Source organism: Ambystoma mexicanum, chromosome 4p (genome assembly GCF_040938575.1).
Source record: "Ambystoma mexicanum isolate Mex_15411 chromosome 4p, UKY_AmexF1_1, whole genome shotgun sequence".
In the NCBI taxonomy this organism is placed as follows: Eukaryota; Metazoa; Chordata; class Amphibia; order Caudata; family Ambystomatidae; genus Ambystoma; species Ambystoma mexicanum.
Window position 1 is genome coordinate 816,944,539 of NC_090927.1, and position 72,089 is coordinate 817,016,627.

The following is a 72,089-nucleotide window of genomic DNA, read 5'->3' on the forward strand; positions in this document are numbered from 1 at the left end:
GTCATCAAGTGTCTCTGCAAAGTTATCTCACTAAAAGCTTTTGTACCTCCAATATGATACCTCATATGCTCAAGAAATAGGCCCTGTGATGAATCCAGTGATGTCATAGGTTCTTTCCCCGAGGTAACCTCACCTCATGTGGCCAGCGGACGGCAGCCGCTACCTGATCCTGACGCTGGGGGTGGCTATATTAGGGAGGACCACATGGGGGAGACAACCCTCAGGGGATGACACAACATCATCGGAGGAAGTTACATAACCCTCATTCCCTTTTAGGGATGTTCCCTTGCTTCCTCATGCCTTGATGGCATATTGCAACACTCTCTCTCAACCACTTGCCAAGTCTACTTCCATTTTTCCCCAATTTCACCTGAAGAATAGTTTATCAACAACTAAGATGAGGAAGAAGCAGGGAGCAGTGATGATTACTCCCAATGAGATGCAATATCAGCTTCTGCAATTTCACATAAGGAACAGTATGACAACAACTAAGACGAGGAATAGGTGAGGAGCAATGATGATTACCCCTATTGAGAACCATTCTCAGCGGTCTAGTCGCTGGGGAGATTCGATTGCCAGGGTATGGTTTAAAACCATGCCGGGTAGAGAAGCATGGAGTTCTCCAGCTCATGACAGAGTGAGGTACCGGCAGCGACACAGAGTTTCAAGCAGCTACACAAAGCAAGAGGACGGGCTGGTGAGCAACACGCTCAGGGAGGCTCTTCAGAAACCGGAACAAATACTTGTGGAAGCAAGTCGTGCTTCCTGACCACTGCAGAGGCTTAAAAGCTGACCGAAGCCTGAATGACTACCGCTGCAGAGGCTGGAAAACCGACCGAAGCCTGAGCTCCTACTGGAAGTGCCAGCAAGGGCAGAGAGCAACGTGGGAGCCAGACAAACATCCACCTGGAGTGGGGAATGCAGAAAAAGCACAGGAAGAAAACCAGTGAGCCCATGGAAAGGGTTGGGATGCCAAAGCACTGTCGGTCGAGCTAACAAAAGCCCTAGACATTGGGACTGGGTTCTGGGACCCACAGTACAAACTTGGGGGAGACCAAGAAGGGGAACCAAAGAGAATTATGTGTTGAAACCTGGTAGACAAATATTCTGGGTTTGAAAAGCAAGCTGAATGATTATATTAAAAGTTCCAAACACACATTGTTGAAAGAAACTCCATTGATTCCTGGCAGGAGAGTATAGCAGGCAAAGCCACGTGTTTCAAAGAAACTGCATAAAAGTCCTAGCAGGACAGAATACCAGGCAAGGCCAAGTGTTTGAAAGAAACTGCATAAAAGTCCTGGCAGGAGATGGTCCAGGTAAAGCTAAGTGTTTGACAGAAACTGCATACAGTCCTGGCAGAAGAGTATACCTGGCTAAGTCAAGTGTGTGAGATAAACTATGGTAAGAAGAGAATCTCATGGAAGATCCATGCCCTTAAGTTTGTGAATTGTTATAAATGTGGAAAAGATACCAGGTGACCTGTGAGACTGGTACCTGCAACCACATTGTAATATTGCAAAAGAGAATCCCAAGGAAGACATATGCCCTTAAGATTTTTAACAGTCTTGAATGTGAAGAGAAACCTGGGGAAGGGAGCCATTTCCTCAGGAACAGTGAATCCACCAACAGGAGGGAGCTATCCTCTTGGGATTCAAGGAACTTGGTTATTCTTTGATCTTTTTGTTTTGGAGAAAAGGAATCCGGGCAAGGGAGCCATTCCCTGGAACTGTGAACATTCTCTGCTTTGATCTTTTTGGTTGGATTTATACTTTTGTGTTGGCTTTGAACATTTGTGTATTTTGAGACTGAGAGACGATATCCTTCACACCTTAGAGTTAGTTTTTATTGTGGGGCCAGGATAGGATTTCAGAAACAAGACATATTTTTACTTTGGACATCTCGTCAAAGGACAGACACATTAGTTTTGGTCGAGTTAGGGAAACCCCTCCTAGAATAGGCATAGTGAGGCATTTTCCAACCCCTTTATCATTTAAGACAAGTTTATAGCCAAAACATGAGATCTCTTTGTCCTTGTCTCGTTCCTGGCTCCTCACTGTCCTCACTAAAATGCTCTCACATTTCTGTTTAACAGGTATGTATTTTTATTCTCTTGCATATGTTATATATTAACTTAAAAACAGCCTAATCAAACAAAATGCAATTCTCACTATAAGAAATACTGTGCTTGAATACAATCCTAACAGCTTCCTCTTCACCTATTCAGTTCTAGGATTCTAAAGCCTACAGCCAGTCATCAATGTGCACTGACATCTACAACATGACATGGTTAAACAAATAATATACTCACTTTAGTGTTGTTTAGGTAGGTGGTATGTTAGTCATGTGACCTCACTACTCTAGCCACTGCAAAACCTTTAAAAAGGGTATTAAAATGTTATGGTTACTATTGGTCATCTCCTGAAAGAACTCAAAAGACATATGTAAAAACTACAGAGGAACAGTAGTAATCCACACACTTGTTTCCTCTCTCCCATCCACCAGATGCGTTAATGAGATTACCTTGGCTGGTCAGAAGGGAGCACAGGCTTTGAGGTGCACAGGGCCCAACCTTTACTACAATCTGGCCCAGTGCTTCAAGTGAATAGTTCAGCTATCCTGATCAAAAGAAACATTACTCTTCTAAAGTCTATTGAAGATCATGGAAAAAAGGCGTGTAAAGCTAGGTTATAAAAACACAGTTCAGGCTTCAAACAAGTAAAAACAAGAATCTCAAACCTCAAAATATATCACCAGAGTGAAGTTGGGGGCAGTTCCCTGGATTCCCTGTTTGATCAGTGAATGGTTCTATCTATTTCCTTTCCCAGCTCTGTTACATGACATGGTTAAACAAATAATATACTCACTTTAGTGTTGTTTAGGTAGGTGGTATGTTAGTCATGTGACCTCACTACTCTAGCCACTGCAAAACCTTTAAAAAGGGTATTAAAATGTTATGGTTACTATTGGTCATCTCCTGAAAGAACTCAAAAGACATATGTAAAAACTACAGAGGAACAGTAGTAATCCACACACTTGTTTCCTCTCTCCCATCCACCAGATGCGTTAATGAGATTACCTTGGCTGGTCAGAAGGGAGCACAGGCTTTGAGGTGCACAGGGCCCAACCTTTACTACAATCTGGCCCAGTGCTTCAAGTGAATAGTTCAGCTATCCTGATCAAAAGAAACATTACTCTTCTAAAGTCTATTGAAGATCATGGAAAAAAGGCGTGTAAAGCTAGGTTATAAAAACACAGTTCAGGCTTCAAACAAGTAAAAACAAGAATCTCAAACCTCAAAATATATCACCAGAGTGAAGTTGGGGGCAGTTCCCTGGATTCCCTGTTTGATCAGTGAATGGTTCTATCTATTTCCTTTCCCAGCTCTGTTACTGGGGGAACTGCGTCTGAGATACACCACACCATTAGAGTGGCTTATTTAGGTTTGAAACAGGCCTTATCGCATTACATGACTTTCAACAGCCTTATCAAGTCTCCTCCTACTAGGACAGGTGAATCTAAAATCGTACTTCACCTTACTCTTTATAATGGAAGTATTTTTAAATTGAACTTGTTGTTTTCATTTACTTTTGTTAAAGGCCTTGTGGCAAGCTGCATTCAAATTGCTGCACCACTCTATTCAATACAATCGTTCAATGTTAAAGGGGTAGGTTGGTCACAAATTGTATTGGTCCAATCGATCGGGCATGTATTTTAGAGCATACATTGATCGTTCTTAAAAATAATTCCAATCCAACGTACCCGAGTTTTTCTCACTTTAACACATGCGAAAATGACAGGTCTGGTACCGCCATCTTGTGCTACTCTTACCTGTTGATCCATTGCCCTAGGTTAAAGTGCCCTCGCGGCACTAATTCAGATCACAAGCCCCTAAAGCTGATATCACAAAACGGTCACGCCCCATCTCACAACTTCAATGCACGTCTCATGCCAACATACTCTGTGCGCAATATTTAGATGTGTCTCCATGGAAATGTCAAGATGCCTCTTTCCTCGAAAAGTGTAAACAAACCCTTCTTGATCACACAACGTTGGAGTTTATTTTTCCTTCGTGTCAGTGGATTTCATTTTGAGCTTCCCTGAGTTGTTTCTGCTCTGTTCAGCTATCTGCCAAGTACGACACACTGAGAACCAGTAGTTACACATCCTAAAATGAATTAACTCAGTAGTTGCTTTTCATTTCTTACATTATGAATAAATGTCTTTACCAAACCATATTTAAATATGTGTCCTTGCAAACTTTTAAAGTTTGAGCCTACTAATCTTGTCTTTTTACAACGTGTTTTTGTAACATGGCTTTTTCTTTGCTTGTCTTTCTTTAACATTCAATGTTTGTGGCAAACCTCTTTTCTTTTCATGTATACAAACAAAAACGTTTTTATTTACCTCACTGTTGATTCTGTGCTTCTTCACTATTCAGGAACTATGGCAACAATTCAGCCCTACCTGTACGAACCTGAATATATTCTCAAGAGGAAATCCTTGAAAGAGAAAAAACTTGAGACGATGTGGAATCAGATGAAAGATATGCGGATCAATCACCAGAGCCTCAACCCTGTCCCATGGAACACGTTTCCACCTGGTGTACCTGCCATCATTGTGAGCTTATGCCTACTCTGGTGGTGAACTGCTGTTGCAGAGAAAATTCTGGCTGATTGGCCCACATTGCTGAAGAAGACACACCACTGATATGCATTACCAAGCTGCATGACTTTAGGGCCGCCTGCCTTACAAGATCCGTGTTGCGAATGATGGTAGTCCTTGTGCACGAACTTTGAGGTACAGTTCGCCCTTGTAATCCAAGTAACGAGTAAGTTCACTCTATATAAATTGTGTGTTTGACGACCGAGAAGGCTAACATAATATGTTGTTCCCCTACATCAAAATAACTTCAATCTATCACTGACAAAAGGATTTTTTTGTAAATTGAATAAATTACCCATTCTAATCTGAAAAAAAGTGTTCTTTAGATTTATCGTCCGAACAATTGCGTTTCTTTCACATGGAAGTATCTCCCAAACTGTTTTTGCTGGAGTGTGCGTTCACATTTCTACTTGATCCCTACCTGTAATCACAGGTAGTGTCGGTACTTTGCAATGAAAGGTACTTTTTAAAGCATAACAATGCCTTACATTTTACAAGGTAGATCAAACAGAAAAAATACAATTATTGGGTTCATTCACGTAAACTGTTTCTGTATCTCTCCCACAGGTGGTACACACTTATGGCATATCATGCCTTTACATGGTGGATTCATGGAAGACTGGGATTTCACGTTCGACAAGTAATACCTGCCTATGTGGTTTGAGTCATTTGTGATGAATACCTCAGTGACCACAGACAATACTGTGGTTTTATACAGACAGTACCTCGAAGGCAACAGTATAATTTATAGAATCATTGCCATCCACTTTACCGAACTAAATTAAAAAAAAGAGTTAAACTGAACAGTTGTTAGACATTTTTTGTAAGTCCACAACACGTCCAAACATCTAAGATTATTGTAAAAGATTTCTGTGCTTGAACAAGTTTATTGGCCTATCACGCTCCACTCATCCACATCCATCCCCCCTGCGCTATCAATGACTGTTCACATCTGTGGGCGTGCGCTCGCAAGGGGGCTGGCAGGATGGGAACGCTCAAGGTGCTGAACACCATGTTCACCTCAAAGAGTTCTTTTGCATGAGGACCCCTACCCACATGGCCTCCCCAGATCCAGTGTCTCCAGACTCCCCTTTGAAGGCCTCGTCCCTGCAATCACCATATGTCTGTGTCCTTTGACTGTGTTCCAGGTCTATTGCGCTCCCCTCATCTGCATCCACCCCCCCTCCGCTATCAATGATAGTTCGCACCTGTGGGAGTGTGCTCGCAAAGGGGCTGGGAGGATGGGAACGCTCAAGGTGCCGAATACCATGTTCACCACAAAGAGTTCTTTCACATGGGGACCCTTATACACATGGCCACCCCAGACCCAGTGCCTCTAGACTCCCCTTTGAAGACCCCGTCCCTGAAATCAACATATGTCTGTGTCCTTTGACTGTGTTCCGGGCCTATCGCATTCGCCTCATCCACATCCACCCCCCTGTGCTATCAAGGACAGTTTGCAACTGTGGGTGGGTGCTCAAAAGGGTCCTCCTAGAGGATGGGAATGCTCAAGTGAAGAATACCATGTATACCAGAAAGGGTTCTTTCGCATTGGGCACCCATATCCACATGGCCACCCCAGACCCAGTGCCTCTAGACTCCCCTTTGAAGACCGCCTCCCAGCAATCAACATATGTCTGTGTCCTTTGACTGTGTTCCGGGCCTATTGCATTCACCTCATCCACATCCATCCCCCTACGCTATCAAGGACAGTTTGCAACCGCGGGCGTGTGCTCGAGAGAATCCTCCTAGAGGATGGGAATGCTCAAGTGCCGAATACCATGTATACCACAAAGGGTTCTTTCGCATTGGGCACCCATATCCACTGGCCACCCCAGACCCAGTGCCTCTAGACTCCCCTTTGAAGACCCCGTCCCTGCAATCAACATATGTCTGTGTCCTTTGACTGTGTTCTGGGCCTATCACACTCACCTTATCCACATCCATCCTCCTCCGCTATCAATGACAGTTTGCACCTGGGGGCGGGCGCCCGCAAGGGGGATTGCACTGGTGGAATTGAGGAGGTCAAACATTGTCATAGAGGCCTGGTAGGTGTGAACGAACATATCAGACATTCACATACACACCCACTTATGCAATCCTTTATAAAGACTGTGGGAGTGCACAAGAAAACATCTGTGAGATCAACGATGGATATCGCCAGCTCTCTACTTTTTACCTTGCTTGCTGAGTCGGCTCATCTGTTCTTCTAATTAACAGTTAGTCAACTTTTACTATTGTTTTCTGTAGTGTCAACGTTCTCTGCTCGGCCTCTTTCTATTGCTTTATACTCAATGTACACCCCATTCTCATTTTTTTTTTATTCAAGAAGTCTACAGCATTATCAACCGTTCTATGCATTTCTATCTCTGTAAATTAGCACACAACATTAGAGTATTGTTTCCAAATGTAATTTTTCGTAGTGCATGTTTTCAATGCATGTTTGCTTTTGGTGCATTTTTTATTATCAAAGGAATATGATGTTTGATTTACTTTTTAATACTAATATTTATTTATATTTCTTTAACAGATCATAGAGACAATTCAACAATGCCTTCTTGTATCGTTCTGGGTTGCACTCATAACAACTATGCTAAAAGTCAGAGTACAGTCCTGCATGTATTTCCAAAGGATTTAAATTTAATAAGAAAATGGCTCGTGAACTGCAGATTTCCAGTGTGCGAAATTGAAAGCAAAGCCAAGGATGCGTTGGATGACGTGAGGGGTAATCGAGCATGCACTTCTCAGAAGATATGTACAAACAATCACAGTACACTAAAAAGCGTTGTCTCAGACGCCTTTGCAAATTACTTCCCAACCCAGGTGAGTAGTGGATGCTGAATTTTTAAATGTATTTTACCATTTTCTAAATTTGCCTGTATAATATGTCGTATAAATGACCACTCAATATATAGAAATAGTATGTGAACAAGTAACATGATTAACAGTTTTCAGTTTTTGGGGAATATTTCCATTGATATTTTATTACACAAGTTTCCTTCCTGACACAATGTACTGTGGTTAGTACATTTTGAACTTTAGACTACTTTGTGTATCCCTACTTTAGAGATATTGGAATAGTTCAGCGCAATGGGAGCCTTTCCAAACATACACTCATATCGTGTCCTTTAGAAGTAGGTCATTTTTCAAATAGTAATATGTCTGTCTTTACGTAGACTGCACTAATGGAATTACAGACCGTTACCATGGAGGAAACCACAGGCACCTCCAACATCCTAATGGTGAGGCCAAGCAACTTGCACGCTAACTTTTTTTCTCACTTTTGATGTGGTCTAGATTAGAATAGGAATGTCCTTTTTCTTTTGAACAATGGTATGTATATATACACATGGATTAAAGGCCCGGGATGCTACATCGACCACTATTACGGAGTCAACAGCAACCTCACTCACCTTTCAAGTAATTTCTTCAGAATATTCTTTCAGATGTGACTATAAAACATATGTATTTGATCAAGTTCATCTTAAAACCTATTGATTGTTGTTATGTATAATATTAGCTTTTGATACAAACTGGCTTTGTCAATTTCGACCATCTATTACATGCAATTATTTTGTTGATGTCTTTATTATTTACAATTACTCTTATATAGGCGGAGTGTGGAACTTGAACAACTTACTTTTCTTCTACTGCAACCGGTCTGGAGGATGAGGTATGAGAAGTGATAATTTATTGATTCATACGAATAGTTGTTGATTAAAAATATATTTAGCACATTCAAGAAACATTTTTTTGATAATTTGCAATACTGTCAGCAACTTACAAAGCATTCCATCAACAACCTTGATATATTTATCAGAGAAACACATGCAACAATGAAAGTAAACCTTCAGAAAAATGTACTTTGTCCCTGAATACAATAGACCATTTCACCATATGAACGGTGTGTTGTTTTGTTTATAAACTTTAGCTGTTTAGTGAAAAATTGAATTGTTGAAACAAAACAACATTAGAATGCATTAAAGGGGCGATCATTTAATCAATATGTGTTGCAGGATGATCTCACACCAACTCCCTGTGACATCTCTGAAGGTTATCAGGTGCAGTTTTCGAATATGTCTTTTCTTTAAATGTTACAATTACACAGTGTTGGACTTTATGTAAATACTAATTTCAAAATTTTAATCAGACAATTAACTGTATCTATTCACATAGTTTAACTTATATTGTAAGGTTGACAATCATTAAATCAACTTTCTCAAGATGTACTTTGTGAGATCAAAGATTTTAACATTAAATTGTTTAACAATTTAATCAATTTTCTTTGAATTTGTTATTGTACAAGGAATGTACTACTGAAGTAGTCGAAATTGAAGAGATACGTGGACAAGAAGTATACATAAGATATTGATATTGCTATTGATATTTTATTTCTATCGTGCTCATACACAAGTGTTTCAGAGCGCAACAAGGCAAGGGAAGGGGAACAGGAGAGAACAAAACAACGATCTTACTAGGCACAGTGAGATTGAGAACACGCAAGTGCATTGGAGATGGGGAGGGGAAAAGTGCATGCAATGGGGTGAAATGGAGAGTGCGGAGCAAGGAAAAACAGATAAATAATAAGAAATTAATAAATAATAAAGGCAACAAACAGTGGTAGTACTGCCAGAAAGTGGCAAGGTCTGGGTTTAAGGCAGTAAACAGGCTAGGTCTGATAAGTGCAAGAAAAAAGGGGGGGGGCTGTATGGGTACAGCTACAGCTCCCAGTGCGAGGGGTGGCCCGGAGGCAATGCAGGAGGGTGGCAGGGTGAGCAGGTACTTGGGCCCGGAGGACAGAGGTTGGCCAGGTGCCGAGAGAGAACATATCAGCAGGGGAGATGGGGGCGATGACAGAAGCAAAGAGGAAGGTCTTGAGGTGCTTCCGGAACCGGAAATGGTTCTCCTCAAGTTTTAGAGTGGCAGGGAGGCTGTTCCAGATGAAGGCTGTTCCGGGGGAGGCCCCAGCCGAAGACAGAGATCTACCCCCAGGTTGTTTCTTTGGAAAATGACTGACCCTGAGAGCGTTAGAGGTAGAGGAGTGAAGATCTCGAGAGGGAGGTATTTGTGGAGGGATAGCTTAACTTAAGGTATTTTGGACCCAGGCCCCAGAAAGCCTTCTGGACAATGCAGAGGGTTTTGAATTTAATCCTTGCATCCAATGGGAGCCAATGGAGAGATTTCAGAGCTGGAGAGATACGATCCCAGGGCTTGAGGCCAAGGACAAGACTTGCAGTCCTGTTCTGGATTAGTTGCAGAGGACGGAGAGTAGAGGCACGTAGATTTAGAAAGAGGCTGTTACAATAGTCCAACCTAGAGAGAACTAGAGCTTGGGAGACAGTGAGCTTCCAGAGGAAGGTACAGTAAAATATAAATTATCATCCATTTTAACTGTGATGTAATATTTCGTATGTTGTTATGGTTTCCATAGGGATATTTTGTTATATATGTATATATAATTCTTTAAGTGGAAGAGTACACGTTTATACAATTTCAAAATGCTGTTTTTCAGCTTGGTCTGGTGGTCGGCAAATCCAATTTGACCGTTTCAAGGAAAATTTGGAAAACGGGTACATAACAGATTTTTTTCTAAATAAGTTGTTTAGCAGTAATTTCATTGATATTATATGTTCATGTTGTAATTCATATATTCTGTATGTGTGCTATAAATTAAGCATTTTCTTCTCTTTGATTAGAGACGTAGGAAGAAGACGAGGATAAAGACTCAGACAACTACACAAACTAATGATGTCACTTGCCAAACCGTTGTCACTTGGGAGGAGCTACATTTTGAGGCACAGCATGGTCCTCACAATATTCAGTGTCGTGGTGCAGATGTCCAGTGGCAGAATTTGAATTGAATGTCAGCAGTGACACATGGAAAGTAACCCTGGATCATTGTTACAGCACACAATGTCACCCAGAGGAAACAGACAACACAGAAGATGTTTCAAAATTGCTTGCAGAACCGCTCACGCAATCCAGACCCTCTAAGAAATGCTATCGAAGATACAGCCAATGTTCCCTGTATCCCCAATACATGTGGACAGATTAGAACTACCACACACAGAAATAACTGAAGCATCTTTGCTACTGATTGGTGATCATGCTCATGATGTGGACTTTACTCTTCCTAGTGTTGAGGACTTATCCACTACCATGGAATCACAAACCAGAATTCTTCTGGACGATTGTCTATTGAAGGAACCAAAATGCATTGTATTCGACTGCTGCCTGCTCAGAATTATGAAAATGATTAAATGTGATCCTAAATTCTGTAGGAGGATTTGTGGTGAGCCATTGATGTGAAGTTTACTCGTGTAGTCAAAGGAACCAACCTGAAGATCAACTGTAGCTGTGTACACCACCATAACCCATTTTTGTGGTCTGCTCAACCGAGATGGAAAAGTGCCTGCTGGAAATGTACTTTGTTCATCTGTGTTAAGAAAGGAAGACGGCATACTATGGCGAAAGGGAAAATGCACACAGTTGCACTGTGAACAACTCTGAATCTAACAACGTGTATATATGTCACGGCTCGGGGAGCCTGGAAGCTTTGGAATAGGTGGAAGCGGCGTACGGATATCCCGATCACGCTTCCTCTACCCAGTGCAGCGGTCTAGTCTTTTCAGCAACGTATCCCGACACAGGTTATAGCCCGCCCCTTCCTGTGTTCGGGTGCGTTGCAACGCTCCTGTTTTTCGGCTGCTGCTTGTCTTTCGTGCTCGTGTCCCCTGCTACCGTTTTGTTTTCCGTACTCTAACCCCCCCTTCCTTGTTAGTTTTCTTGTACCCTCTCCGGTCACCCCGCTCCGGCTCTAGGTACTCTCCTTCCCAGGTTTCTCTTTCCGGAGCTCGCTCCGATTCTTGATTCCTCCCTCTCCCCCTTTCCTCGCTCCCGTTCTCCATTCCCTTCCCGTCCTACCGCCTAACTAACTTCCCTCTATTACTTCGTTCCCGTTTCCTTACCTCCCCTTCCGCCCGCCTTTGTTTACTATTCTTGCCTTTCCGTCTTTTCTATCCTTCCGCCTTTCTTACTTACCTTCCTCCACTCGCCTTTTCTTGTTTATTGGCTCCTTCTGTGTACCGTACCCAGTAATACACTTCGGATTTGCCTTGCCTAGCCCTCTTACCTTGTTGCTGATACTTCGGACTTCCGATTTCTTACCTGCCTCTGCTATTCCTCCTTGGAGGCCTGCTGCCCAGTTCTGGAAGGGTGTGTGCCTCTTCTCCAGCAGATACTCAGCTCCTGCAAGTGTCAAGTGCTTCCTACTACAGACGATTCATCTACAGATTTCTGGGGTTTTTTCAGCCTCTGGCTTTTTCCCCCAACTCCGCGGCCGCGGAGGGTCACCACCGCTCACCCTTGGGGTGTTGCGGTGGCGGCCTCCTTCGGCCGCTCTCATCTACAAAAAAAAGGGAAGGCCAAGCCTAAGGAGAACCAGACCCTGAATCTACGCCGGGGAATACGAGGTGAGGAGGAAAGGGAAGTAAGGGAGGCCGAGATCCTACAGGATCAAGAGGAGATTCTCGATACCCTTGACAATATAATACCCAAGTCTTGTGTATATATGTAAAACCCAGGAACGTCAATAAGGTAAAACAGTATTACCAATATAGGAAAAGGGATGTGGGGTAAACACTTAGGACCTCCTTATGACTGAAAGGAAAAGTCGGCAAACTCTTTACCCCCTATGCTCTTACAGATACTGACAGCGCTAAACCCACGTAGCGGGCAAGCAAGGACAGATTCTGTGAACTGACAATCTGTAGAATACTGAATAAGGCAATTATAAACAGTACTCACGAGGACCGGAAAGACCACTTGAATGTCAGTAATTTCACGAACCCTGTAGATCAAACAGGGACCCAGAAGGCTGTAAAAGCAAAGGGTTAAAGATAACAAAATACATAAACCCTAGTAAAAGGCAAGTCTGAATTGTGATAATAAATCGTGAGGAAAACTAAAAGGGGAACACTCTGGAACTTGTAACAACAAACCCACACCTAATAATCAATGGAAAATGAATGCAGAAGTGCAATGGAAAACATGGAGTGGAATCGCAATAAAGTTGTATCAGGAGCAGGGAAAATGATATCACAAAAGGAAACATTTCCCACCCAATCCAAGGAGAAAAGGCAGTAACTAATTCTAAGAAAGTAAATATTAATACATCATGCTTTTCAGTAACCAGGACAGCATAAAGGGACAGAAAACACCGGCAAACTGGGCTGCATCAAATAGTAAAGTACAGAGAAAGGCTGTCTGCAGACAGAGGAAGACAGAAAGGGAAATTCAGAAAGCATAAATCAAATAAGCGCATAAATCCGAAATCCAGGACAGAGGAACAAGATACAGGAACTAGTAACTGGGCACAAAGCTAGGAACAGGAACTAGGTACAAGGCATGGAACTAGGAACAAGGAACTGGAACTAGATACTTGGCACAATATCTATGAACAAGGAACTGGAACTAGGTACAAGGCACAGAAACTAGGAACAAGGAACTGGAAATAGATACTTGGCTCAATATCTATGAACAGGGAACTGGAACTAGGTACAAGGCACAGAAACTAAGTACAGGAAACAGGGACTAGTCACAACAGGAACACTGCTACAATGACCAGCGCCGGACTGAAGCAAACTGAGGCTTTTAAAGCTGCTTAACGAGCACACCCCTCAGGCGTGCCGCCTGCTGCACCTGCAGCCACAGGTGTTGCCTATCCTCCTCCCAGCGTTGTGCTGCAAGGGAGGAGATGATGCAGTGAGCCAGGCATTCTGGGAAGCAGGAGGTGAAGCAGTGAGCCAAGGCATTCTGGGAAGCATAGTCATTTGATTTAAGTAGCATGCCGGATGCCAGGGAGGAGATGAAGCAGTGAGCCAGGCATTCTGGGAAGCAGGAGGTGAAACAGTGAGCCAAGGCATTCTGGGAAACATAGTCATTTGATTTAAATAGCATGCTGGCTGCCAAAAACCAGGAATGGATCCGGAAGGGAAGTAACTGGGAAAATAAGGTTTTAACGCTCCCAATTCATCAGAACACTGTAGCATAGGGTTCGAAGGAAATGTCCAGTAAGGAATAAACCCCAGAACATGCCCCGAAGTGGCAGGGACGGGAACGAAGGGAGCGAGAACGGGAGCGAAGAGAGCGAGCCGTGACACTATACCCCCTTCCACGGCCGACTCCAGGCGGCCGTTACTCGCACAAAACATCTTCTTTCCATGACTGGAGCGCTTTGTCTTCGGAGGTGGCACTGACGAAAACAATGATCCACGGGCAGAAGCAGAAGGACTGGAATGAATAGAATCAGGCTGCAGTCTATAAGAGTCATAGGCAGGTTTTCGGTGAGGAAAGGACTCATGGGTTGAAGAAAGGCATGAAGGACTTGCAGGACCCGAAGCAGAGTTGGAAAGTCCAGGAAGCTCAGTCTCTGGGAGCGAACACTCATACATCATTGAGGAGGGAGACTGGCTGGTGCATGCTTTGGACAATGATAGATGCTCTGGTAGCCCCCCTGCTGAGAGCGAACACACAGGAGGTGAGAAAACAGCGGATTTCAGACAATGTTCATGTTCAGACAAAGAAGGTGGTGACTGGTTCAAGGCCTGTGGTTGAGGGTGACCAAGGTTTGATTGCATTTGTTCCACACCTTGGGGGCCTGGAAGTCCAATGGGTTGTAGAAGGCTGGCATTCCTGATGTCAGTCATATGGCCACCTTGTTGCACGTGGGATACAACCGCAGGGACGTTTGGCATACCGATGGGAGTGATAGACGCAGTACTTGGTACATCAGGCACACTCGAAGCTGGAGCAATAACAGACACATCTTGAACTGCAGCAGTCATATCCTCCCTTTGGCTACTAGCACCCGAATGGTGCAGCAGTTGGGGAACCGTGCCCGTCCCTTCCTTCAGGCTCATGTGAGATCCGGCAACAAAAGGGCTGTCAAGCGGTTTATCCAAACCGGCCCCCAAATGTGAACCGTCCGGCCCGTTATCCTGGTTGGCTGCTTGTTCGATGTCTAGGCCATGGCTGATGGTATCCGTCACCCTCTTGTAACACTCCAGGCAAGTCCAACGGCCTTGCATGTAAGGCTCTCCCAAGTCATGAACCAGCTTGATGTTTTTGGCAGAAGTCTCAGACTCAGATGTAGCATATGCGGGAGGTGCTAATTCTACAGACAAGCAGTTGGGGGAATTAGCTTGTGTAAAAGGCAGGCCTTCTGGTGATCCTCCTGAAGCATAGGATGGGCAGATTGGATGTTCATCCGTAATAAATGGCTGGGATTTAGGAGGTAGCTCTGAAGTAGATGAATCTGCAACATGATCAAACAGAGCAGACAGGTTCACCTCCAATATTGGCAGCGAGGCTGAGCAGGATACAGGTCTTTCATGAACTGAAGCCAAACTAGCAGTAGGCTCTGGGACCGGAGACAGGCACTCAGGATGTGCTACCGGAGGCTTCATGGCTGAAGGATAAACTGCTGGATGAGTCACTGTATCTGAAAACAGGCATGCCAGAGGAAATTCAGAGGCTGAGGGCATGCAAGCTGGAGCCGTCTCGTTAGCTGAAGACAAACTTGTCAAGGTTTTTGGCTCTGACCACGTACATGGTGAAGGCTCTTGAGTGACTGGCAGATATAGCAATTGTTCATTGATTGAAGACACGTTTGACAATGATGACTGCAGAGCCGTGGATTGGGTAGTCGAAGAGTCAATAGTTGTAGAAGGACAGACTGAAGTCCCAGAAGTCGACAGACATATTTGTGGCTCAGGAATGGAAAGCACCTTTAGGGCGGTTGACTCCATGACACCATTAACCAAAGACTGAGCTGGACCCATGCCGCACCTTTCCTTAGTGGATGACACAGAGTCATTTCCAAAGTCTCTGTTAATCAGGATTTCGTCAAGTGTCCATTCCTTTGTCTTAACTTCTGAAGGTGGCAGATTATCAATCAACAGTTCAGGAATCGCTTGCCTGGTCCTTGTTTTAGTATACTGTGGAATGAGTCCATCAAAACAAGAAATATGTACTGTCTTTGATTGTTCATTGTGACAAAATTTGGCAGAAGGAGGAGTGAACACAGAGGTAGCATCGTTTTCTGCATCAGCTTGAATGTTTACTTCAGTCTCAGCAGCTGGATCAAGGGCTGAACCTAAGCCTACAGTAATGACTGATTCTGTGTACGCAACCATTGTGGATTGTGTTTGGAATACAGAAGCATGTATGTGTTCAAACTCTGAATTATGACTGACTGCTACAGAGGAATTCTTAGGCAAAGGAGTGACTTGTAAATCTTCTACTAACAGCAATTCCTGACAAACGGTAGAACAATTGTCAGAATCTGTGCTCTGAATAAGTGCTGTGCAAGAAAGAGGACTTTCACTCCCAATAGGTTTTTCATATTGACAAGTATCATGACCTACTAAAACCTCCTCACTCAGAGATTGAACAGTATTCACTTCATCAACGGATAAAGTTTGAGGTGTAGTCAGAAAAAATCGTAAAGTTTTATTCTCCTCTAGTAAACTGATGTATTCTCGTCTTAATTCCTCAAATTCAACTCTTAACATGCCCAGGCTTAACTGTACATCCCTATCAGTAGTCACAAGGGAAGGTATGGTGGCATCGGGGCTGGAACCTGCCCTAGTCATCTGGACGTGTACTGATTGTACATCGTCATTTACTGCTTGCAGGTCTTGTGATCTATACTCTCGCTTACCGACTTGGTCTGTGTTACCCTTAAGTAAACTACTGACATCAGACCTCTTGACATTAGGGACTACAGTAAGTACTTGTGCAGAGGAGTAAGCAGTTGGCTGAGGGCTGAAAACAGAAGTTATGTAATGAACCCCTTCATTCTTTATGTTTGAATCATGAAACTGTTCAATCTGAGGTAAAGCACAACCGGAATCATGGGGTTCAACAACAGATGTACTCATATTTAGTAAATCTAACAGTGTTTTATTTTCCGCTGCTAAGGCTTGTGCGGACATATCTGGATCAAAATTAAAAACAGAATTAGGATCAGGCAATGTATGATGGGCCAGGCGATGGGTATAATATTTTGCACGTAAATACCCATTCGTGTCAAGGAGTTCATTTAAGTCTGGATCAGTGTTTTGATTATCACAGGCAAACGTAGTCAAAACTTTCTGTACACATTTTTTAGTAGCCTTGCTACCCTTCTTTCTTGATCTGGCCGTATACAAACGGGAAGAAGGGCTGGTCATTCTGTTAAGAAAGGAAGAAGGCATACTATGGCGAAAGGGAAAATGCACACAGTTGCACTGTGAACAACTCTGAATCTAACAACGTGTATATAATACCCAAGTCTTGTGTATATATGTAAAACCCAGGAACGTCAATAAGGTAAAACAGTATTACCAATATAGGAAAAGGGATGTGGGGTAAACACTTAGGACCTCCTTATGACTGAAAGGAAAAGTCGGCAAACTCTTTACCCCCTATGCTCTTACAGATACTGACAGCGCTAAACCCACGTAGCGGGCAAGCAAGGACAGATTCTGTGAACTGACAATCTGTAGAATACTGAATAAGGCAATTATAAACAGTACTCACGAGGACCGGAAAGACCACTTGAATGTCAGTAATTTCACGAACCCTGTAGATCAAACAGGGACCCAGAAGGCTGTAAAAGCAAAGGGTTAAAGATAACAAAATACATAAACCCTAGTAAAAGGCAAGTCTGAATTGTGATAATAAATCGTGAGGAAAACTAAAAGGGGAACACTCTGGAACTTGTAACAACAAACCCACACCTAATAATCAATGAAAAATGAATGCAGAAGTGCAATGGAAAACATGGAGTGGAATCGCAATAAAGTTGGATCAGGAGCAGGGAAAATGATATCACAAAAGGAAACATTTCCCACCCAATCCAAGGAGAAAAGGCAGTAACTAATTCTAAGAAAGTAAATATTAATACATCATGCTTTTCAGTAACCAGGACAGCATAAAGGGACAGAAAACACCGGCAAACTGGGCTGCATCAAATAGTAAAGTACAGAGAAAGGCTGTCTGCAGACAGAGGAAGACAGAAAGGGAAATTCAGAAAGCATAAATCAAATAAGCGCATAAATCTGAAATCCAGGACAGAGGAACAAGATACAGGAACTAGTAACTGGGCACAAAGCTAGGAACAGGAACTAGGTACAAGGCATGGAACTAGGAACAAGGAACTGGAACTAGATACTTGGCACAATATCTATGAACAAGGAACTGGAACTAGGTACAAGGCACAGAAACTAGGAACAAGGAACTGGAAATAGATACTTGGCTCAATATCTATGAACAGGGAACTGGAACTAGGTACAAGGCACAGAAACTAAGTACAGGAAACAGGGACTAGTCACAACAGGAACACTGCTACAATGACCAGCGCCGGACTGAAGCAAACTGAGGCTTTTAAAGCTGCTTAACGAGCACACCCCTCAGGCGTGCCGCCTGCTGCACCTGCAGCCACAGGTGTTGCCTATCCTCCTCCCAGCGTTGTGCTGCAAGGGAGGAGATGATGCAGTGAGCCAGGCATTCTGGGAAGCAGGAGGTGAAGCAGTGAGCCAAGGCATTCTGGGAAGCATAGTCATTTGATTTAAGTAGCATGCCGGATGCCAGGGAGGAGATGAAGCAGTGAGCCAGGCATTCTGGGAAGCAGGAGGTGAAACAGTGAGCCAAGGCATTCTGGGAAACATAGTCATTTGATTTAAATAGCATGCTGGCTGCCAAAAACCAGGAATAGATCCGGAAGGGAAGTAACTGGGAAAATAAGGTTTTAACGCTCCCAATTCATCAGAACACTGTAGCATAGGGTTCGAAGGAAATGTCCAGTAAGGAATAAACCCCAGAACATGCCCCCAAGTGGCAGGGACGGGAACGAAGGGAGCGAGAACGGGAGCGAAGAGAGCGAGCCGTGACACTCTGCTTTGTTGTTTAGCAGATTAACGTACGGTACAATTTCAGGTTTTTCTAACTTTGTGGGACTCAAGTTGCTTTCAAAAACCTAGTACTACAAATATCAGAAGATTTTCTTGTTCCCCGCTATTAGCCAGGCATGGACACTAAAACAGATGTCAATGGACAATGTTCTCGCTGGCAAAAGTCTTTGGCTTGTTGGTGATGGACAGTGTGACAGTCCAGGTTTTTCTGCTAAATACTGCACTTACCACTTTCAAGACATGGAAACCAAAAAAATAGTTTGTTCAGTCGTCGTGCAAGTATCTGAATGTACATCTTCTGTTGCCATGGAAAAATTTGGTTTCATTAAATCCATTCAACTTCTGCAATCCAGCTGAATGCAAATAGACCTGATAGCCACTGACAGGCATTTTTCAATAGGCAAGGCCATACGAGAGCAATTCTCAGACATAACCCATCACACATCACAAAATCAATTTAGAAAATAATTACAGCTGCTGGAATAAAATGGTCACAGAAAATATTTTAAATTGGTCACAGTCTGTCAGCAACCATCTTTGGTGGAGTTCAAAAATGTGTGATGGATCTATACATATTCTGCTTGAAAGATGGCGTTCATTGATGCACCATTGTTCTAACATACACTCTTAGAAAGGAAACAAAAATGTCCACAGATGTGCACATGGACCATTGAGCAAGGAGACGGAGCATCTTGGCATAGACAGTATGTAGACCAGAAAAAGACTGGCTGTACTTGTTCACAACGAGAACGTTGGAAGGGAACAAGTAAAAACTGCAAGAAGCAAACAGCGGCTGGCAAAGCCAAGCTTCCAACAGATGGATTTCCAATTTTTGAAAGATCTGATATTGAATGTGTTGGCCATACAAACACATGGAATTGATACATATTTTGTTTCCAGGGCCCAGTCTATGCTACCAAACATTGCAAAAGAGGTTTGCGCTCCCAAACTACAACTTGTTGAAAGGTTGACTTCAAGATTCAAATGATGTCTTGTTCTCTTCACAATGCTTACCAAAGCCAGTTTCAAGCGTTTGCACAGTGTTTGGAAACTGTTTTCATTGAACAATAAATTGAATAGTATATCACTTGAGATGTCATTGTTTAATTAATTACTCTTTGTGAAGTAATGTCACTAGATAGGCCTTAACATTTCTATTTTTCTTTGATTTGTGCATTCATTACCATAATACAATTGATTTATATTAGTGCAATAACTATCAGTCTTGTTATTTCAAGTATGTGACTCAAATCAAATCAAATAGATTAGTGAGAGACTGGTGAGATTAAGACCAACAGTTACGAGGAGCTACTTTTGGCTCCCCCAGGTCAACTATTGTAACGCTATAAACTAGCTCCTTGTTCCACATTGGTAGCTTCTGGTGACCGGTTACTGCTGGATACCCAGGCATTGCTTGTAATTCCTGTTTAGCCAATCGTAATTTCAGGCCCTGTTTGTAATTAACTCACAATAGTTGAAGAATCTTTGCAGACAATTGGGGCAGCAGACATAGAGAAACTCAATTTCTCCAGAGCTCTTGTCCTCTCCAGGCTGGACTACTCCAACAGCCTCTTCTTCAATCTGACTACCCCCACCCCGTTTGCCCACTTCAACTAATCCAGCATAGGACTGTGAGATTTATCCTTGCCCTCAAGCACAATGACCACATGTCTCAAGCTCACAAACATCTCCACTGGCTTCAAGGATCAAGTCCAAGACCCTCTGCATCATCCGCAAGGCTTTCTGGGGCCAGGGACCTCACTAGATCTGAATCTTTCCATAAATACCTCCCTCTTAGAGATCTGCGGTCATCCAGCTGCAATTCTCTGCAGATCAGAAGCTATTCCAAGAAGAGGGTGTGGGTAGTTATCTTTCCTCAACAGGAGCATCACTCTGTAATGGTCTCCAAGACCCTCTCAGGCTTCTGCCTGATCTCCTTAAGTTCTGCAAGATTTTCAAGACCCAACTTTTCTCTTCTTCATTCCTCTCCTGCTAATGCCCCCTCTGTCGCATTGACTGGCTGCCTGGTCCCTTCTAAGCTCCATAGGGCACCAGACACCTCCTTGCCCAGTATACCCTAGCACCCTGGCTTCCTGCCCCCCACAACCTGCACTTGCCCTACCGGGCCCCTTTCCCCTGACAAGTCTGGTGGGGTGTGCATCCCTACCGAGCTTGGTCCACCAAAGTTTCATGCTTCGCACATGGTCCTCATTCCCTGCTTCCCCTGGCACTTGCCCACCATGCCTCCTTTTAGCACTTGCCTAGCCCAATTGGCCCTCTTCTTCCTCTCCTCCTCCTCCTCCGCTTCCCCCTGCACCTGTATACCTCCTCTTGCCCACCCTAGCATTTTCTCTTCTGCCCCGACCTACACCTCCCTCTCCCCTGCACACTTTCTGTTACTGCTCTTGCATGATTTGAATGACACAAGGCCTAGTAGGACCGTTATTGTTTTTTTCTTCCCGGACTCCCACCCCCTTTTTTGTCTTGTGGTGCTTTGAAACACCATTTTTTGTATAGCCATTTTACAAATAACCAATAAATACATTTAGAAAATTAAGTCTAACCTCTCTGGAATGTAGGAATCATGATAAGTGGCTGCAGATAGCAATAGAACAAAGGTTTGTGTGCCACAGTGTTAGCCTACATTGAAATAATGAGCGAAGGAATGTGTCTTGCCAATGTGCACTATGAACATGCACCTGTGGCCTTTGCACATTTACATCTTACTGTGTGGGCCCACAGGTGGAGGACAGCCAGGCGCACATGCATCAATGCAGAAATCAATATGATTTCTGGAATAGGTACACACATAAGCCATTGGACGGCATGATGGAATTTTAGTGATGTAACCTTTTTTAGTTTTTATTGTTGCCTATTGCACGTGTTGCTCTGGCTGCAACAGTCCACCCAGCCTAGTGAGGAATCGCCCCGAAACTCCATACCGGTCTGTTTGTGCAATCTCTATACATTAACCAACCGCTTATTTATTCAAATTTTGTTTTTCAGAAAAGATGTGGCCCACATTTACCAAAATAACTGCTCCACACTATTATTTTTTTTGTTTTTTGGGCATTGCCCTATTGAAGTATAGGGAAATCCGAGCCTGTCTGCACCCCGCCTAAGGTCATCTTTGAAAGAATAAGTACATTTTGTAGGACCAGGTGCAATGATACCATTGAAATGAAAGTAAATATTTTCATATGTGGGATACTTGAAATATTTCATTGTTTTTCACTGCACAGCTTGCCATTCATATTTTTCAATTTTGTGGCGTGTGTTCCAAAACAAAACCCTTCTGACACGGTGTGAAGGCTGGATGAAGGGTTGCATTTTTATGTGTCCTTGAATCCACCGCACTAACAATTTAAGGGCCAAAATGTGTCCAATATCCACAAAGAAGTGATAAGATTCACTATATTGAAAGCTTACGGAGGAATGTTAAGTTTCTATTACTGAGATCTGTCTTTCGAAGCGGTCGGTCATCCGTCAGAGAGAATAGAAACACAAGACACAATGTAAGCAAAGTTTGCAATAATATTTATGCAAGTGAGGATGGCAAGTGTGCTGTATGCTACATGATTTGCATTGTGACAGATGAATGTTCAATTGAACGCAAATAATAGACATTGTACAAGTTCATTTTAACTTAAATTGATAGTTAACATAAATATGTACTGTGTATTTGCAATTATAAATTGGATACTGAAATATATTTTTGCATTCTCGATTTTCCATAGTTCTATTATACCGATGCACGCCTGTCATGGGTACAGTTTACCCATCGACAGCTTCTTTGACCTCAATTGAACAATAATCATTAACAACGGATCTGTGATAAACATTATCTGGGACGATTGCCAGGCACCAATCTGTCCTTTTGCAGTTGCAGTAAAAAGGAGCAAGATGGCAGCCTATAGGTTCTGAAAATGTGCAGATGTGAAAGTGTTGCATTTGAAATTTAAACCACTAATTTCTTCTCTGTAATGGAACGCCACGTCCCTCAATCAGACATCAGTGATGGAAGATAATCGTTTTCTGAGAAGACTGCAAAGACTGGGATTTATCGATTGATGAACGGAATCAGCATTATAAGATCACCGTTTACAGTTAAACAAAAAATCAGAACCATGCGATGTTCACTAGCTGTAACATCTATTGGAAAAAGTTACCCAGGTTTTCATGGATTTAAATACCTCTTTTCAGCATTATGTCAAAATTAAAAGTACTTGTTATGCTCCCAACTATTGCTGTTTGATTCAAAATAAACAATTTTTATCATTTTGCGTCTTTTGTGGATGTGTGTGTTTATGTTCCTGGTTCTGTGTTAGATAACGTTATGACATTGGTGATGACAGGGTACGTTTGGCTATGCTGCCCACTATCGTCAGTAAAATAGGTGGCGCTCATCGTGAGCATATAATGATGTCAGCTTTAGGGTCGGGTGATCTGAATTTGTGCCTCAGGGATACTTCAAGTTAGGGCGATGGATCAACAGATAAGATTAGCACAAGATGGCGGTACCCGACCTGTCGTTTTCGCATGTGCTAAATTGAGAAAAACTCAGTTAAGTTGCATTGGAAATAGTTTTAAGAACAATCGATGAATGCTTTAAAAAACATGCCCAATCGATTGGGCCAATACCATTTCTGACCGAACTACCCCATTAAGTATAAAGCAAATGCAAAATGATAATCAGCGTCGACATTTCTTTGAAGTTTGTTTATTTCTTTTCCAAGTGTAAACACAGACTCCATTACTTCATCAGTATTTTGCCTTACTTTCATAATGCAATGTTGGAAATTAACAGACAAAGGGCAGATATTCAGCTTTAAAAAAAAAATATATATATATATATTAGAAATACCGAATGTTTGCTGCCCTGAAATCTCTCCACTGGCTCCCAGTGGCTTTAAGGATCAAGTTCATGACCCTCTGCATTGTCCACGAGGCTTTCTGGGGCTGGGGGACCACACTACATCCAACCTTTCTCCCTAAGCATTTTGCTTCTCGAGGCCCTTCGCTCATCCACCTCCAATTTTCTGAGGGTCAAATGCTTATTCAGGCAGAGAGTGGGGGGTAGATCTCTTTCCTCGATTGGCATCTCCCTCTGGAACAGCCTCCCTACCTCTCTCAAACCTGAGCAGGAACACCTAAGGTTCCGGAAGCAACTCAAGTCCTTCCTTTTCGCTTCTGATTTTTCTCTCTCTCTCTCTCTCCCCTGCTGATATAACTGGTTACCTGGCTACCCTCTGAAGCTTTACGGGCACCAATCTCCTTCACGACCAGTAGCCCCTTGCACTGCCTCTGGGCCTACCTCGCTCTTTAGGGACTGTATCCGCAACCCAACAGTCCCCTGCCTACTTGCACTTACTTGTGCCGGCCACCCCGGTGGCACTTACTTGAGCTTTGCCTATTGCACTCTCCCCCTCGCTCCCCCAGAAATTCTATCCCTTCCCCTTCGCACTTTCACAATCTGAATGACACATGGCCTAGTAAGACCGTTTGTTTTTTCCTCCTTTGTCTACCCTTCCTTGTCTTGTCGTGCCTTGAAAAACTTGTGTACAGTTGAGTTATAAATGACTTTCATCATATCCTAAAACAAGGCAGTATAAGCACAAACCGTAGTATTTTCTGTTTGACCCATTCAAGTGTAGACATGAACAGCACAGTCGTTAGGGGAATGTCCCATTTTGCAAAACTGCAAAGCACAGGAGGCCTCAAAATAGGTCATATGTGTAGGAGTTTGCAAGCCACTGGGTGGACTCAAGTGCAATGCAGCAGTATCATTGTGTTCTCTTGATTTGATGCACTGCTCTCTACATGATTTATTTTCAATTCATAAAAGGAAGCATGCATCTGTATTACATCATTCTCTTTCCCATTTGCACTGTAGCCTGAACATAGTAATAATTCCTTTGAAATCTCTAAATGCTTTGTAGGTCCAACAGTGGGTCTGATGTGTATACCAACAGATTATCAGCACATAAAGTGATCCTTATAGCCCAACCCACTTAAGTGGTGGCTTTAAATATAGTAGTAACATTCAACATTGCTTCTAGAGGTTTATATGAAAAAGCAAATAGTGCTACCTGGGATCAAAGGGCAGCCTCTTTGAGTAGCCAATATACAGCGACAGGGTCGGGCATTTCATTCTCAAGCACAGTTCTGGTCTTTGGGGCTCTGTATAATGCTTGAATAAGTCAAAATAAAGCCCATCTGTGTCAAAGCTGCCCAGAAAGGTTGTCATGTCTCCTTGTCGAAGGCTTTTTCTATCCCCATCACTATAGATGCGGAATGCGACTGTTCACTTCTTCTTATGATAAAATGCTCTAGAAGAGTGGTACATAACCCCCTCCCCTCTCCAATGTGTTATGAATTCAACTTGTTCCTACCTAATATGGCTTGAAGAATTCTATTTATTCTTTTAGCAAGAAATGAGGCATGCATATTAGTCTGTATTTAGAAGGTAAGTATGCTTTTATACTTGCATCTAGGGGTTTCTTGACATGGCTTCAAGGAGGTACAAATTGCAGTCTCCGCCTGAGACTTAATGGCATCACTTATATTGTGTATAAGGCTAGACACCTAAAAATGAGACACTTGCGCAGCCTGTCTGCTGGCTACAGCTGGCTTGCTAAATGCCATAGCAAGGCCTACCCGAATCAGAGCTGCTCAAGTTACCCGGGTGCAATTATCCACGAGATCGTCACATGTACACGCCGGGACCAACTCTATACTTCCCACATCCACTAGAACAAACTCTGCATGACACCAGTGAAAGTGCACAAAGTGAAAGTGTATGTGGATGTTATTTTATCAAAGTTCATGATATTATATCTATATATCTTTTTTAAAAGTCAGGGACCAACCAACTTTGCCATTGTTTAATTTTGCAATTGCTTTATGAATGTTCATTAATATAAAAGGTGTCTCTGGTGTAATTGCTTCTTCAGTAGATAATTATTTGAGCTTAATATTTTGCAAATAATCATCTATTGTACAAGTTCTCTGTTTTGATAAAGATTCTGATAGTAACCGAGAAACATTTTCTGAACATCTACCAGATGTTTTTCTAAGGTTTATATATCTGGATTCCAGATTTTTTGTCAACATTTTAAGTAATGTTGGTACTTTATTTATTTCATTACTATATTGTATGCACCTGATTGCCACTTTAAGGAACTTTGGAAGTGCCGACTCTTTGCATTTTTCCATTTACACTAAACATGTCAGTGGTGTCCTTTGTGAATTCGACAGTAGACGCAAGGTTCATTCCAATCTGTGAAGCATTATCTGGACACGGCCCGGGTCATGTTGCAGTCCATGCAATAGTTGCATCTCTGTGTGCCTTCTGATCCTTGACAACACTCTGTGGCTCCACGTTAGTAGTACATGTCAAAGTGTTTGTTGGGACATGTAATCCAAATAGAAGGTAAACACCAGGTTAGAAGGCCTTTTTTTATCACTTTTATTCAGCAAAAGCTTGTCTGTAGTGGTTGTTCTCATAATTCCCTCAAAATGTTCCTTCTGTAGTCATTCATTCCATATCTAATGCATAAGGAAGATGGTGACACTGTCTATTGGCTGCACTAGAAGTCTTTTTTTTCTTTTTTCCCCCCTGGCATCCGCAAGTGCAGAGCTGTTCTTCTTGCACCCTTGGATCCTGTTGATCGGGCTTCTTTGGGTTCGGCTGGTCTGGGTTTTGTAATGTACACTACCTAAGGTAATGTCTGCAGTTAACAATGGGGTCCGGGTTAGCAACATTGGTCTTGGGAAACACAGGCTTTCTTTTGCTGACTGCTGGGCATAGAGGCCCTTTCCATTGCTACCTCTATCAGTTGGATCAGCATTCACCACTGATGGCACTGACTGCACAGCTTGGGGAAACCTGTCCCATTCAGGTTCTTCTTATGTTATAGTACATTCAGGAAGGATGTTTGTGCTGGAACCCAGCATACTGAGGCCTGCATATTGCTTATTGGGGCGCATCAGACTATGTCAAAAGCATTTATAAAAGCAGCTATGCATTGAAATTAGTCTTCGGACAGGAGGGATGAGAGAGATCGAATGAACACCAACTTTACCCGGCAGCCATTTTTCCTCGTATACGTTCTCCACCATTGCAACTTCTTTTCACAGCGAACCAGCAGGCTAGAGATAGACATCTTTTTATTTTTTAAGTTTTCTATTTCTATGGCTTTTAATTACACACTAAAACATGGATGCGGTTATGGGCCCTGTTTTGTTTACTTGTTTAGATCCTTTTTTTGTGAACATTGCACCTGTGCCAAGCAGTTTTGCATCGACGTTTGCACCATCTAAGCAGTGTAAAAATGTCATATTGCACTGGTCGTCAGGGCAAATTCCAGTCAGGAACATTGCGTCATAAATAAACTCCAATAGTAGCAATGACTGGAGAGCTGCTTGCACATTACAAACATCCATTTTGGTTCTTCTGTGTTTGAAATGTATGGAATTCATTATTCAACTACGCCACACAGGAAGGGATTGCGAATGAATAAAAACACTGGTGACTCAGATGGTGCGCGTGCAGAAATAGTTTAATGAGGAAGTACAGAGATGAAATCATAACATCTATAATGCACGTCACGAAGGCTCCTAGAGAGCAGAGTTGGATAACCTGTAGCAGGGAACCACATTTCCATGTCTGATTGCTCCTTACTCTCTACATGCAAAAACCACATGTGTTTACAACAGCAAGACAACTACTCTATTCCTATGGAATCCACATGTTTTAGCACTGCAGTTACACATCTTGCAAAAAACGAAGTGCGAAAAATATTTTATGGCCATTACGCCTGTTTCAACATCTAGTTTGCATTGTTTTGCAAATGTGGAAAAATGTAAGGCGAGTACAGAGTTGCACACAAGTGCAAATATAGGTCCTGCCCTCTATTAAATTTGCTTTTTTATTTTAAAAAGAGGCTCTTTGCGTTTGTTCAAAGATTAGGTAAAGTACCTTTTTCCATTTTGAAGTGGACCTTTTGTACAATACAGAATATACATTTGATGCAGGACAGTGTCCTATTTACGACTCGCGTGGTTGGCTGCATTATAATCATGTGCATAAACAGTATGTTTGTGTTTAGTCATCCCCTTTTTCTAAAGGACACCCCACTACCCCATTGCCTGTAAAGATTACAAAGCATTAGTTGTTGTACATGATTTGATTGATCCAGGCGTTGTAGTTACAGACTTTAGTGTACACAGTTGGGTGGCCCTTCATGGCACACTCATATCCCCAGGAGACAACGCCCTGCAGCTGTCCATTACACACCAGCGGTCCTCCGGAGTCTCCCTGCAGGTAAACAGAAAGAATGTGCGTTACAAACTGTGCTTTGCCGACACCATCAATGTATTTGAAGGACAAGAGCACATTTCCGCTAATAATCTCTTCGACGGTTCCACGATTTTATTTGTTTTAAATATCGGCAGTTGGCCTTTTTGTGCATTCAGATCATTTTATAACGAACTGCGCTTATCCGTTAACCGTTTTGTGGAATGGCAATTCTCCACAGGCCACTTTTCCCGAATGGCCGCCTGTCAGGATTAGCGCATGCGCAAACATTGAGCATGGCTCCGTGTGACCCGGAAGCGGCAGCGAGGTGGCCTGAAGAAGTACGGTTACGGGCTGACTGAAGGTGAGGTCGGGGGTGGTGGTTAAGTTAGGCAGATGAAGGGGGCGAGTAAGTGGGAGAGAAGGGGCGCAGCTACAGGGAGTCAGTGTGCCCAGAAGTGAGCGAGTGTAGGGCTGTCCCCTGCATGAGAGGATAGAGTTTGGTGCACGAAGGAGGGTAGCGAGCCACCGGGGAGTGCAGGGGTGTCCCTTGCATCAGATAAGGGACAGGGGGCAGAGCTGAGCAGGACCTGGGAAGTGTTTCCAAGTGTTTCCCTGTAGCGCCAAAGGTGTGTGCCCAGTAAACAGATTTTGGCAAAATTGCGGGTAAATCTGGTAAGCACTAAATCCAGCCCCAAGAATATTAAGGTTAGCATGAGCTTTACACATTCCCATCTTCAATCCAGCAAAAAAGGCTGAACAAATACGAGGTTCATCCTTCCATTGGGAGGGGGGAATGGGCCGATATTTATTCATAAAACGCTTCTCATTGCATTCATCAGTCATAGAATGGTCTGCATGCTACACTGGCTGTGCTGCCAGGGCGCTCCTGAAAGTCTGTGCCCATACAACAAATCCAGACCCATTGATACATGTGGCACGAAGCAGAACAGTCTGGGGGAGCACTGCGAGCAGCCTCAATGGTTTCAAAATGTTTCCTCAGTGCAGATTGGTCAGGCAGAGAAGCACTTCCTATGTTTTTATGGATTCATGCTTTCATTGGGTAAAAGACTTTCCGGATATGAGGGTTTGTCAGTGAAAGGGTACCATAACAGGGCTCAGCTTGTAGCATAAGACAAGGTGGCATGCAACGAATTTCATTGGCTGTTATTCTACAATCCACTGGGTTTTTACTGGTTGCAGGCTGGACAATCTCAACCTTCTCTAATTCTCTGTGTGGGCCTGAACATCTAGGAAACACCTGATTTAGGAGCGCCGCCAGAACCAAAATGACCTTTATTTGCTATTTACTTTTTCTTAGAAGATCTATAATTTCCAGTTTGTCATCCAGATTGATGTTACATAATACGTGTTAAGTGAAATGATATCCTTTAAAATGTGATGACTTTCACAGGGTCATCCAGCTCCAGGCCTCGCGGGCCGGAATCCTGACGGGTTTTCAGGATATATCCAATTAATATTTCGGAGAAAAAATGTGCATACATTTACAATCATTGTATGGAATTTATTGCATAAATATTAATGAGGATTATCCTGCAAATCCAACATGTTTCGGGACCTCGAGGCCTGGAGTTGGACAACCCTGAGAATGATAACGAACTTTAGCTGAAATTCGTTCAATCTAAGCCATTACTTAATGTTGCCGGATTTTGCAGTTCCCAAACGCGAGGGAGTCCTCTATCCCATGTGTACCTATTATATTTCCTCATACATGTACATTCCATAATTTAAGACAGAAAACTGCTGTAGTCCTGCGTACCACTCCTCATAATAGTAATAATAGTGTGTTCTTATATGGAACTTCATTCTAGGCTCCTCCAGCTTTTAAGCGATGCAATAACAGGTGCTACTGTTAGCCCATTTTGAATGGTACCTCACAGGTGCACAGTGATCACATGTGCTTTTCAACCTTGCCTGCTTTTGGAAGTGGTTGAAACAGATACACAAAAGTACAAGCACTGGGCCTCTCAGTTCCCTACTTCTTTTAGGAAGGTCCCCTTTTTTACTGAAAAGTTAGGAAGTGCGGGGACCGTAGGTACACAGAGCCTGGCAGCTCCTGCTCATCTAAACTACTATCTTACAGTTAACATGGGAGAAACAACCAGGTGATCATGTAGCCCCCTGTATCATGGCGAATGGGAGAATGGAAATAAGGTGTTGGGGCTTTCATATCAGGGAACATGGGAGATTCAGATCCAAAGTGCATGTTGAGGAAATGTTTAGAAGAACCAGCTACAAGGCAGGAAGTATGGCCAGCGCGCACAAGGTAACTCCCAAGGATTCCTGGGACAGGAAAGTACTAGATGGTCTGAATGTACCAAGAACTGTCCCCACAGGGTTGACCAACTCCCGGCCTTGAGGGCTGTTTCTATGTTGGATTTTCAGAATATGTCTCATTAATATTCAAGAGATAAAACTGCATGCACTGATTCTAAATGTATGCACATTTCTCTCATGAATATTAATGAGGGATATCCTGAAAACCTGTTAGGTTTCTGGCACTTGAGGCCTGGTGTTGGACAACCATGGTCGATGGCCCCTTATTCGTATCCCCCTTCACGGTTTGTCTCCATCTCACAATGCATTCTGGTGCTGCGGTTAGCACATATAAAGCTACAATAAATAAAATGGCCCCCTTAATGTAATCATAAAATGCTACTCCCTTGCTGGAGCCGGGCTCCTGGGAGAGTGAGAGACGTCCCTTTGCCTAGCGTGGTAGAGATTCCATGCCACCATAAGAGTAACGTAGAACACCAACTACTGTATCATGGCAAAGAGGGAAGCCATCAGAAATCCTTACCTGGCAGGTGCTCTGCCCTCCTTGCATGAATCCGGAGCACATCATGTTGCTTGTGTAGTAGTAGGGGTATGCCTGCTGACACTGTGCACTGGAGATGATGGGCTCATTCAGGCACTGGAGAACGCGTGGATACACCACTGGAAGGAGAGGGCATCAATGTATGAAATAACCAGAGTAGTCCACATCACGTGTCCTATCTCACAAAAACACACATGTACACCTCTGCACACACACAGGCAAACACACATATGCGTGTGCGTGCGTGCGCACACACACACACACAGACACACGGTCTCTCTCTCACACACTCATGCACACACACACACGAATGCACACACACGTGGTCTATCTCACACACACATGTGGTCTCTGACACACACATGCACGCACATATTCGCACACTCATGCACACAGTCTCTCTCACACACATACATGCACACACACGTGGTCTCACACACACATGTGGTCTCACACATACACATTTCGAGCCTTGTTTACAAAGCAGACATATTACTCAGAAACACTGTTTCATTGTCAGCTTTCACAGTTTTGGAGATGAGCGGAACCTGGCCTTTGAGCCACCCTGGTCTGCCACCTGGCTGTTTCATTGTCGGCTCTCACAGTTTTGGAGATGAGCGGACCCTGGCCTTTGAGCCACCCTGGACTGGCGCCTGGCCTGTGTTATTGCCTGCTCTCACAGTTTTGGAGATGACAGGAACATGGCCTTGCAGCCACCCTTGTCTGCCGCTTGTGTGGTTTCATTGCTGGCTCATTGCTGGCTCACACTGTTTTGTAGATGAGCGGAACCTGACCTCTGAGCCACCCTGGTCTGCCGCCTGGCTGTTTCATTGTTGGCTCTCACAGTTTTGGAGATTAGTGGAACCTGGCCTTTGAGCCACCCTGGTCTGCCAACTGGGCTGTTTCATTGCCTGCTCTCACAGTTTTGGTAATGACAGGAACCTGGCCTTTGAGCCACCCTGGTCTGCCACCTGGCTGTTTCATTGTCGGCTCTCACAGTTTTGGAGATGACAGGAACATGGCCTTGGAGCCACCCTGGTCTGCCGCCTGGGCTGTTTCATTGCCGGCTCTCACCATTTTGGTAATGACAGAAACCTGCCCTGTGAGCCACCCTGGTCTGCCGCTTGCCACAGTTTTGAGCATTGGGAGACTGTATATATATCTGGGCATATGAGGCCATAGGGGGGATTGGGCGTGTTTACATTGGGCATCTGAGTCGCTTCCATGGAATATAAGCCTGTTCCTGGTTCTTTTAGGCAGTTCCATTTTACACTATGAGGCTGCACATGCGGCTGCTCCTGACATGCATGTGAAGCTGTATATGTGTTAGCATATGAGTTCTACCTGCCATATAATGACAGTGCCCATGTTTTATGATGGTTGTGGCTGGCATATCTATACTATCTCTCATACTACGGGAGAACCATAACTAATATATGTTTGTGAACTAAACTAACTTTTTTACTGCTTTTGTAACTTTGTTATTTTATTGATATGTTTACTTCAGGGCCATCAAGTCTTATGATGTTATTAGAGTCAACGTTCATGTGACATCACTTACTGTGGTGTCGCCAGGGTCAAGGTTCATGGGGTGTTAGCAGGAAAAGGGAGTTTAAGGGATGTGCGATGTGAGATCTGCAAACTTCAATTTTGGTGAATTGGCAACACTGGAAGAGGGGCGCATTCTAGTGCACACCCAACAAGGAGCATCAGATCATTGTATTTTGTTGTGTTCACCAACGCATACTAACACTGTGATGTGACCCTTGCCTGAAAATGACACATTCATGCAAGAGTCTGTGAGCAATATCTTGCCCTTTGAGAAGAACTCAAAGAACTCAAGAGTCTGTTCACCAAATGTATAACAATAATGGTCCAGATTCTCAAAAATTGGCACAAATAAAAAGCACAGAGGGTGCACTTTTGTACCTTGCTCCACTTTAAAATGTCTTGGGTGCTATGCAGCAGTACAAAAGACGTGCTGCCAGGCCCCTTGCATACATTAGTGTCGGTAGCTAGCTAGCAGTGTCCGTGGCTCTCAATGTGGCCAGGGCAGCACCACGAGTGCCAAGGTAGTCACCGGGAGTGACACCTGGAAGTGCTTGCAAAACCCAAATGGCACATGGACAGCATTTAGATGTATGACACATTGGTGCTGGGAGTGCATTGCACTGTTGCGCTTCCTTTAACAACCCATCATTGCAAAATGTTAACAAAAAAAAGCATTTCTATCCCAGTTTGGGGGATACACATTTACCTTTAATAACAGCAGCTCAGAAATGCATGACATGTTGAAAAATAACCCTGTCCTACTTTGCAATGTGTCTCATTTCGAGGCGCATAATTTTTGGGAATTTGTGGTGGGGACTGAAATGCAGAGAAACGCTCCCTTACTTGCGCAAATGCGCAAAGCACAATCTTAATGTGCACATTTAAATGCTGTGCAGGTGCCATGTGGGTGTTGCCAGCGCTTCCAGGTGTTACTCCTGGTGACTACCTTGGTACGCTTGGTGCTGCCCTGGCCACCCCGGGAGCCACAGACACGGCCACACGCCACACATGTTAACATACCATATATGTCTGGTCATATAACAGGTACATAAGGTACTGGGTGACATTGAATGGCATTACTGGGACAGCGGATACTGCACTCCCTGTATGAAAGAAGAATAAACATGTGAGGCTGCGCCTTACATATGAGGCATTTTCCAAGGAAATGAGGCATTTTAATGATATTAGAGAGGCATACAGCCCTACAGATAAACCCTGTGTCAGCAACGTTTACTCCCTAAAAACAGGCAAATGCTCCTAAGAAAAGAAAAGGGAGTACATTTACCCCAATGAAAAATAGGATACCCCATGACACATAGGAGCCTACCCCTAGCTTCCCCCCACACATCTAGGCGGATATGGCTGGATCAAGGCAGCAGCAGAGCAGTGCCGCAGAAGTGGGGGTGGCTCTAATATTCTTACCGCCACATCTAAACAGAGGCTTTAAAGGAACACATGCATCTTTTAGTTTGCATGAAGTACTAGCTGGCAAGAAATATAGATGATAAAAAATCTATTATAGAGTTGAAACATATTTGAACTTGCCATAAATACCCTACTGGGAATGAAAATGACCGTTTTACTGCCTAAAAAATATTTGTAACCCAACTTCAAAAATGGGCAGTAAGGAACTCCCACTCCAGAATCTTAGTTGAAGCCTGAGGGCTTTTGAGGCTGCACGTGGCATACAACGGCAGCACCTGGACATGTAAGAGTGTACCTTATACATTGTTTAGACATGGGTGTCTAAACAATGTATAAAATGCATCAGCCGGCAGTAGAGAGCTTTTCGAGACATGCAAGGCTGCAAATGACATGTGACAGCAGCACCTGCACATGCCTGGCTACAGGTCACTTATAGCAACTCTCCCGGATATATGAAACATTAACTGATATCAGATGACATTTGCAAGTTATTGCAGTGTGCAATTTGCTATCAAGGGGGAGCACCTGGATCTGTCTGGATATATTATCACTAGATCTTGCATGTGTGGCTGTAGCAAGCATTCCGTGGCACCCTATATATAGAAGAAGCTACATTTGTCATGTCATGGCAGCACCATGGAATGTGGGCTGTATAAAGCTTATAACTATACCTGCTCGGCGAGCCTATAACTGGCATAACCTGGCAGCACCTGACCACATAAGGAACATCTGGCACATGAAAGTAAGGTCCCTGGCACCTCATGATTCCGTTTATTTTACCCCTCGATCAAAGTAGCACCCCAGTTAACAAATTACGTGTTAACTAAAATACTCTTTTGTCTGCTGTAAAATACTATTTGATATTTCATTTATCTTAAGCTTAATTAAGTATTTTGACATCTGCAACATTACTTCTTGTGATGTCATCAGGGCCAAGGGTCATGTGATGGCATGCCATATTAAATCATCGGGCCACAATTGGCATGTGCCATTACTCCCTGTGATGTCATCAGTTGTGCAATGTCACTTCCGCTACTCCTGGCGTTTCGGTGAATTGACGTACCTGCTGTACGTGAAAATACATTTTAGGGCATAGGGCAACACCCTGCAAGTGACCAATACCGTACACAGAGACAAGCACGGCCACGCCGCTTAACTGTACACAGACAGCCAGAGACAAACCATTCACCATATCCCACACATCCATGAATATAACATCACCAGACATCAATCGTGTCACTGTACCTCCATTGGTCACGGTATTGCCCCATCCAGACACGATGCACCAGGTCCCATCGGCCACACAGCTGGTTGGCAGTGGAATCGGAGAGACGTACTGGTTGTACTGGGCAGGCTGAGCGAGCTTGATCAACATGATGTCATTATCTTGAGTTTTGGAGTTGTAGTTCGGGTGCTTTATGACTTTAGCTACACGTATTCCTTGCTCAGTGCCTTCCGCCACAGTGGTGTCGTGCTCGCCAAGATAGGCAACCAAGGTATTAGCTCTGACAAAAAAAAACAACAGTAAGAAAAAGTCAGAGAGAGAGAATTAGCGTGAGCTGGAAACGGCAAAAGACAAAGGAAGAGAAAAGCAGCAAAAGAGACAGAGAGAGTAGAAATACTAAAAGAAAGAATACAGAGCAAGAGAGACACAGGCGGCAAGAAAGTTGAAGAACCAGAGGAAACAGAGAAAGGTGGAGAAAGATAGAGATAGAATCAGGCAAAGAAAAGGATAGATGGAGAGACAGACAGGTAGATAGATAATTAGATAGACTGAAGAGAGTGGGCGTAAGGAATCAGAGAATGAAGCATTGTGGGTCCAAGAGAGGGATGTGGACCGAGTAGTAAAGTTGGACTTTGAATGAATTTAAACGATGAAGTGAGGAGCGAGTGACGAGAAGGTGGGAGCGAGAAGGAGAAGTGATTCTGCGAAAAAGAGAAGGAAAGAAAACAAGGATAGAAATAGGAATGTATGTAACGATAGATGGACAGCAATCAACTATAGGGGTTCTGAGTGACATCCGATTGACAATGAGATTGACATTTGCCCTAGTGCTAATACTGTGCAAAATTGCACTTGCACCAGTTTCTGTAGCTCAGCTGCAGGAGTGCATGGTCAATAAGAGCCCAATCTGCGGGTAGGAATGCTCACTGTGGCTGATGCTGCTACACACCAGGCAGGGTTTTACATGGGCTGACGCGTTCAGGTTCTGAAACCACCACCAGCATTGCACATTGATTAGGGAGAAAGTGCGAGGCAGGAGGAAGAATTTGGCTTTCACCTTTGCCCGCAATTTTTTTTGTATGCACATATTTATCATAGACAAAAATTCCAAACAACATTCATGAACAATTTCACATATATATAAACCCCCTCCAGACCCCCCACACAGGCATGATGATCACATGGAGAACAGTTAAACTATTTACAACTCCAAGCACCTCCCCCACATTTCTTAATGAAGGTTGCTTTTCTTATTTCTGTACAGAATCACCCTTTCCAGTAAAGATATTTTCGTTTGACCGCGATTTCCATCTCGATCGGATGCTCTGTTTTAACCGAGTACCAGAAAATCACTCTGGGTGCCTGTCATGACATCACATGAATGGACTATTAGAAGGTGTGATTTTGTTTTTACTTGGATGTGGTTATTGGTGGTAGAAATTACTTAAGAGCAGATAGAGTCGATCTTGCCTGATTCTCACTTTCTTGGTTTTATTGATGTAAAGTTGTCTGGGGTCTTCGTGGTGACATCTGTGTGTGAATCGTGTTTACACTATAATGACTATTCAGAAGTTGAAGCATGAGGCTGGCCATTTGAAGCATGCCAATTGGAGGTGCTCAATGGAAGTTCACTTGCGAAGCAACCCTGCCAAATGACATCACATTGAGCCGCTCCCCAGAGTTATTAGGGGGATATCCCATGGGAAGGAGAGAGATCTGGTAAATAGGTGTTTCTTAGACACTGGCACAATAACAAGTCACTGCAGCATAGGGAATGTATGCCCGCCCACAGAGCAACATGCTAGTGCTGTACCCATAGGGAGTCATGAATGAGACCATGCTCATGGAATCTAGTAACTTTACATATTTCAGCTCCCATGACCTTCCATGGAACCTTTATTTTAAAGTGGATTTTCAATATTGGACTTGAAAGATCCGATGGTGAGAGCTTCTGTGGTGAAAAGCACTGTCCCACTGGTGTGTCTGCTTCTGGAATGGTGTCATCGAGTAATGCGAAATACATCTAGCACTGAAAGGAAAGAGAGAGGAAAAGAGAAAAGATGGAGAGAAACGGAGAGAGTGAGAGAGAGGGGCATAGAGAGAGAGGGGGAGAGAGAACAAGAAAAGGAGAGAAGAGTGAGAGAAACCGCCAGCGTGAGAGGAGGATAGAGTGGTGCATAGAGAGAGAGAGACAGAGAGAGTCAGAGGGAGGGAAAGGAGAGGGAGAGCCACAGAGAGAGATAAAGAGAGGAAGAGAACAAGAAAGACGTGGGAGAGAGAGAGAGAGAGAGGGAGAAAGAGAGAGGTATAGAAAGATAAAGAATGACCAAGTGAGGGGAGATGGAGAGAGAGAGAGAGAGAGAGAGAATGAGAGAGAGAGGGAGGGAGAGAGGTAGAGTGGGCTTATTTTGCATTTGCATTGAGCAGGTTCATTTTATGTTCAGGGTTCTGTGAAGGTTGGTCGTGAAAAGCATTTCTCATCTAAAGTTTGCACACATATACAAATTAAAAAAGGTGTGTACAGAAGGGCTAGGGTTAAACTATTATATTAGTAAGTGAGCCTCTGTACACAATTCTGCAGCTCCCCCTAAAAATGGACTACTTCCCTAAAGCAACAGAAAACATCTGAGAAATCCCACTTGGGCATTTGGTGCTCGAATTAAAATTGGCCTTCTGACTTTCACCAAGGATGCCAGTTGACCCCATGCCATATGGATCACCTCCACACTGCCTCTTGGGCAACAGCAGCTTACATGCTGGGACTTGAAGGCCCAAATAAGCAAAACCAACTGTCAAAAAGCTGATCAACAGGAGAATTCAACATACAACACTCACGGCTCATAGCAGTGGGCAGCGGATACAATCCACCACTGATTGATGAGGGAGCCTCCACACCAGCGCCCACCATTGTACGTCAGGAAGACTTGCCAGGGAATGCTGTTCTTGGCACAGCTGTAGCCGTTGACAACATCATTGGTATCCTCAACCTTTGTTGGGACGGCGGCTGCAAGACAAGAAGCAAGAGACATGTCAATCGACAGCTGATCCCAGAGCTACTGTAGCCTATGGGTGATGTGCTCAGAATGAGAGGGTGATCACGTGTCTCCCTGTCACCTGGGCTACCTCAGCGACTAATCACCCGGCCTGGTCGTGGTTCGCTAAGGCTTTGGTTGAAAAACTGTGCCTCACTGCCCCTACAGCTTATCTTTAGCACTGCCTCTTTAAACATCATTTCTTGGAACTATTGTGGTTTTAATAACATTCTGAAATTATTTACCAATGCCCATATTTTTAATGAAGACATCATTCTGTGGCAAGAAACTATGTTGTCCAAACCGCTATTGATGTAGGGCTACAAAACCTTTAGCACTTTGGCCACCACAGGAAAGGCGAGTCGCCCCTTGGGAGGTGTTGCGATTGCAATTGACCTTCAATTGGGTATTCAGTCCAATCTGGTGGCCTCATATGGTCACTCCATTTTAGCAATTTGTATATCCTCTGGTCAAAACGATGAGTATTATGAAGTGCTATCAATCAATGTTTATTTTAACCCTAGGAGAAACTCTCGGGCTAATAGATGGCATTTTAACAACCTGGCTGGGAGAAGGTCACCAAAATATTCTGATTGCTTGTGATTTTAATTGTAAATGTGCGGACTATATATTAGAGGACAAGGAATTCCCACACTATGATCATAATGGCGTAAATACATACACAGAAAATGATGGCCTGGTCTGGGCTAATTGTATGACAGCTTTGGGGTTCTCTCTCTTGTTACCTTCACTCCAAGATTTCCCTGGGGGAGTTGTGACATGGAAAATGGGAATTTTGTCATCACGCATTGATTCTTTTTTTAAATCAAAAGATCGTGTCCCTTATTGTAATAATCTTTTAATTTCATTTAGGGGTCTGAGTGATCACGGCATACTGGCATTTCAACTGGAAAAACCTTCAAAGCAAATTAGTTGCAATTCACAGGAACATTTTTTTGGCTCTTCTTTTGCCAAGTAATAGGGGGAGTTCTATGAGATGGAACCTTACACTTATATATTTTTTTACAGAAATCCTCGAGAAGGTAATGGAGGAGAATGAAGAGTCAAACAGTAGCCATGTGTTTAATGTGGATGGCTACTCGGAAGTAATTTACAAGACACTGTTGTGTCTGGGAAACAAAAGGAAACCTCCTTTGTATATTGCCCAAGCAAAGAAAGAGAAAGGACTTTCTGTTAGGAACCTGGCTAAAGTCTTTGGGACTCAATCCTTGGAATTTCGAGTAGAAAGACAAAATGCACTAAAATCCTTTAAACATGTAACAAAGAGAATGAAAGCTGAGCTTTATTATGTGGACAGCCAAAGGATGCTTAAAGCATTCATGTGTCATGAATAAAATGCATTCTCAGACCTCTAAGTGCAAATGAATATTATCTCTGAAAATACTTGAGTGGAACATTTTAGAGAAAATTTTAAAGAGAAAAATCTACCGCAGGTCGAACATATTCAGAGTAACACTTTGATTTTGACTGGGTAACTATAATTTCTATCTCTAATAGTCACGATGAAATTGTGACAATGAACCCCTCTAGAGCTCCTGGTCTGGACAAACTGGCCCCAATAACATTAAAGTACCCACATGCATAGTCATTTCTGATGCTTGATTTGTTTGTGGAGATCATTAAAAAAGGTTCTTCCTGCCACCTGGTACGAATCCTATATCATTCCAATCTATAAAAAAGGGGATAGGATGGTACCAGCGAAATACTGCCCCATAGATATCCTCGAAGCGCTAAGCAAAGTTTTTGCATTGCTGATTCTGAGGGAACTGGATACCTGGGTCAAAAAATGAAAAGGACTCCCTTAAATTCCAAGTGGGATTTTGAAAGGGGATGGGAACGTGCCTTAATGGACCATTACTTACTCATCTTAATGCACAGGTGAAATGCCCTAGTACCCCTTGTACATACATATATATATATTTTGATAGTTTAAACATGACCAGTGCGTTCGACGGGGTGGTTCCTAATAGGCTATGGTGGAAATTGCACCTGTGGAGCCTTCCAGAGAATTTGGTGTGGTTACTTAGTCTACTTCATAGGGATACAACAATCAGAGTCCGTCTATCTGCAGAAGAACTCTTAACTCGTACAATTGACACATTCTTAAGCTTAAGGCAGAGGTGGTTCCTTGCACCAATGCTTTTTAACTTATGCCTCTCTGACATGGAGTATCTTGGAGCAAGGACTGGGGCCCTAACAGTTAGAGGATGTGTTTTAGATCTGCATTGGTTGGTGTATGCCGATGATGTGCTGCTTTTCAGTCCTACACCTATAAGTCTCCACAGGTAGTTACTTGCATTGTATTCTTATGCAGTGGAAAATAATGTATCAGTGAATTGGGCAAAATCAAAGATTCACATCTTTTTGCGTAAAAGGAACCCTAAATAAATGATCTGGAGTGTGGACCAAAAAAATTGGAAATGTTAAAATGTCTGAAATATCTGGCTTTGTGTATACCTTAAAATCCAACTTAATCAAATACCCTAGATATGTTACGAGCCAGAGCTCCTCCATTGATAGCCCAATTAAAACGTGTCTATGGGTCATATCGCACATTTTCCATTAGACGTTTAAGGAAGTATTATTGTGAGAAAGTGGTACGCTCATTAATTTATGGTTTAGAGATTTGCCTGTTCGATCTAGGGTCTTTTTAAAATGATCTTGAAGAAACTATATGGAGAAGAGTTTTAGGTTTGCCTTTATGTATTCCTAACTGTATCATTCGTCATGAATTGTAACTCACTTCTCTTAAGTCACTAGTGTTGTGAAAGAAACTTGCCTTGTTTGCTAAAATCTTGGATCCCTTGCCTACTACCATTTACGTAGATATTAATATTAACTTGAAACGAGGGACCAAGATGGTATTCCTACAATCTTTTGCTGTTCAAGTGAATGTATTATACTTGAGACCATCAATAGTGACAGAAGTGAATTGTCCAAAAACCCAAACAAAACAAAACTCAAGCCATATGAATGTGACTGGTGTACAACTGTCGACGATATACAGTCATATTCTCTTCATATGGATTATTCCAAAATCATAAGGAAAAGAGAACTATCCAAATATATGGCCCTCTTCCCTTGTAAAAAACATAGATATGTATGCATGAAATTTAAATGTAACCTTTGCCTACGTTGGAACGCATGGGCCCCAGGTTGGGTATCCCAAGGGAACAAAGATCACAGTGATGGCGTGCAGAGAATCTGAAAAGGAAACGTTAAAGCACCTTACAATTTACTGTACACATTTCCCTACCCAAAGAATTACTTTCTTTGGGCAATGTATGTAAATGAACTATGAAGATGCTGGTGAAACCTACTGGAATAGGTTCCTTTTAGGTAACAATGTTTCATTGATTTTAAAGCTGTGTAGGTTTTTAAACAATATCTTTGACACTGCAACCTGATGATGGTTTTCTATATGGTATTTGAAATGTTTTTTCTTTGTTTTGTTCAGTCTTGAATTTGTTCTTATTAAAATTGTTTCATTTTCTACGTTATTGTCCTGTCTGTAATTTTCATTTGTGAATGGCTTGCTTTAGAAACCAATGCAAAATAAAAATAAAAAAAATACAAAAAACGGGCAAACACTTTTCCAGGCCTGGGCTTTCCTTTACAAAGTCATTGGGTACAGCTGCTTTGTTCAATTTCTCTAAATGAAGTTAGAAGTTAGTAAAACTACTATTGAATCACTTTATTCGTTTATTAAATACAAGCGCAGGACTGAAGGGTGCCCTACCGCTGACATGGAGTCATCTGGTTGCAATAAACCTCTAAATAGTGGTCATTAGCCACAAACGTACTCAATATGTATAGGACTCATCAGATTTAGTTGCCAAGTGACCACATGTCATGTGCAACAGGTCCAGGCCGTCCTGGCCCTTTAGGAAACAGCACATTGCATGCTGGGATTTGTAGGCCCTTTCTTGGAATGGGAAACACACAGCTGAAAGCCCCAGACTGCAAAGTTCTGATGGATAAAGTCAGCACTGGCTAAAGGGGTCATAGATGGGCTTTGGCACTGTCCGGTGAGATTTGCCAATCTCGAATCATAATGGACTCAGACTATTCAGATGAACGGCATTAGAGTCTTATTAATGACTCAATTCTGGCTGCACATCCGAGATACCTGAAAACTAATATGGAGTGGCTACAAAAGTAAAGCGATTCCAAAGCTTGAAAGTGGCCCTCTGAAATGTGTGACCTTGAGGTCATTCTATATTTTCAATTGGTATTCTGGGACTTGCCATTTCCTTTTCCCTATTGTACTCAGCAGCCTACAAGTACCAGCATGCAAAGTGAAACGGCAGAAACGGTTTTTCTGGCGTTTTTGCATGATATATGCTGAATGGAGCTACGTTTAATTCTCCACCAGTACGTTTTAAATTGCTGCAAAACCAAACATTCCTAGCTAGACATCTACACCCAGATGGTCACATTCTATGGGGGGTAAAAAAAAATGGTTAGTTACACATTATTTTCGTGTGCCCTGAAGGCAGAAAGAATTGTGTGGGTGTTGGTGCTGCAATGAACCCAAGATGACAGCAATCCTACTAATATCGCTGCTTCCGATGCTTGGGCTGAATAAATGCGGATCCCCTCTTTTCATCTTTTTTCCTCCCAAAAAAAGCAATACTATGTGCAATACTGTGTGCCAACAGCTAGCTTTTCGAACTGCCACTGTATATAAAGGTGGTACTTCACAATGAGCATCCCCCTATTTTTACCTCCACTGAAGTAAACATTGTACAAACACCACAGAAGATTTTTAAAGATGTGTTTGACCTGTACAGGAGCGAAGCGCACGTGGTTCGTTTCATTGCAGGGCAAGTACCCTTTAATCCTGGACATCGGAAGGGGCAAACAAGTTGGCATATCTGCCGTCCACTCTCTCACCACCTTTTCCATGTAATGCATTAAACTTTGAGAATTGGCCATTTTGTTGTTTAAAAAAAATATGTGCAGCAGTGACATGGACCACTACTGTACACTACCTTTTTCCATCCGGTAAAGTGAGAATGGAAATGGGTAGAGAAAACATACACCAAGTGCCTTTTCTGGAATACCACAGGCAAAACTAGTAAATACCACCAGCAGCATTCTGGCTAAAAAGAATGCACCAACGATGTAATGTGGCCCTTGGTTTTAATGGAAAAAAGAAGGCGGATCCTGCTGGCCTCCACTACCCCTGTGGATGATACCAATTGTCTCTCAAATACAGGTGTGCACGCCCCGCGCCTCTTATGTGCGCATTCACTGAACGCACAACCGAGCTGAAGGCTCACGTCTCTAGTAGACTTTCTGCATGTATTTGCAAACCACCCATAGGGGGGATAAGCGCTCCTGGTGGCAACCCTTGCCCACCCCCCCTCGGTTGTCATGATGGTAATCGCTTGCGCCTGGCCATTCCTTTACCTGCACGCCACACTGCCAGGACCAGCAGGAGAAGGAGCTTCATCGTGGTGCTCTGGCTATCCGTGGAGATTGCCAACTCTTCAAGCGTGCTGGCTGGCCTTTATATATATATGTTCATTCTTATCAGGTCCCTTGTATCTAAGATACCTAAAAGCCTGATTAGTGGCGCCAGTCTACCCCCACGTCCCCTGCTAGGTAAATACCATGTGCCCAGGTAAAGCATATGGCCACCTGCTGCGTTCCAGTGTATACCAGCATAGGGCCCAACGTGTCATGGCCTTTTTACGTCATTGCTGGAAACACCACTGTATCTCTATCCACTTGGAATGTACCATATCTGACAGGGTCACCTTCTCGTTCAAGATAGGCCTTCCTCACCTAACACAAACTACACCTGTACTGGACCACAGACTCGCATATTACGCTCTTATCGAGTCCTGCAAGATTGCTTATCAAGCACACATGGGTTTCCTTGCAGGAGTTGGCGTAGACAGCAACAAAGGTTGACATTGCCAGCAAGGACATCATGGTCATGTGTCTCGAGCAGTAGGCCAAAATGTAACCCTTTGCGCTACTCCTTGAGATTGCACTTGTGCAACTGAGTGGAGTGGCGCAAACCCAATGGAAAGCCGTTTGCAAAGATGGCTGACACATGCATCTCCCTAGGAATATTTATTGACTTGTTTTAGTGGGTAGCCTTCCAGCAGGCTTTAAGGGTATACAATGAAGGCTCTTCTTTTTGTCTTTTACTCTTTTTCAAGTTTTGGGGAATCCTACAGTGTGACAAACTCAAAATGGGTGACAAGCAGTTGGGGTCCGCCCAATCTCGAGTCTGGCTTGTTTAAACACACTGGAAAAATTGCCATTTTTGGCGCAAGTACCACCAGCGTTATTACCTTGTGGTAATTGCGCTGAAAATTCCCCATTGGGTTCAATGGACCCAATGGGGAATGGAGAGTAACAGTTATCACCCAACCCGTGATCTGGCGGTAACACCGTCGAATAGGTGGGCGCTAACGCAAATAAAGTTGGGCGGTTTCCCCGCTGGGATACTGCCCAACTCGTAATGAGGCCCAATGTCATGTACTTTAGATGCAGAAATTCAGTGGACATAGATGTAAAAATCCAGACTACCACAACCTCCAGTGGCAATCACTTCTTTGTTTTATTGTCCTCCCACTGTTCCCCCTTAGTATTAATTGTCCTGTGACGAATCAAATCCCGGGTTAACAGTGGTCCCAGGGTGAATATCAGTTTCTAAACCATCAATCAGCCCCACACCTCTAATACACCAAGATGGGTCCGAACAGATTGGGTTAAACAAGCACACAATTAAAATTATAAACCTCCTTGCCCAATTGTGGTAACGTGGCTGGAACGGCAGACTTATCTCCACTAAAGGTTGTGGATCGTTGGTTATTTGCAAAACAGCGAAAATACAATTATTACCCAATGATAAAAGGGGTGTCCAGTCAAGGTTATATAAAAATATCTACTTTATTATTATCACAACAGGCAATCTATGAACACTACTAAATACAACCCACTTTGTAAAGTAATGCAGAGAACAGACAGTTTCTAAGAAGGAAAAGGGATGCACTATGGATACTGATCTGAGGGTAGTTGGTATGGTTAATAACCACAATAGGTTATTAAAAGCTTTCTTGGTGTCAGCAAAAAGGGAGTAAGGGTCTTAAAATGTCTCTAGTGGTCTTCTGGAAAGGACCATGGGGACAGAACCACAATGCACCGCTTGCTGTAGTTGTTCTTGGTGCCCAACAGCGTCGAGTCAGCTTCAGGGCGGTTTTCAGGCTTGTGTGACAGAGTTCGAGACATGAGTCAGCTGCGAGTATCAGGAGGCAAGACGGTTCAGCAAGCGAAGCTTGACAAACAGCTGCAGGCTGGCCTTACCGACGACTCGGGGTCAGGAATCGGTGTCTCAGTGCTGATCGGCGGTTCTCAGGCGCTGGTCTAGACTTATCGGGTTCCTTGGGCGACTGCGGCTTGATGGCAGTAGCTAAGGCTTGATGGTGGTCAGCGTTGCAGGCGGTTGCGGATCGAAGAACTCAACTGGCTCGAGAATGTCCTTTAAGGCAGACGGTGGCAGGTGCTTTTAAGGCAGACAGTGACAGGTGCTTGCCGTTGCACTTTTCCCTGCCTCTTCAATGGGTTTGTGTTGTCCTTTAAGGTGGACAGCCCAGAGCTATGGAGTGGGTTGCAGGCAGCTTCCTTGTTGTTGGTTTTGGGTTCAGAGACCTTCTGGCACTCCTTGTCCCGGGAGCTTGTTGCAGAGCCTAGCAAGCTGGAGGGTCTTCTGAGTTCTTTTCTCCCTCTATTCCCTGGAAGACGTTAAGGAGAGGATTGTTGCTTCCCTCTCTGGATGTTCCAGGCCTTCCTTCACTGGCGGAAGCTGTAAGGCAGGCTGCACCTTCAGCCAGGGTCCAAGGATGAGTTCTTCTTCAAGCTTCAAGTGAAGTATTCAGATAATCTGTCTAAATAGGGGTTCCAGCCCTCTTTTAAAGCCAAGTGGGCCATAGTGATTGGTGTAGGCTTAGCCTTCCTCAGTGAACCAATCCTGTGGTCCCTATCGACATGTTCTGTATGTGTGAGGTCATAACCAGAGTGCTTTGCAACAGGAAACAGTAAGGGGGTCCCAAAAGAAAAAGGGGTGTTTCAGATCCAATCTCTCAGGAGAAAGAGCTCTGGGCGCACACTGCTGTGATACTAAGGCCCAGCCACCTTCCTGTCTGCTGTGATGAAAGAGTCTCTCTGGTTTATGGTTCTCCCTGTGTGGTTCCTTTTTTAAAGCAGCAGATCTCACTTGAAGATGCTGAGAGACAAGACTCTCTGGCTTCTGCAATCACATTCTTGGATCTTATGAATGGGCTACCCCGTAGTGGAGGTGGTCTACTGCAAATAGACTCAGACTGCTAGGCCATACAGACCGCATATGGAAACTAAGGCACAATAACCATATACTTCAGTGACACGACAGACACGAGGTTCGATTTCCATACAAGTCTGGTTTATTTCAAAGTATCTCAGTCGGCCGACTGGGTCTCAACGTCTCGCCACGTGTGTTCCCAGACCTTGTGAGACGCAAGAGAGCGAGCAATGCTCAAGCGACAATATATATACATTACATAAAATCTTTATGAAGGCAATTTGATCCTCCCATAAACGTGTCATTCAGGCTAGGGTTCGGTGATCGACAGTCATGACAATTATGACACATTATGACAAGTCTTCATTCAGTCTAAACATAGTTATTCTAGCAATAGCAGCAGAAACAGCTTTCTGTTATGGGGAACATAGAGCTCTTAGCTCGGCAAAGATATCATGTTCGTAGCAGAGAAACATTCCTTAGCACGTTATCTATGTGTCTCGGTTCATGAGCTAAGGGTCAGACAGTTCTGAAGCAGTAACTACCAGTCTCCGCGAAGGAGCACCGCTAGAAGAATATAATTCATGGTTTAACTGCCTTTTACTACAGTGTTTCCAAGTATGGCTGGCACCTGGACTACTGATTAGATGCGGCATTTGCTCGGCTTCAAGGACTAAGTGAGAGAGAAAAACAATGTATTTCTGCATAGTTTGACATTGCTGTCTGTGTTAGTATTTCAGCATTCAGGCCGTGGCCTCGCACCGTGTGTGAGTTCGAAGCATAGAATACACTTGCAAAGCGTTTTGACTGAAAAGAAAAAAAGCAAATGGCTGATATTTCACAAAATGGACGCCCTCTGGTTACAATGACGATTCTAGGATTGCAATGTTTGTCATATGATGCGATTGGTTTTTGGCCAACAGACTATACATACTATAGGGTTGTTTCGGGTCTAACAAACCCTCCTTTTTGCCGTAAACCAAGAGCATCATCCATACATTGCGTCTTCGTCGGACCACGTGTCCAATTCTGAACTACCCATACTGCTGTAATCGTCATCGGAAATATTAATTGCCATAAATTCTTTAATAATTTCATTTTCGTGTTGTGTACCTTCACTTAACATGCAAATAGGTTTCGGTTTAACCGCATCCACACACTCATTTGTAATTTGGGAACAGAGGACTGGCAGGCATTGTATCCAACAACAGCGGAACATGAGGATTCCAAGTATCTTGACTGAAATTGCAATTAGTTTCCATCCCCATGATCGCAGCAGTTCTCAAAACCATGAACTTATATTCAGATTCCAACTACCTTTACAAACATGAATTTCAGAACTTAGGACATGCAATTTCTTGATTGCTTCAAATATCAAGGGGGAGGAGTCACTTACGAATACACAGCACGCTGACCCCACCAATTTGCATACCCCTCCACGATCAGCCAAAATGATATCAAGCACCATTCTATTCTGAAGTGCCACTAATCTGATTGCTTTTTGTTCCAGTGTCATATTATAGAGTATATCTGTAGTTCCATTTATCGTTTTTCCTAACACTCTGGACAGTTTCTTTATATTCCATTAATTTATTGCTTGTCCCCAAAATGGTATGAATGACTTCGCTATGTCCCTTACAATCTGTCCTGCGGTATCATCTCGTTGTGGCCGAGATCTAGATAGCTTTGATATTTCAGATGTTTTGGAAAGAAATTACGTAAAAGTATACCTAAATAACAGGTCCCTTCCCAAGTTCTAGATAACCATGGATAGGCCTGATTTCCACAGACAAAATAGACAGAACCTCCTATATATAATGGTTTTTCTTCTTGCTCAAGTACGGCAATATTCATGCATCTAGTAAACCTCCCCACTGAATAGGAACCCTTTTTTCGTAAGCAAAATGGGACAGAACGTGGACTGTGATTAATAGTATAGGAGGGAGGAACAGCATCTTTGTTTCCTACTGCAGCCACTTTAAAAGTAATTAAGGACTTGGAAGGCTTAGAGAGCCTATCTACTGGACTCGTTACCGTGTTTATTTTGCTTCTGCTTGTAAATACGGAACAACCCAATGGTTCCAGTACTAGCCTTTCAAACTCATTTATGTTTGTTCCATCGAACTGACCAGTAACACTATCATTCCACTTTCCTTAAAATAACGCTCTTAATGATGCATAGGTATTAAGTGGCAAAGGATGTACATACCAACCCATTCCTCTTTCCCCATGCTGGGGTAAATGGGAAAAAACCCAACAATTGGACCTATTGAAGATAGCATGTGTCATATTCATAATCAATAGCAATGTATTATTGCCATAACCTTCTCTATGTTTCACTTCTTGTGAGGGGAGAGTATAAGAGAGCACAAGTACTGGGCTGCTCATAGTAGGAGCATTTGTAGCAGTTAAAATAGAGTTCAAAGGATGCACAGTTTCCAGCTACCAAAATATTGGGACTAGTGTGATCAATGTGCAAAGCGGTATCATAATCATTAGCATGTTATTCTTTTTAAACCAAGTCTTTCTAGGAGCAGGCTTAGTCTTTATTTGTATATCATCAGCAGCATTGGTGCCGGAGGGAGCAGGAGCGAATATAGGCATTGTCTTGCAATGTTTATCTCAGGAAAAGTTTTCAATGTTCGTCGGGGCAAGTTCTCCACAGCAAAACACGTTCGCAGCAAAGCGGCCAGGCCAGTACAGGGTAGCCTGTTTAAAAAATGACAGCAAGCTGATGTGAATAAAGCACAGAGCTCCAAAAAGGCAGGAGCAAGCATCAATAGTGTCGGTACCATATGCCTGCGCTCGTTCACGCTAGGTTGCACTGGTCCTTCACTTTTCAATGGTAGCACCGGGAAACCTCGTGTCAGAGCTTTCAATCTGATGCAACTTGATACAGCTCATACGCTCCTTTTCCCTAGGCCTCCGTTCCCATTTTATCCATGTTGGGAACAAAGGCAAAACAAAACGCTGATCACTTCCGATTTTGTGAACGTAGATTGTACCTTATAGCTCCAGGTACAGTATGATCGATGAACAATGCACTCTCATTTCCAGATGCAGGATCAGTGCGAGCTTGCGATGCAGTGTATGATGATAAGGCAGCGGTTGGACAAGGTTGAGTCACCTTTAGCTTTTCGATCTTCGTTGCAATCTCCCTAGGCCCTTTCTCGGGCTTAGGAAGCACTTCCGGCAAAGAACTGGCAATGGTATCTTTGTGATCAAGTGCAGCTGTATTTCTTTCTACGTCAGGATCATCAAGCTCTTTCCTATGTGGCAAAGAAAACGGAACTCTTTTTGTGTGTGTTGCGTGGATCCAGTGTCTGCGCCCCTCCACTCGTACTGCAGTCTGCGTAGCCAGTAGTACCTGGAAGGGGCCCTTCCATCGCGGTGCGAGTGAACACTTTCTTTCAAAATTTTGAATCAGTGTCCAGTCCCCAGGCTGCAGTCAATGTCCTGGGCCGGTATATCTGACAGGAAGAGCCTCCTGCACCAGCTGATGAATTAAACGCAAGTTTTGAGTTAACTGTTTACAATAGTTAATAAGCAATGGGTATTCTATATCCCTCAGCCGTTTCAGCTGAGGAGCATTTCAAACATTTGCTGGTCTCCCCATCATGATTTCGTAAGGGGAGAGACCAGTCCACGCCTGTACAGCTGTTCTCATGCATAACAATGCTAGCGGTAATGCATCGGGCCATTTCAAATTGCTCCCCTCACAGATCTTGCTCAACTTATTTTTCAAAATACCGTTCTGACGTTCTGCCAAACCGGCACTCATCGGGTGTCTGGCCGAATGGAATTGTTTGTCAATTTGGAGGCCTGCACAAATTTGCAATATTACGGCTGCAATAAAGTGCGGACTGTTATCTGACCATATGACACAGGGTAGGCCAAAACGGGAAAAGTACTCTTTTAGCATGACTTTAGCTGTGGACATAGCTGTACAATCTTTCAGGGGATAGGCCTCTACCCATTTGCTGAATGCGCAAACCACTACAAGGACATATTTGTAGTTTTGGCACCTTTCCATTTCTATGAAATCAAAATTGATGACTTCAAACGGCACCGGGGGGGGCAAAACTTCCTACTGGCGTCGCTTTTCCCTTTCCAACGTTATGTTGTAAACAAGTCATATAATTTTTAACCAGTCTTTTAGCAGTTTTTCAGATGTGTGGATTCTGCCATACAGAATCCAGATGTTGAATCATTTTCCTAGCACATATGTGTGTTGGACTGTGGGCCATGGTGACCATTGCCATTAGATAGGCATTTGGCAACATCCATCGATTGTTCTGTTTGTCTACCAAACAACCTTCAAAATCTAATTCTGCTGGACCCTCAGACCAGTTTTTTATTTAATCTACAGTAGCTTCTGCTTGCATTTCCTTAACTGTGGCAATCCCATTCTCTATCATGCAGGGTATTTCTTTTATTATTTCAACATACATTTTCGTGCGCAAATCATTGGCAGTTTGTTTCACAATTCTGTCTGCAAATGCGTTTTCCTTTGCAACATTACATGTTACTTTTTTATGTGCTTCACATTTCATTATTGCTAATCGTTTGGAAAGCGCAAGTGCTGACAACAGTCTCACTATCAAAGTGCCATGTTGGATATTGGTTCCATGTGATGTCAGGAAACCTCTTTTAGCCCATAATCGACCAAAATTGTGTACCACCCCAAAGGCATACTGACTGTCAGTGTATATGTTTACATTAAGGTTTGCAGACATTTTGCATGCTCTTGTTAACGCTATTATCTCTGCAGCTTGTTCTGAGTTATATAGGATTATTTTGCTTTCTACAATACTTTTCAGTGTAGTGATGGCATAAGCAGCAGTTGATGTACCATCGGGTAATTTAAAACAAGATCCGTCACAAAACAGTTGTCCATCTGGCTCTTTCTGTGGGGTATCAGTTAGATCAATTCTTCCTTTTGTCTCTTGCCCAGTAACCATTAAACAATCATGGGGGAATTGTTTTTCACCCCCTTTGTCATTGGGAGGCGGCATTAACTCGGCCGGATTCAAAGCGCAACACCTCATAATTTGGATATGTGGTGCAAATAGGACAATTTCATATCTTATTAATCTGGCTGATGTAAGGTGTTGCATTTGCGTTCTATTTAAAAGAACATCGACTGAATGGGGTACCATAACGGTTAAAGCGTGACCTAAAACCATTCCCTCGGGTTTGTTTTACTGACGTGGCGGCTGCAGCAACAGCTCGCAAGCAGCACGGCAAAGCACATGCAACAGGATCCAATGTGGAAGAGGAGTAGCCGCATTGTCTATTTGTCCCTCCTTGTTCCTGAGTCAAAACAGCCAAAGCACATCCATTATTTTCATGCACAAATAACTTAAAACTCTTGTCATAATTTGGCGTGCCCAAAACTGGAGCTGAACACAATGCAGCTTTGAGCAGGTCAAATGCTTCTTGACATTCCATGTTCCATGGCAAAGGTAAGGTAACATCTTTCCTTGTCAATGCCATTATCGGTTTCACAATCATAGATAAATTAGCGATCCACTGCCTACAATATGAAGCCATGCCAATTAAAGCCCTGACTTCTTTCTGCGTATTTGGAATAGGCATATCAGAGATGCTTTCTATTCTTTCTGGTGTCAGTCTTCTTCCCTCCTTCTAAAGGAGGTAGCCCAAGTAGGCCACTTCATTTCGACAATACTGGAATTTCTTTAGAGAAGCTTTGTGTCCATGTGCTGCTAAATGTGTCAACAGTGCAACTGTACTTTCTTTACAAATCTCTTCTCTGTCTGCTGCTATCAACAAGTCGTCTATATACTGTAATAAAACGGAACCTGCCTGTAGTTCTAACATATCCAGTTGTTCCTTTAAAGCACTACTGTAAATACTCGGACTCTCAGTGTAGCCCTATGGAATTTGTGTAAATGTAAATGAACATCCTCCTAGAGTAAAGAAAATAAGTATCTGCTATCTGGATGCACTGGAATACTAAAAAATGCATTCTTCAAATCTACAACACTAAAATACGATGCGGATGCTGGAATCATAGTACAAATTGTAGTCACATCCGGGACTAATAGAAATTGCGGGTCAACAACTTTATCTACTCCGTGCAAATCAATTATAAAACGGTACGGTATGTCATTACCTTCTTTTTTGTAAACCGGAAGAGTCAGACTATTGCAAGTACTACCAGAAGTTTCTTCAATTACGTTTCTTTTAATCAAATCTGATACAATGTATTTTAATGCTTTCTCTCCTTCGGCCGAAATTGTACATTGCGTAATATGCGGCAATGTAATTCCTTCTTTCAAAACTATTTTCACTGGCTCTACTTTCAAACAACTAACATCATTGTCATTCACTGCCCATATACAAGCTGGTACTTTACTCAATTCAGTCGGTAATGGCTTAGATAAAAATTGCGATACAGGAGTCAATCGTCAAATACACTCCATCAGGAGAACAATGAATGACCGCATTCAGTTTCTTCAACAAATTTAATCCTAACAAATTTTCGCCGCAATTTTTCGTCAATAGAAATGGCCAAGATTCAGTGAATGGACCTAGTGTTATAGGTACTGGTTGTGACACTGGACTAATTACTGGTGTACCTGCGAACCCTACTGAGACATTCTTATGCCCTGACAGTGGTATATCTGGAACCCGCTGATGGTCAATTGAACATTATTGTGCACCTCTGTCCACTAAAAAAATGTGTTCCCTATTCCCAACCTTCATTTCTACGTAGGGCCCTTTCTGGTATACGGGAATAGATATTGGTTCCAACCTCTGTCTTGGGCTGTCCTATTGGAACAGTACATCGTCAGATGTAAAGTCTCCAGAGTAATATGCATTGGACTGATTGTCAAAAATATTCCCACCATTTGTACTGTTTCGCTGTTGGTTCTGATTCTGGTTCTGATTACCCTGGTTATCCTGAAATTGTGGCGCTCTTTGGTTTCTATTCTGTCCTTGTATTTCCGGGCAACCTCTATTCTGTCTTCTCGGTAGAGTCCCATTTCGATTCTGTATATGCGGGCACTGTGCTCGCCAATGGCCTTCTTATCTACAATATGCACACTGATTAATTCCTATTGGACCACCTTGCATGTTGGATGCTAATGTAAATTGGACTCTAGACGGTGCGTTCCAACCACCCCTATTATTGTTTGCTACTTGCTGCAATAATACTCTTGTTTTCAAGTTCCCTTTGTCCCTCAGTTCCTTGCTCGTTTCTGAATTTACTCTATTCTCATAATACTGGGCCATATGTAATGCTTCACTTTTTGTTTTTGCTTGCCATGCACTTTCAGATGTCATTATTAAACTTTGAATTTTCGGTAGCAACCCTCGCACAAATTTATCAACAAACAATCTCTTCCCGGGTTCAGTACTTAAATCTTGACCACTAAAATGTGCAAATACTTCTTCAAATCGATTAAAATAATCCGTCGCTCCTTCCTCTTTGCCCTGTAAATAAGTAGTCAATTTATCCCAAACTATTCTCTTTTTGGGTACCACAGTTTTACATTTTTCTACTATTCGCGAGGGTAAAGCCAACATAACTTGCGGCGGCTTCTCTCCAGCCTTTCTCCCACAATCAATTCTAGTCAAATTCTCACATGTATCACCTGATATTGGCGCGTCACTTATATTTCTAACCTGCTTCCATATGTCTACAGGAAGAATCATGGGAAACAATAAATCAATATCACTCAATGTAAAAACAGTTGAATTCAAAACAGATTCAATTTCTTTATAAAATCCTGACGGGTTCTTCCTAATATCAGGGATCGTTTGCTTTATAGTATTTACCTCTTGCCTCGAAAAAGGGACATGTACAAACTGTGCAATATAATGAGCTTCTATCGTTCGCGCTGGAGTCACTCCAGAAGGAGCAACTTCTACCTTTGGGACAAACGTGGGAGGCACTTCCCTCATGGGTAATTGCAAACCAGGCGATTCTACATTTGCTTGTCTATTAAGCAACAAAGCTAAATCAAGAGAAAAAGCAGTCGTTCCAGTTTCAGGCGAAAAATGCTCTTTTATGAATTGTCATCAAATTAGCGGGACAACATATCTTATTCTTCATACATTCATCCTGTAAGTACTCTACCATGACTTGTAATACCTTTCTCTGCATTTCTGGTGTATACTGATTGAACGTATCATGCACTTCCATTCGGGAAATGGTGGCATCTAAGCGCATCTCACGTACAAATTCTCATCTCTTCACTAACAGGTTTCAATGGCGGAAAAAATCGTTGCTGGACATATGACATATGCGCTTTATCTTTTTTCAATAATTCTTTATGCAATCGATCAAGTTCATGCTTAAACTCAAATATTCGGCCGACATGTTCTTGTACTTTCGTCGCATTATCTCGTAAATACGAAAGGACAACCAAATCATGCAATTCTTGCGGTACCACTCTATCGGTCAAATCACTCCACATTTTCACAAGATAATCCTCCATGCATTCTAACAATACCTGCTGTTCACCAAGGCCTCTATGGTCAGATATGGAACTTTGCACAGCTGCTTCATCATCACCATCAATATATGTTTCTGCCCAAACTTTAATTTCTTCTTTCCTTACTTTGCTAATTGCACTACGAGTATGTCTACTGCTTCCTTGCGCAGGCCCATCTCTGTAGAACTGCCTACTAAAGTGGCTAACTCATGCTCTGGCGGTGGTGGAGGAAAGGATGACACAAGCACAGGGGGAGAGGAACTGCTTACTGCTGGTGCAGATGGAATAGCGGGAATGGGAGGTACATACGGAGGAGGTGCAACTGGCTCAGTACTTTGATGTTCATTTCTTCGCTCATTCAATAGTTTGTTTATTAGTTCATCTGATGTATGCAAATCCTGCTGAGGATATATTTTCTGTACATCTAATTGGAAAGCCCTGTCCATGTTCCTAATGGCTTCTGTCTGCTGATGCTGATCATGCTCCAGCGCTTTCTCTACATTTGTTTTATGTCTGCGCGCGTGTTTCTCTCTTCTTCTCAGATGGAGATTAGCTTCTTTCCTCCAGTCTCTCACAACGTCGAACGCTGCTGGTCTGGCCTTTTTGCGTACCAATACTGATTCTAAGTGTTCTATACATGCTAATTCAAAGCTCCCATTATTAGGCCACTGAAGGTCTGATACACGTCTTTTGTGCCTATGCCAAATCGCATTAAACACTATTGCCCCTATACCGTATTTTATGTACATTCATGTGCTGGCGACCCCTCGGGTGGCGCGACCTGGCCAGTTTACAAAGATTGTCTACCGCAGCGAAAACATCTCACTAGACAGGAAGACAGTTTCCCAGGCATGGTTAATCCTTACCCTTTTCTTACCCTGGGCATTTGATCTTGCAAGAGCAACTCTCAACCAATATCAGGACATTTAAGAATCAGAACACGACTCACCTGATCAACCAATTCGTCACTCAGGACGCAATTCACCCGTATACTGGTGCAACCAAGAATCGCTGTGACTGCGTGTCTGGCTCAATCTGCCTCGTTCCAGGACCCTCGCCTCGATGCTCTCTGGGCGCTGCTCGTCGATCAGGGATCGGCTGTGTACAGATCTGCGGAGGAGTCTCTCATCACTTCTACAGTGGCGCCCCGAACACCTTCTGATCCCGGCTCGACAGCTTCGTCCTCGACTCGTTTTTGCCTTCTTCAAAATCAACATATGCGATGGAGCATAAGTGGGAGGGTCCCTGTTCGGGCACCATATTTGCTAGGCCATAAGGACCGCATAGGGAAACTAAGGCACAATAACCATATAGTTGAGTGACATGACAGACACGAGGTTCGATTTCCAAACAAGTCTGGTTTATTTCAAAGTATCTCAGTCGGCCGACTGGGTCTCACCATCTCGCAAACGTGTGTTCCCAGACCTCGTGAGACGCAAGAGAGCGAGCAACGCTCAAGTGACAATATATGCACATTACATACAATCTTTACAAAGGCAATTTGATCCTCCCATAAACGTGTCATTCAGGCTAGGGTTCGGTGATCGACAGTCATGACAATTATGACACGTTATGACAAGTCTGCATTCAGTCTAAACATAGTTATTCTAGCAATAGCAGTAGAGACAGCTTTCTGTTATGGGGAACATAGAGCTCTTAGCTTGGCAAAGATATCATGTTCGTAGCAGAGAAACATTCCTAAGCATGTTATCTATGTGTCTCGGTTCATGAGCTAAGGGTCAGACAGTTCTGAAGCAGAAAATACCACTCTCCGTGAAGGAGCACCGCTAGAAGAATTTAATTCATGGTTTAACTGCCTTTTACTACAGTGTTTCCAAGACAGGCTGGCACCTGGACTACTGATTAGATGCGGCTTCTGCCCGGCTTCAAGGACTAAGAGAGAGAAAAACAATGTATTTCTGCATAGTTTGACATTTCTGTCTGTGTTAGTATTTCAGCATTCAGGCCGTGGCCTCGCTCCGTGTGTGAGTTCGAAGCATAGAATACATTTGCAAAGCGTTTTGACAGAAAAGAAAAAAGCAAATGGCCGATATTTCACAAAATGGACGCCCTCTGGTTACAATGACGATTCTAGGATTGCGATGTTTGTCACATGATGCGATTGGTTTCAGGCCAACATACAATACATACTATAGAGTTGTCTAACAAGACACGTCAGTTCAATGCCATTAATACTTAGAGGCGGGCGCTAGGTTGATATGATATGGTATGATATGATATGGCATTTATAACGCGCCTATACACAAGTGTTTCAAGGCGCAACGAGGCAAGGGAGGGGGAACAAAGGGAAGACAGACAACGATCCTACTAGGCCAGGTGTCATTCAGATTGCGCAACTGCATGGGAAGGGAAAAGTGCGGAAGGGAAAAAGGGAGAGGGGGGGAAGTGCAATACAAGGGATAGTACAATAAAATAAGATAAATAAAAACTGCCAGCAGGTGGCAAGTGTACGGTAAGTGCAGAACATAAGTGCTGATAGGGGGACTGTAAGGATACAGAAAACAGTCCCCAGGTGCAGGGGTTGTCAGGGAGGCAGTGCAGGTGGCCAACTGGCGGGCCTGGGCCCAAGATCAGAAGGGAGGCCAGGTATCCAGTGCAGTATTTGTCAGGAAAATCAACAGGGGAGAGGGGGAGTGAAGGCAGAAGCAAAGAGGAAGGTTTTGAGGTGCCTCTGCAACCGGAGATGGTTCTCCTCAAGTTTCAGGGAGGCAGGAATGCTGTTCCAGAGGGAGGCCCCTGCCGAAGAGAGAGATCTACCACCAACTCGTTGCTTGGAGAAGCGACTGACTCTGAGGGAGTTGGAGCCGGAAGAGCGGAGACGTCGAGATGGAAGTTATTTAGGAAGAGAGAGTTGAAGGTATTTCGGCCCCAGGCCCCAGAAGGCCTTGTGGACAATGCAGAGGGTTTTGAACTTAATCCTCGCAGCCACTGGGAGCTTCGGGTTGACACAGTTACATATGAAAGTTTGTTGGGTTTCCTGTCTCCTTTGTTATCCTCTGCAGCTAGACCCCATGGGGGCCAGTTGGAAGTACATGGCATTGGTATGTTAATTGCTGCCACCAGCTGCAGGGCCTAACAAAAGAGCAGGGCGGTTCCATGGAGCCTTTGTCAGTTAATCAGGCTGTCCATGGCAGGGGGAAGCACTCCCCCCTCCCTTCTTGGGATGAGATTGTATTCTGCTCTCCTGTCATATTCAAACTAAATGTGACAGGGGCGGACTGTGCAGATAGGTTGTGTCCATGCCAGAGTACCTGGTCTATACACTTGTTGTGTTGTGAGCATAGGAAAATGTGTGTGGATTAGCCCCACACATTTTCCTGAGGCAGGTCTACCATCATCCATTTACTTAACGCATTTGTTGCGTGAGCATAGGAAATGTGTGTAGATTAGCCCCACACATTTTCCTGAGGTAGGTCTACAATCATCCATTTACTTAAACATTTCAAAAAAAGCCCAGGCGAGCCCACGCCCACCATGCGGCTGATCAAATTTCTCACAGGTGCCACATATCTTTAATCTGTAAAAGCGCACAAGACATCCCCTGCTATCCGAGTCCAAACATTTTGTCAGTACCAATGGATTATGAACTATCTTCATATTATTCAATGTGAGACCTCACTCCAAATTGACTGCCACATGATCAGGCAGGGACTTTCAGAGGAATATACTCTTGGATCAATTGACAAAAAAGTCCCCACTTTCAAGTGCCAAGTGTACATTCAAGTGAAGAACAATGCACACAGTTTGCACGTGGGTAGAATTAGAACATGGAACCTGCATACGTAGATGCCTCTGTGCACGCAGTTATGGCCCGCATGCCCCAAAACCATAATTGGCGAGTGATCCAGTTTGACAAGTGCCTTGCAGAGCGCATCAATTATTTCTTTGCATTTGGTCTTGCATGTCACATGCCAGGTATGGTTTAAGGTGCACTTCCGTCACCAATCCCTACATGTCTGGTCATTTCCAAATGGAAATGTTCATGCAGAGAATGGGCCTTTTTATTCTTTTTTACATTTCCACCTGTAGAATAGGGATGGAAATGAAAGACCGTATGAGGCCTATAAATTGAAGCACATCCAGCTTCCATGTAGGTGGAGGGCTGATCCCACTGGGCTCAATGGCTCTGCAATCTAGGTCTAGGGCTCAAACCTGGTATTTAGACAAGCAAGGGGCCTGCGGTTCCAAACATTTGCAATCGCACCCCAGCTCTTCTTATGCAAGCAGGTCCACTTTGTGCTTAAGGGGACATGATTGCAGGGACAGGTGGCTGCTGTATGTAGTGAAAGCCTGGCTCACATCCGCTTTAGGAATGGGGTCCTAGAAGTGTTTTGTGCTAGAACCACCTTAGAAAGTCCTTCAATGACAATTCATGACCAATTAAAAAGGTTACTATTCATACGAACCTTCTTGCTTGCTCATCTTAGCGGATCTGAACAATAGTTCTTTCATTGCCCAGATTTCTTCCAGGAAATGGAGACCATTCAGAGAAACACCCCAAGCTAAAGACGAAATATTAATGACACAGCAGCTACTGTCACAGAAAAACAATTATATTATTCTCCAAACAAGAGAAAAAAGTAATGATGCAATGGCTTTTCAGCATAAAAAAAGAGAGCGAAAAATGTGTCAGAAAAAGGCCATTGTTTAATAAGAAAGATGTATGCCAGCGTGGCATGCTGAGCTCAAGCGTGGCAACATAAACTTGAGTGTGGGAGAACGGGTAGCAATATTAAGTGTACGTAGAACAATAAAAAAGGTGAGGCATATGATAGTAAACAAAACCAGACTTGAGAACCAGATCCAGAACAGAGAAACAACTTAAAGCGAGCAGAGAACAAGACATTTGCCAGAACCTTGAGAGAGGGATACGACCTGATACATTTGCCGAAACACAGACTCAATTTCAAACAACTCCAAAGGGATCCATTTGCCAGATAGGCAGGATGTGCTTCAATGCTCAACAGACCTTGACCCGTAACATGCCATTCTTTTTAGCCAAACATTCGAGGCAAAGGAGCAGACATGGAGCTGGTGGGGGGTGCACCGGTGACATAGCTGCCATATGAGGGCAAAACAGGCAAACATTCAATGCCATATTCATGGCATATATTGGTTTATTGTGAATGCAAACTCGCACTCAGAAACCACACGTCGAATGTTGGCTACTGGCTCTTCCATTAAGGACAGTTACCAGTGAAATGCATCTTATGGTGGCAAATTTGGCAAACGTCACTGCTACAGTGGCTCCAAGAGACATTTAGAGATCACCTGTCATCGGCTCATCACAGCTGGCCAAGCCCACACTGACAGCATTAGTCTGTGCAGAGACCTACAGCAGTACACGTGCAAGCCTTGACTTATGATTACCTACCCAAGAAGGATCGCTTCACTAAATGTGTAACAGGAGTTCAAGTGCTTTGACACTTCTGGGGAGAGCTAGCTGCAGGTCAAGAATTAATGGTATGACCAGCTGCAAAGGCAGTGAGACCAGGGGCACTGAATATCCATGATATGGCTGCAGGCCATATCCCGTAGGCACTGCAGCCGGGGGTACTCCACTTGGGGCAAAGCTACTTTGTTTCCCCTTTGTATCCCTGGAACATTACCCAGCATCAACTGCAACACCTGTGCCTGGAACATGGCTGCAGGCCATGCACTGTGATTATGCCCCAGAGTGCCATAAGCTATTCCCTGTTTTTCCTCCTTTTTTTTATTCCCGCGATAATTTATCGTGCTCGCAATGCATGATAACATCAATGTCGTCCTCTATTCCTATAGAAATCATTTCCTGTGATGATTCCTGTGCAAATGCAGTGTATGTAATGCAACATCTGGCAAATCCTGCTGTAATGGGATAATGCTCGAAAATGTAAACGTTTTCCCCGTCCTCATTGGCACTCACCCTGTGTCCCCCCTCCTCTTTTTTAGGGACCCTAGTCCCCTCCCTTGTGTATTTACTCCCAGACCATCTCTCATTACCCCCTTTCACTCTCCAGCTCATGTGACGCATTTTCTTTTCCAAGCTTGGCCTTTGACATTACTGCGGGAATCTCGCAAGATTTCCATGGTATTCCCTTAACAAAAGCGTTCTGTCCCAAACGGGCTCCCCAGCCAACCGTTATCTCCCCACTGCAGATTGTGCTCATCTGTAGGCACCTTCTTGTTTTGCTTCCCTTTACTCTACCCTTTTCCTGTATTTGAGCAGCCCTCCAGCCTCGTTTCCTTTGCAATTGTTGAGCAAGTGCCAGCAGATCTAGGTCATGTGACCTAAGTTCCACCCACCTTCTTAAGCCTGCAGCTTCCTTTCGGTTCTTAACTCAGGTCAAAGGCGTCTCTCGCTCCAGGCATCCAAAGCGAAGAGCAGATGATGAAAAGGGCAATTCATGTTTTGACCCATTCAGATCAGAACCCCTGCTCCTTTAACATCAGGTAAGCTACCTTGAATATGTGATTCATCCGTCTTTCCCACCAGCCCATCCCTACCATCACCACTCATCGCCAACCACACAGCTTACCAGCAACATCATGGACACCGCATCGCAGCAACCTTACCCACGTCACCATACACCCCATCACCACTCCAGTATCAACCAGTACACAAAAGCTGCTGCTCGCCAATGTCTGCTCAGCAACCAACCATGCAGCAGACATCGCCAACCCCATCACCACACATTTCTTGGATGCCATCTTCATTTCTGAGACCTGGATGACCTCCACCCATATCCTAGAAATCTTCACCCCCACCGGCTAAAGAATTCTACGAGACCATTCAAACAAGATTGACGGAGGCCTCGCCATCAATCACAAGGCATCGTGACCATGCACTCAACTGGACATTGCAACCATTGCTCTTTCAAAAACCTATCCTGCCACTTCTTGTTTTCCCCAACAGACACAGTCACTTTTCACCTCATCTACAGACCACCCACGCCCAACACCTCCTTGATCGAAGACTTCACAGACCTCGTCACCACCATGTCTCTCATGCATGCCAACAGCATCTTCTCTGTGACATCCCCATCCCTGACCGGCCCAGCAACCAAGTCAATGAAGTAAGATCTCCAATGCTTACTTGACACACTGAACTTCGCACTGCACATGAAAGACCGAACTCACAGGAAAGGTAATATCAATATCCTCAACCTCAACATCACTGCCCTGGCCACCCTCCGTCAAAGCTCTCCTATTCCGCTCGACTGAGGAAAGTGAAATAACCAAGGTGGGGTCCTTCTCTCAGGTACAGCGCAGGATACCAGGTAAGTTATAGGTATACTTTATTGTCCAGTTGTACACTTAGCCCAAGTGTAATGCATGAAGAAACACTGGCCCATCCACTCCAGTTCAACTCACTCTCTCTCAACCCGTCCCCTAGAATCCCAACACTCAAAGCACAACATTCCACCCACCATTCCACACTCTAATAATTTCTGCAGCCACTAGCACATTACTACACTTCTTCCCCAGTTAGTCATACCATAAAGCAAAAGAGCAACCACACACGTGCAGTGTGGCAAGTGTGTGGTCTGCAGTGTGCTAAGGTGCTGTGCTGTTGCCCAGGAGAAGTCTGTCTTCAATTGCTGCTGCTGCAGGCTGGGACCCACCCCTTTATAAACTCCACTCCAGTGCGGAGCGTGCACAGAGTGTGGAGAGTGTGTGGTCTGCGGTGTGCTAAGGTGCTGTGCTGCTGCCCAGGAGAAGTCTGTCTTCAATTGCTGCTGCTGCTGGCTGTGACCCACCCCTTTATAAACTCCACTCCAGCGCGGAGCGTGCACGGAGTGTGGAGAGTGTGTGGTCTGCGGTGTGCTAAGCTGCTATGCTGCTGCCCGGGATAAGTCTGTTTTCAATTGCTTCTGCTGCCGGCTGGGACCCACTCCTTCATAAACTCCACTCCAGTGTGGAGCGTGCGCGGAGTGTGGAGAGTGTGTGGTCTGCGTGTGCTGTGGTGCTGTTATGCTGCCCAGGAGAAGTCTCTCTTCAATTCCTGCTGCTGCCAGCTGGGACCCACCCCTTTATAAACTCCACTCCAGCGCGGAGCGTGCACAGAGTGTGGAGAGTGTGGAGAGTGTGGGGTTTGCGGTGTGCTGAGGTGCTGTGTTGCTGCCCAGGAGAAGTCTGTCTTCAATAGCTGCTGCTGCCGGCTGGGACCCACCCCTTTATAAACTCGACTCCAGCGCGGAGCGTGCGCAGAGTGTGGAGAGTGTGTGGTCTGCGGTGGTCCACGGGGGACTAGGTGGATGGGTGCCCATCCCTTCATTCTTCCATCGTTGGTGATGGATCTCCCCTCTTCATTATTGCCGGCATTCGAGAGGCAAACTCTGCATTCTAAGTGAGTTGGCGCTCGCGAAGAAACCAGGATCACTTCAGCCGAGGACGGACAAAAACTCAGCAGAGGTAAGGGTCGTTGAGCCCGAGCCAGTAACTGCTCTTCCACTAACTATGCCCACAGTTGTGTAGGAGGAAGTGTGGGGGGGAAGGAGCAGTGTAGGGGGGTCGCTGCTGACATGCAACTGTATGAATCATTCCAAGATGAATCAGCATCACCACCATGACCGAGCCGGGAGAAAGGTGAGGCTGGGTGGGAAACATCTATAAGAAACTCTGGTGACCTGGACTTAGCCCTCTCCAAGGACCCTCGGGGTCCAGTGGTCAAGTCACTTCTCAGGGTTATCCCAAATGCCCCCTCATCCCCTAGTGTGCACCGATGCAAGTTGCCACATTTGAGCGCGCAGAGGCAAGCAGAGAAATGGGGGATATAGCGGGAGAGAGAGAGGAAAACCCCAAAAGGACACCAGGTCCCTGATGGTGAAGCAAGGGTCTCTGTGCTCCTCAAACCAGCTGAAAAGGAAATTACCGGTCCTCTCTGAGGGGTACAACAACTGGTTGAAGAAAAAAACGTTTCTTCTTTTAAAAACCTTTGGAAAACAGAGATGAACCCGTCGGCATTGAAATAGCCTATCGGGTCCTTTTGGAGTCAGAGGTAAGGGTCGAACGGGACATGCACCCGTGTTCGATGCCCCTAGGTCACGGTGAAACTTGCTTGCAAAAGTATACTGCCTGGCTCTCAATTGTGACCTCAGTTCTAGCCACACGGTGGTAGATGACCAACGCCCAGGGGGTTCCAAGTGGCATTCAGACAATGATCACTATGAGGACGATCTGGTGGTAAGTGGGGCACCTATGCAGATCCCCTCTGCCCAGGAGCCCATGAGCGAAAGTAGCCCAGCAGTTGCCGAGATCAGGAACGACACCCTCAAATCCCTCTCCACCAACGCTTGGTTAAGATTGATTCCTTCCTACCTAGGTAAGCCGTGTGAAGTGTCCTCTATACAGAACAGCTGCAAGGAGGCTCTAGAGGTACAGATCTCTAAGGAGTCTCTAAAGAGGCAGTCCACCAAGGAGGCCCAGAGTGAGGAAGGGGGGTAGCCACCTGGAAGGTGGTGATGGCTGAGGTATGGGCTACCTCATTGACGGCCCCCCCGAGTGTCAACAACCAGTTGCTGGAAGCCTCTCCGGGGTGGACCATATGAACTTCATACTGTGAAAAAGCCATCGGGTGCACTGAGAGAAGACAGGACTCAAATCTTGTCTGCGCAGCAACCCATGTCATCTTCCTCCGAAAGCTCAGAATCCTCAGTAGCATACACCATACACAGGACTGTTGACTGCAAACAGATGAAAAGGCGGAATACCTATAATCACAGTAAAAACTACCCAAGAGAAGAAAACGGGGGCGGTGGCTTGGACTTGGTCATGATGTCAGCATTAAACATCTCGCTGGCCCTGTTTCTAAACTTTACGAGGCCTTGAACGACAATTTAAAAGACCATTCGACAATATTAGTTATGATGCACTCCAAGTTGATCTTCCTTGAAGGCTTTGTGACTTCAGCTGAAGGTACATATGAGAAAAGCATAGAGGCGAATGCAAACTCAGTTAAAACAAACCACACACACAGCAACAAGGTGCCCAGCAAATGGAAGGAAAACGCTGAACAGAAGCAGACACCAAACACAATTACACCCTGGAACATAGCACAGTGCACAGGATCAACAAAATGCACCATGAAGTACCCAGAGCACATTTGGCACCTACACATGAATAGTTGCAAAAGCAACATCAAGACGCATAGATGCAACAAGATGGACCTGAGCTACAGATGTGAAAACTGCACACGCCCCAAAGACAACTTTGAGACCGTAACCACAAACCCTAACTGGCAGAAACAAAATGAAACCAGAAAGTGTTACAGCAAGAATGAGTCATGTACAACAACACCCAATGTAACCCACCTCCTATGATGGATAAACATGCAGATAACGAACAACAATTGCGAGAAAAATGTTGCATGCCTCCACAGAACACAAGACCTACGCAAACCCTGCAAATATAGACAAACCATACCATACGCCGGACCCAGGATTTAAAACTTGTTTAACAGAGGGAACGTGCTAAGGCAGCAACAACACATTGCCCGATCCAAAAGGACAACATACATTCCTGAATATAACCAAAACAATCAACTCTGGCTGTAACCAACAGCGAATAATACCCACTGTAACCAACAGCTTAACACCACACACAACCATGACTGTAACTAACAACCAACTCTAGCTGTAACCAACCGTTTAAACTCCCACAGTATACCCACCACACACCACACCACGACTGTAACCAACAGTCAAAACACTGAACTCACCCCCACTACTGTAACCAACAGTCTAAAACTCACTACACACCACACACATGACTGTAACCAACATTCAGAACTCCCTACTGTAACCAACAGCCTAAACCCACCATGAGTGTAACCAACAGTCTAAACTTGCTGTACCCAACAGCGTAATACCACACACAACCTCCGTGACTGTAACCAACAGTCAAAACCTAGCTGTAACCTACAACCTAAAATCACCACACACGACCCCTCCGACTGTAACCAACATCCAACACTAGCTGTAACCAAGAGCTTACCTCACACAGGACCTCCACGACTGCAAACAACAATCACTCAGTATGTAATCAACAGCTTATCACCTCGCACGACCACCCCGACTGTAACCAATAGACAGCTCTGGCTGTAACCAACAGCCTATAACATCTCACACAACTTCCTCGACTGTAACCAACAGTCAACTCCAACACCACCCTGCACACCACTGACACATGAACAAATAGAGACCATACGAACACAACAGCACAAGTGTAAAGAACATTTAGAATGCCATCCTGCAAAAGTCACTTTAAATGACGCTCCAGCAAGGCAATGTCCACCCATAAGGATGGGAACACACCCTGCATCCACATGTCCAAAATGTGCCCCCCCCCTAAAAGGAAAATAAACATTGCTATTGCTTTAAATTGCCAAAGACGTTCAACGATGTACTGACCTACATAAAAGGTACACCCTCAAGTCCAAAATGCACCCAAGAAAGGGAAAACAGAGTATTAGATGAGGAAATACAACCACACCTATTGGGGAACCCATGATCCACAACATATACATGCAGAGAAAACGTGACCTGTCAGGCTCCTGACAAACATCAACCCATGACCAACCCTGCTAAGGAAACACTAACCCAGAGGCCACAACACCCCACACGCACATTACTGGCCTCCCCAGACACCTAAACCACATCAATGTTCTGGTACGGGAAGGGCCTTCAACTGTACATATAAGCCCCAGAGGTCTTGAACCAGCTCCCTCAAATTTTCCACAAAACTGCTTTATCTTTCACAAAACTCCTCACAGGATGGTTTACCCGCCATACAGATGGCACATATAGCCTCGCCCATAGTCACATCGGAGACACAGCACCTCCTTTTCTCACGCTCCACGCCACCATCCATAGATGCACAATCCGCTGAAACCCAGTGCTTCCTCTTTGTACCTCTTGCACTTTCAGTATCCTCCAAGATGACACAAGGCCCTGCAGTGATTGCGCTTACCGCCTGCTCCCTGCACAGAGAATCACCAGCAACAGGATCGCCAATAAAGGGAGCCGAATGTGATGGGTATCACACCCTGTATTCACTGTCCGCAATGAGAACGCTGCATTCCATAATGTTAGTGGGGCACATTCTGCGTTCCAACGCAATGTAGAATTCCATCCGAGCAAGCTGGGACCCCCGTTGCGGTATTGGTGATGTCACCATACTTCTTCCGGCACTGAACGAAGGAACATCTCTGCCCCAATATTTTCTCGCAGTCCTTTTGTTGCTCACAGCCATGGGACCACGACCCAAAGATATACCTCCTCTTGTGCTGGCCGCCCTAATAGCTCCCGCTTGCCACGACTAGCACTCGGCATGTCGCTCTGCTCTCTCCCATGCTTGCACAGACTACCGCCTCCTCATTCGTTGGCACCGCACCGTTTACCTGACCATCCGGCCGAGGCTCATGGACGTCATTTAGGTGTAGCTAGGGGTAGCAAATGCTACCCCTGGCTATTGGCTTGCTACCCGTGACCAATTGGCTGCTACCCCTATCCAATCCTCCAATAAGGATGCTGCAAGGGGGCGTGGCCAATTCGAAATTACACGCACTGGCACGTTCGCACCGTTGGGCTGGCTCCGGGCTCCTTCCATTTGTTTGCAGCCAGCCAAGCAGGAGGAGGAGCACGACGTGTGTGTGAGTGTCTGTGAGTTGAGCAATAGCAGGCCTGCTCCCCACCCGCCGCCCACCATGCAGAATGGAGGGAGGAGCTTCTGATCTCCATGTTACGATTCCTGTGGTGAGTGAGAAATTAGGGATTAGTAAAGCAACTAGTCGAAGAATTATGACATCTCCCTAATGGTTACACATGCAGAGCGTGAGGCGGGTAATCAACTGGCCCTTTTAATGCTGCGCCTGCAGCAGGCCTGCCGGCCGACCCCTGGGATCGATAGGTATTGTGTTGTATTACACCCAGATCAATGGTCCCCTGCGTGGAGGATGTGGTGAGGGCCTATGGGGGTCAGGGCGGATATCCGTCTAGGCCTCGTGTCAGCTCCTGCCCTGCTTGCCATTGCATGGGATGCCGTTCCCTGTTTGCAGTTAGGGTGTAAATCAGGTACAGACATGTATGTACATAACTGCAGTAATTAATCTGTGGGGGATCTGTAAGGATGTTTGTCTGACGAACCAGGACTGCAACTCACTTTTCCAAGAACTCAACACCACCCTCACAAACAACATGAACTGCCATATGCCAGTGAAACGGTGCACCCTCAAGCCTAAGCCTTCCACACACTAGTACACTCAAGACCTCAATCTCAACAAAAGAACCATCAGAAAACAAGAAAAGAATTGGCAAAAATCCTGCAGTGCATCTGACCTTGCCTTGCTCAAGGACGCCTGTGCTACACGCAGACGATTGATCAACTCTGCCGAGGCCAACTACTACCAAAATACCATGGCCAAGGCCAACAATGAATACAGAGCCCTCTTCATAGCCACCAAGCACTGCATCAACCCTCTGCCCAGCCCACCCGTAGCACCCTCCTTCAAGAAATCCACTGCCATCAACTCTTTCTTCGCCAACAAGACCAACATGATCTGCCAGCACATATACACTGTTAGGACAGATTTCATGTATGTGCAATTTTCCCTCCATTTATGGACCCCCCAAGCTTTTGTTTGGCTATCCTAACCTGACTTTTTCCAGTGGAGCCCAGCCTGCAGCTGAACTCCCCTGGGCTTTTGCTCACTTGTTATGGGGAAACTGATATGTCCTTCAGACTGTCAGTACTGGGGAACTATGTTTCCTTTAGTCTTTGACTATGTTGCCATTTCTTGGTAACTTTCTAACAGTGCACAATGCACTTTCCAGTACCGTGTGCTGGGGTCCCTTTTTGTTTTATGGTGCTAGACACCCTTGAAGGATTTTTTTGGTGATTGTACGAGTGTGCCTGGGGCGAACTGGTGGCAGCAGTTACTTTTACAATGTTATACTTCTTTTTACTGAGTTAAACCGCATTTACCGCATTTGTCTCAAGACTCTGGCCAGGTCCAAAAATGGCCGACCCCATAATGTTTTCTGTTCTGTCCCATTGCCATTTTGTCCCTTGCCTTCACCAAAGTCGAGTAAGCTGGGTTTTCCTTATTTGGGCATGCAGCCACCTGCGAAAACCGATCTCTTTCGCGGGCTTCTGCCTGTCACGTATGTGTGCCCAGGAAGAGGGCTGGGACTGTCTAGTACCAATCCACACTGCTGGTGCCAGGATGCCTGGAGTGCCTGAATGACTGAGACCACCATGGGCCATGATTGGTACACGTCTGGGATGCCTGCAAGAGAGCACATCTTCGATTGGAAGTCCTCGATGTTGGGGCGAAGCTAATCTTGGATGAGAGAAGGGGCTCTGCAGCCATTCCAGGCCGATCAACAGTGTTCTCCCTGAACTACAGAAGGGGCCAAGTCTCCTACATGAAGAAACAAACTCATGAAACTGCTGGAGACTCTTTGGAAGATTTTGGTACTTTTCGCCCTCTGCTGTCCCGTCAGATCCCTGCTTTCTTCTTCAATCAAGAAAGCCTGCCAAGGCGCTTTGCCCCTTTGGAGTATTGGGAACAACTACTGTCAGCACCCCCTGCCTATCCTCCGAACGTGCCCATTCGGAAGTGTTCCTGGGCCATCCAGCGAACTGTCCAGCTCTACCTCAGGGTAATCCGCAGCTATGCCGCCATCTTGAGTGCAGACCCGAGACTTGGCGCATCGCTTGCTTGTAGTCCAGTGCATTCTCTCGCCAAATATCCCAGGCCTAGCTCCTTTGGGTCCCGAATAAGGAGAGTGTCCACACCCACGAGTTCTGCGTCACTACCTGTTGGTGACGGTCACTATAGTTCCCCTGCTGTTCTGCTCTCCTGTGCCCTGAAGCCAGCTGCACCAGAATTTTCTTCATACCTCCTTCGGAAGCTGAGAAAAGGCAACTGTCCTGTCACCGGCGATCGTTCTCCACCGCAGCCGCAGAGAGACAGAGCGTAGCGTAACTGCAGGACTCGAACCTACTAGCGACCTCGACTAAACGGTATTACCCAAATTGTTCTTTTACAATTGTTCGAATGAACAATTGACCGAATTTAAAGGGTCACAATTGACCTTTTCACAATTGACCGAATATATATATATAATATTCAGTAAAAGGGACGTTATGGTTAAGTTGCGCTACTAAAAACCTATGAAATTCAGTGAAAAAACGTTGTTAAAGGGACGTTATGGTTCAAAGTAAAACCGAAAGACCCCTGAAATTCAGCAGTTATGGTAAGATAAGTAACCATAACTCATGCCGCCACCGTGCACTGCTATCACTAACATCCAGGACATCAAAGATGACATCACAAATGTCATTGATGACATCACTGATGACATCACATGTCTGACTCCCCCTTTTTTCTTTTCCTAACATATCTAGGCCACATGATTTTCTTCAGTAACAGTCAGGAACTAAAAATTGTAAATTACTATATTCGTAGACTTATCCTTCAATTATGTTCTTAGAATAATTCCCTTATGGTCCAGTCATATCATACGAAACATATACATAGGAGAAGTCACAACCTTGAAAGACAGCAATCCTTTTTGTGCATTAAAATTATCAGTAGATTTATCAGCACTTTCTGATACTTTTGATGTTTCTTTATTACTGTACTTTCCCTGTATATGCTCATATTGTTATATGTTGTACTCACACTATTTTCCTTAGGGTCCAGACACATCATGTGATATATATAGATAGGGTAACAGCTTCGAAACAGAGCAATCATTTCTCTGCATAAAGGTAATCAGTTAGGTTATGAACACTTTCTGCTACTATTGCTGTTTCTTTTTCCTACTTCAATTCCCTTGTATATATTCATATTTGTATGTGGTGTTGTCTCTTTGTGATTTGTGTATAATAATGCAATTATGTAGTAAGTGGGTTTTATTACCTACTTATCACAAGTTTCACTGTACGCAAAACTCTAATATGAAAACAGTTATCATTTCAATATTCAACATGGCAAGCTTATGAATATTGCACCTCCATCATGTATGCTGCACACAATGCCTATGTTTCTACATGAATACCTTAGTATACTGGATTGAAGTTAATAATAGAATGCTATTTATATCAATGGATAGCTTAATGCACTGATTAGCACTTGATATTTATTCCAATAATCTTTGACACTTTTTTTATTAACATTACACTAAGAATCCCTTGTACAGACTTTTCATGAAAGGTAAATGCACATGTGATGTCATCAATGACATTTGTGATGTCATCTTTGGTGTCCTGGGTGTTAGTGTTAGCAGTGCACGGTGGCGGCGCGAGTTATGGTTGCTTATCTTACCATAACTGCCGAATTTCAGAGGTTTTTCGGTTTTACTTTGAACCATAACGTCCCTTTAACAACGTTTTTTCACTGAATTTCATAGGTTTTTAGTAGCGCAACTTAACCATAACGTCCCTTTAACAAAGTTTTTTTACTGAATTTCATAGTTTTTTAGTAGCGCAACTGAACCATAACGTCCCTTTAACAACGTTTTTTCACTGAATTTCATAGGTTTTTAGTAGCGCAACTGAACCATAACGTCCCTTTAACAAAGTTTTTTTTACTGAATTTCATAGTTTTTTAGTAGCACAACTTAACAATAATAACTTTGACTTTATGTACATATAATATGGAACATACTGAACCCTTTCTACTGAATTTGACGGTCCGCAGACATGTTTGGACAACAGTACCACCACCTAAAAACTCTGGGGGGGTATGTGTAATAGTTATATCATAACATAGGAACATTTAACAAATTCACAAAGCAGCACACATACAAAGTATATGTAGAAATACTTAAAAAATGTTACCCATATATGTAACACACTAACCATTCATGTAAATACAATATGTTTTAAAATGGAATATACCAAAAGAAGATAAAGTGGCTTCCACCATAATAACCTCACAGACGCTCCACAACCAACAGCAAGACCAGACGTATACACTACTGATTACATATCTCACCAGACATAGTAAGTGCACTTCTTTTTACTCATATATTTATAAACTTTCTATATTAGAAAAAAAAACATATTACTTTTTTGTTTTCTCACAGAAATGTGTAGTACTCTCGACTGGCTAGAGGAGCATTTCCCACAAGAGGAAATGTTAGAAAATAGTCCACCTAATGGTACACACTTTACTATATAAACCAATTAATAAATATTATTTTGTATACATTTAACATATACATTTTTTTTATTACAGACCATACAAAAATTCCAAGCATCTCACAACAACAATCAGAGGATATCACTCTACAGCAGATTAATCAAA

General features: G+C 43.9%; 1 protein-coding gene across 1 annotated transcript; it reads right to left on the reverse strand.

Annotated features, from left to right (window-relative positions):
- Nucleotides 1-27,160: 27,160 nt before the first annotated feature.
- On the reverse strand, nucleotides 27,161-35,229 carry LOC138452632 (trypsin I-P1-like). Its single transcript, XM_069605018.1, has 3 exons — nucleotides 34,976-35,229; nucleotides 30,737-30,873; nucleotides 27,161-27,936 (listed from the first exon to the last, which is right to left on the reverse strand). The coding sequence occupies exons 1-3, from the start codon at nucleotides 35,103-35,105 to the stop codon at nucleotides 27,787-27,789; spliced, it is 417 nt and encodes a 138-aa protein (XP_069461119.1). The 5' UTR covers nucleotides 35,106-35,229; the 3' UTR covers nucleotides 27,161-27,786.
- Nucleotides 35,230-72,089: the final 36,860 nt, after the last annotated feature.

Bases quoted from the DNA above. Each gene is read 5' to 3' on its own strand.
- LOC138452632 (XM_069605018.1), bottom strand. From the start codon at position 35,105: ATGTTGATCAAGCTCGCTCAGCCTGCCCAGTACAACCAGTACGTCTCT. The intron at 30,874-34,975 runs GTACAGTGACAC...CTCTCCTTCCAG, and splicing joins CAATACCGTGACCAATGGAG to TGGTGTATCCACGCGTTCTC. The intron at 27,937-30,736 runs GTAAGGATTTCT...GTTTACCTGCAG, and splicing joins GAGGGCAGAGCACCTGCCAG to GGAGACTCCGGAGGACCGCT.